At 49.4% G+C, this 69,134-nt stretch overlaps 3 protein-coding genes and 1 long non-coding RNA gene across 8 annotated transcripts; 2 read left to right on the plus strand and 2 right to left on the minus strand.

Annotated features, from left to right (window-relative positions):
- The first annotated feature begins 9,459 nt into the window (after positions 1-9,459).
- ATP6V1G1 (ATPase H+ transporting V1 subunit G1) lies at positions 9,460-18,760 on the plus strand. Its single transcript, XM_026513844.4, has 3 exons — positions 9,460-9,672; positions 13,668-13,768; positions 16,897-18,760. Exons 1-3 carry the CDS (start codon positions 9,591-9,593, stop codon positions 17,068-17,070), a joined length of 357 nt encoding a protein of 118 aa, XP_026369629.1. The 5' UTR covers positions 9,460-9,590; the 3' UTR covers positions 17,071-18,760.
- Positions 18,761-20,006: 1,246 nt separating this feature from the next.
- On the minus strand, positions 20,007-24,939 carry LOC130544046 (uncharacterized). Of its 3 annotated transcripts, none has more exons than XR_008959955.1 (3): positions 24,255-24,939; positions 22,796-23,209; positions 20,007-20,243 (listed from the first exon to the last, which is right to left on the minus strand). It is a non-coding gene; the product is annotated as an uncharacterized LOC130544046 (long non-coding RNA). The 3 variants fall into 3 exon arrangements; XR_008959954.1 differs by lacking the exon at positions 24,255-24,939 and adding an exon at positions 23,643-24,248 and having other exon boundaries at positions 20,009-20,243; positions 22,796-23,154; XR_008959953.1 differs by having other exon boundaries at positions 20,010-20,243; positions 22,796-23,154; positions 24,255-24,935.
- A 455-nt stretch (positions 24,940-25,394) lies between these two features.
- TMEM268 (transmembrane protein 268) lies at positions 25,395-52,394 on the plus strand. Of its 3 annotated transcripts, none has more exons than XM_048223171.2 (9): positions 25,395-25,478; positions 29,842-30,029; positions 35,004-35,113; positions 37,799-37,906; positions 39,005-39,154; positions 42,662-42,772; positions 44,838-44,918; positions 45,824-46,009; positions 49,471-52,394. In XM_048223171.2, exons 2-9 carry the CDS (start codon positions 29,921-29,923, stop codon positions 49,648-49,650), a joined length of 1,035 nt encoding a protein of 344 aa, XP_048079128.1. In that variant the 5' UTR covers positions 25,395-25,478; positions 29,842-29,920; the 3' UTR covers positions 49,651-52,394. The 3 variants fall into 3 exon arrangements, with proteins under 3 accessions (XP_048079128.1, XP_026369632.2, XP_026369631.2); XM_026513847.4 differs by lacking the exon at positions 25,395-25,478 and adding an exon at positions 25,584-25,773; XM_026513846.4 differs by lacking the exon at positions 25,395-25,478 and adding an exon at positions 25,695-25,802.
- Positions 52,395-65,121: 12,727 nt separating this feature from the next.
- On the minus strand, positions 65,122-68,216 carry TEX48 (testis expressed 48). Its single transcript, XM_048223016.2, has 4 exons — positions 68,177-68,216; positions 67,694-67,816; positions 66,328-66,456; positions 65,122-65,225 (listed from the first exon to the last, which is right to left on the minus strand). Exons 1-4 carry the CDS (start codon positions 68,214-68,216, stop codon positions 65,122-65,124), a joined length of 396 nt encoding a protein of 131 aa, XP_048078973.2.
- Between the last annotated feature and the right edge of the window lie 918 nt (positions 68,217-69,134).

The following is a 69,134-nucleotide window of genomic DNA, read 5'->3' on the forward strand; positions in this document are numbered from 1 at the left end:
GGTTAAGCATCTGCCTTTGGCTCAGGTCATGATCCCAGAGTTCTGGGATGGGGTCCCACATCAGGCTCCTTGATCATCAGGGAGCCTGCTTCTCCCTCTGCTTGTGTGCTCACTCTCTCTGACAAATAAATAAAACCTTTTAAAAAAAGAGAAATCTTTTTAAAAAAGGTTTTATTTATTTATTTGAGAGAGAGAGAGAGCATGCGCATACGAACAGAGGGCCAGGCAGAGGGCCAGGCAGACTCCTCACTGAGTAGGCAGCCCGATGCGGGGCTCGATCCCAGGACCCTGAGATCATGATCTGAGTTGAAGGCAACCACTTAACCAACTGAGCCACCCAAACACCCCTTGAGGGTATCATTTTCAAAAGGTCGTTGGAAGTGCTCAATGAAAATTGTGGTGATAACTATTTACTTAGGAGGTAATTGTATATTGCTCCTGGCAGATTTATTCATCCCACAATCCAGAGCCTCACAAAGTGCTTTGCACATAGAAGATGTTCAATGAATGGTGCGTTCAACTGAGTTGAATTCATCCTTGCTGCATTGTACAGAAGGGTACATAAGACCATAGTTTCCAAACCAAGAAGTTCTGGTGGATGAATGTTTATCGGAAAGGTCTGGTCAGAGACAAAATGCACAGGGGAACTAAGAAGATATTTTTGTTCAAGTTATCACAACAGAGAGAGCCATCCAGGCGTGAAGATCAAAGTGTCTTGGCAGGGTGGCTTTACCTTAGACCTGAAGGGACGAATAGACAGGGTCCAGGTAGAGTGATGTCGAGCTAGAATTGTTTTGCAATCAGAGGAAGTCTCGGCCAGCTGAACAGGAAATGTTTATCTTTGTGTCTGGCTGGTTTTGGAGGGACAAACAATTCTAATCTTAATCACTGGTGAGGCAAAGAATGGGAAGTGGGAGGGTCGTCTGTGTTCAGTTTTGTCACAGGTAAAGGAGGGAGTCATCTGTGAATTTGTGGTAGTCATGACAACGAGTACAGGGACTCTTATCTAAATTACAAGGGGAAGAGTGGTTCTTTTGGGTAAGCCATTTCTAGGAATACACAAGGACGGGGGGATTTTGGAAAACAAAGGTTAGGGAGATTTCCAAACGGCTGGTGTCTTCCAGGACCACAGGACTCATTATTTAACATTGTCAATTTCACGAAAAAATATAAACATTACACTACATTTAATTACATATTATGCCTCATTTGTTTAAAAAATAAAAACAGGGGTGCCTGGCTGCCTCAGTTGGAGGAGGGTCATGGGGTTGTGAGTGCAAGCCCCACGTTGGGTGTGGAGATTACTTAAAAATAAAGTCTTCAAAATAAATAAGTAAATAAGTAAAAACAAAACTACTCACACATATACAGACAGATGCAGCAAGAGCAATCTTTTCCAAAGACAGATGCATCCTTGTCCCCTCTCTGCTGTTGTTGAGATAAAGTTCGAAGTCCTGAGCAAGGCCTCCAGGCCCCACCTGATCTGTCTCCTGCCCTCCGTGCTCCTCTGGCCTCACCTCAGAGCCTTCTACCTTTCCATCCATGCATTCCAGCCTTCATTGCTGTTTCTGGAATGTTCTACGCTCTCTTCTGCCCGAAAACTGTTGCCCGAGTCGAGTTGTTTTCTCCACCTTGAAAGCTCTCCAGCCCTCCTGACCTCAACCCCACGCCAGTATAGACACTTCAGGCTTGTCTGGTTACTTCTTCCTCTTCGGATTCCAGATCAGATTCCTTAGTTAAAACCCCCTGGAGATCCCTCGACCACCAGAAGTTTATCAACTACTTTGAAGTGACTTATCTTCATTTGAGTGTCTTCTAGAATATGCAAAAAGTGATAAATAAATGTATCTTCCATGCTATATGTACAATAAGAACTTACATAACTGAACATATGCCTTTGATGTATTTTCCCCTCAAGGTTACCAACTGTGTGTTTGACAAGTGACTGTTACATAAATCTGTGATCTGTTGAAATTTTGGCTTATAGACATTATAATAGAAATTGTTTCACAAACACGATATGTGAAACACTATTAAATTTTGAGCAAATAAGTGTTCTATAACTCTTTAATGAATGGTTATTCTTTTTCCTAAAAACAAAAATCCATGGAGATCAAAATTCTTTTCCTTTCGAGCAGCACCAATAGAAATACAACGTGAGCCACATGGGTATACTAAACTTTCCTATTAGCATATTTGAAAAAAGTTAAAAAAAATTCAAGATTTTTGTGTTTTAATTTTGTAATTCTTAACTATGGTGAAATGTACATAACATAAAACATACCACCTGAGCCATCGTCAAGTGCACAGCTCCGCAGCGTTGAGCCCATCCACATTGTGGCTCAACCAATCTGCAGAACTTTTCCATTTTGCAAAACCCAAACTCTCTCCCCATTAAACGACTCTCCATTCCCCTCTCCGCCAGCCTCTGGCAAACACCACCCTACTTTCTGTCTCTAGGAGTTTGAGGACTCTAAGCACCTCAGGTAAGTGGAATCACTTAGTATTTGTCTTTTTTACTGACTTATTTCACTGAATAATGTCCTCAAGTGTCCTCCTTGGTGTAGCGGAGCAGCATTTCCTTCTTTGTAAGGCTAAAGAACATTCCATGGTATGGTTTGTTTATCTATGCCGGGACGTTTGAGTTGCTTCCCCATTTTGACTATTACAAATAGCGCTCCTATGAATGTGGATGTACAAATATTTCTCCAAGACCCTGCTTTCCATTCCTGTGGGATATATACCCAGACATAGGATTGCTGGATCATATGATAAGTTCACTTTTCACTTTTTGGACAAGCTGCCGGACATATGTCCACACCACCTGCACCATTTTTTCTTCCCACCACCAACAACACACAAGTGTTCTCATTTCTTCTCATCCTTGCTAACACTCGTTATTTTTTAGAGTAGCCATCCTAATGGGTAGGAGGTGGTCAAATTAATTTTAAGAAGACATTTTATTCATCCCAGTGTATCTAAAATATTATCATCTGCTTATAATCAATAAAAATAATTAATGAGATGCTTTACATTGTTGTGATACAAAGCCTTTGAAATCTGGTATGTATTTTATACTGAGAACACATTTCAATTAAAACTAGCCACATTTCAATTTCTCAAGAGCCACATGTGGCTGGTGGCTCCCACATTGGAGAGCCCAACTGCAGAACACTGAACTCAGTTAAATATTATGTATTCATTGGTGGGCATTTCTGTTTGGCCGTCTTCCCCATGAACTCCAAGCTCCAGAAGGCAAGGAATGTGTCTGTTTGGCTCATATTCAGTAGCTTGCTGAAGGCTGGCACAGACCAGGTGCTCAATAAACATTTTCAAATGAATGAATGGATGAATGAAGTGTCACGATTCATATCTCTTTGCTCGTGATTTTGTTTGGACTCATTTGTAATTAATTTCTAGGATAATTTGCCATGCTTTGTTCCTTGATCCACTTTCCAGACATGCTTCTTAGCTCCAGAAAAGCAGAGGAATAAATGTTACCCCGGCAGATTCTCGATCTGTGTCTGTGAAGAGCTGGAAATAGCAAGTAAATGCTATTGTAAGGGAGGAAAAATATCTTCCTTCTACCCAACTTAGGTTTTTGGCTGGGTCTTTATAATAAAAGACAGGTTTACAAGAGAAAAGCATCCAGATTTATTTAAGGTAAGTTCTATGTGGCATGGGAGCCTTCATAAGGAAATGAAGACGAGAGGAAGTGCTTATGACCAAGGAAAGACGTTATGGTTCGAAACCACGAAAGAATTCTTGAGATGTCTTTGGTACAAAAAGGTGGATTATTACAGCACGGGGACAGGACCCGTGGGCAGAAAGAGCTGCTTCCCAGGATTGTAAGGGGCGGCTGATCATATACTATGGGGTTGGGGGAGGTAAGGAAAAAGGGAGGTTTCAAAAGGATTTTCATATGTTAAAGAAGACTCACAGAATACCAGAGGCCTTGCCATTGTCAAGTTAAGGTTGTTTTCCCTTCTAATAAGGCATTAACAGTAAGATAGTTGGGAGCTTCCTGAAGGAACGTTACACTTTGCCCGCTTCAAGTATCTGTCAATGGGCTGCAGATTGTAAGGACATTTAATTGTATTGACATTCCCTTCTGGAAGCTAGGTTATGGATAGAAATGCTTTGTTCTTGTAAATTGCTAAGACATTTCTTTTTTTAATTATTCTTTTTTTTAATGATTTTTTATTATATTATGTTAGTCACCATACAGTACATCCCCAGTTTCTGATGTAAGGCTCAATGATTCATTAGTTGCGTATAACACCCAGTGCACCATGCAATACGTGCCCTCCTTACTACCCATCACCGGTCTATCCCATTCCCCCACCCCCCTCCCCTCTGAGGCCCTCAGTTTGTTTCTCAGAGTCCATAGTCTCTCATGCTTCATTCCCCCTTCTGATTACCCCCCCTTTCTTTATCCCTTTCTTCCCCTACCGATCTCCCTAGTTCTTATGTTCCATAGATGAGAGAAATCATATGATAGTTGTCTTTCTCTGCTAAGACATTTCTAAGCTGAGGGAGACTCAGGTCTTGCCGGATTGTGATCTCTGTAAATTAACTGTTTTTCCTTTCCTTAGCTTTAGGGCAGCCAGGAATAGCATAAAGAATGTCATGAATATCCGATGGGGAGGGGGGTTGTGGGGTGTCAGCTTCTGCTTTGTCCTCAGCTTGCCTTCTGTTCCCTCATCACTTAAACCTGAGTGTTTTTACACTAGGTTTGATAAAGAGTGGAAAGTCATGGAAAATATGTTAGGACAAAAGAGGTATAAGCTAAGAGTAGGAAACTGGAGGAAACTTAGCGAGGCCTCTTTGTCCTGACTCCTCTCGAAGCCTCTTGGGGTCTTGGAGATAAGGATGTTCCTTTCTTCTGGATATAGGGAGGGCATTTCTCACATGAGGGTCTCATGACCTGCTTCAGGGGAGGGTCAAAGAGTCCTTCCTGCACCTGCTGATTCTCAAATTCTTTCAGTTTAAAATATTCAATATGTCAAGGTGCCATATTTTGGGTTGGTGTGTCCTGAACTCTGTCACTACCACAGCAACACAGATAACTGGGTTCATTGGAGGATAAATATTATGTAACACCAGGAGGATTTGAGAATGTCATCTTAGTCGCTTTAGAATTATTTTCAGTATAAATCAAGGAAGAGTAAGGGTTAACTATTAATCATCAGCTTTCCAATGTGGAAAATGTATATACGGAGGCTAAGAAGCTGTCTCATAGGAGGCCTTAGGTGGGGTTGGGAGTGGGGCTGGGGCATTTACTTCCTTTATGAATTTCCCATGGGGCAAGTCAGACGCCTCCCCCCCCCCCCCCCCCCCCGCCCCTGCCCCGCCCTAGATTTTGTTAAGGGTACTACTACTTGGCCACAGGGAGTCTTCGAATGAAAGGGGCTTCCTCTGGGTACAGTAGGTGTGGCAGGGGCTGGATTCTCGCGTGGTCTCACTTCCTTGTCCAGTGAACAACCTGTTCCACCATAGAGCTGGCCCTGCAAAGTCTCTCTCGGGCTCACTTGGTCTGAGGCAATTTTCATTCCCTAAGTACACTAGGTTGATAGATAAAAGTAAGAGGCCCATTGATTATTTTTCTTTGAGAAGTAACTATCACAGGGATTGAGATGCCTATGTTATTAGGAGTAGTGAGTATATGCTAAGCTAGTTACATGTATTAACTAATTTAACCTTCACAATTACCCTATTACATGATTTTTTTTTTTTAAGATTTTATTTATTTATTTGACAGAGAGAGACAGCCAGCGAGAGAGGGAACACAAGCAGGGGGAGTGGGAGAGGAAGAAGCAGGCTCCCAGCAGAGCAGGGAGCCCGATGCGGGGCTCGATCGCAGGACTCTGGGATCACGCCCTGAGCCGAAGGCAGACGCTTAAGGACTGAGCCATCCAGGCGCCCCCTATTACATGATTATTAACTCCATTTTTAACATATGAGGAGTCTGAGGCTCACAGAGCTGAAGCAATCTGCTCAAGGTCACCCAGCAAGTAATGGACAGAGCTGGGTTTGAACCCAGCTGCCTGGTTTCTTAAACAAGACAATGAGAGGCCCCACCTCCCTGAGTCACTGCTGACCTGGGACCTGTGAAGGTCACCAGTGCTCCTTCACCTTGTTTCCTTCGTGTGTTTGAAAAGCCACACATCCTCGAATGGGCAGGCTTTTCTTAGATGTGCTAATACTTTCACTCATCAGGGGTACAAAACTGGGATCCACTCTGGATCCTTCAGATGACTTGGTGAATCTTTGCTCTGGATGGCAGGCTCAAGACTTCAAGGCTTCCCTTGAAGAGCAATTGCTTCACCTCATTTCCTAGTTATTTTGGGACATTTCCCCAGAGTACCCAAGTTCTGACAACTAACACCCACTCAGATAACCAGAAAATACAAACCAGTCTGAAAATTTCAGAGGATGGCTTGTCTAGTATTGCTCTCTTTATACAATAAACTCTTGAAATGTTGCAAGAAAAAAAAAAAAGAAAGAAAGGGAAAGAGAAAGAGAGAAAGAAAGAAAGAAACAAAAGAGAAAAAAGTCTGGAATGTGTAGATATTTCGAGGCTTTCAGGAAGCTGGCTGTTAGAGGAGCCCTAATGTGAAGGCTTTTGTTAAATGGAGGACCACATTTGTAAATTAAACAATTAGCCCCCAGCCAGATAAAAACATCCGCTTCCATTTCCTGGCATTTACTACACACTAGAAACTGTGCTAGGGCTTCACATCCATCCTCCTCCTCATCTCTCTCTTTTCATAAGTGACACAGTTCACATACTGTGCCATCCACCCTTTTAAAGTTGGCAATTTGGTATTTTAAGTATTTTCATTGACGAGATGTGCAACCGTCATCGCTACCTCATTCCGTCACATTTCCATGATCCCAAAAAGAAACCCCATACCAGTTAGCCATCACTCCTCGTTCCCTCTCCCCCAGCTCCTGGCTAGCCACGAACTTACTTTCAGTGTCTATAGATTTGCCTATTTTGAACATTTCGCATCAGTGGAACGGCACAACATATGCTCTTTTGTGCCTGCATTTTTTCACTTAGCATAATGTTACCATCCATAGTGCCGCATGTGTCAGTACTTTACTCCTGTGTGTGATCAAATAATATTCCATTGTGTGGATATGCCACATTTTGTTTATCTATTCATCAGTTGATGGGCGTTTGGGCTATTTCCACTTTTTAGCTACCATCATCTCTTAATCCTTTTGCCACTCTTAGAAGTATGTGTTGTCCTCTGTTGATTGATTGGATAAATTACATTTTCATAGACTACTGAAAACGACAAATCTTCCCAGGAAATCCTTGACTGAGCTTAAAGTCCCAGAGACTAGTCAAGCACTGGTTCTTTTATAAGGAAAGAATAGGTGTTCTGGATTTCAGCCTTCTTACCAACCCCCACCTCCAACATCCATCAAAGGAAAATGTCCTGAGCCCTGAATGAGGCTTCTCCTTGACGGCGGCAGAGATATTTCTTTCAAAACGGTCTGGCATTACTTTGTTCCCAGTGCTTGGCGGACTCCAGGAGACCATCTGGTCCTTCCCATAGTCCACAAGATTCTTGCAGAAGGGCACAGTGGATCAGATGTTTCACTTTGCAAGCCTGGCTCCATTCAAAGACTCCATCTAACAGTTAATAGGGGAGTAGTGACTTTAGGCAAGTTAACTTAACCTCCCTGAGCTTCAGTTTGGTTATTATAGAAAGGAGTTAATAACATGACTTTAGAGTTGCTGTCAGGAGGCAAGAAACAACAATTGTTGGAGAGGATGTGGAGAAAGGGGATCCCTCCTACATTGTTGGTGGGAATGCAAGTTGGTACAGCCACTCTGGAAAACAGTGTGGAGGTCCCTTAAAAAGTTAAAAATTGAGCTACCCTATGATCCAGCCCTTGCACTACTGGGTGTTTACCCCAAAGATACAGACGTAGTAAAGAGAAGGGCCATATGCACCCCAATGTTCATAGCAGCAATGTCCACAATAGCTAAATCGTGGAAGGAGCCGAGATGCCCTTCAACAGATGACTGGATTAAGAAGTTGTGGTCCATATATACAATGGAATATTACTCAGCTATCAGAAAGAACGAGTTCTCAACATTTGCTACAACATGGACGGCACTGGAGGAGATAATGCTAAGTGAAATAAGTCAAGCAGAGAAAGACAACTATCATATGATTTCTCTCATCTATGGAACATAAGAACTAGAATGATCAGTAGGGGAAGAAAGGGATAAAGAAAGGGGGGGTAATCAGAAGGGGGAATGAAACATGAGAGACTATGGACTATGAGAAACAAACTGAGGGCTACAGAGGGGAGGGGGGTGGGGGAATGGGATAGGCCAGTGATGGGTAGTAAGGAGGGCACGTATTGCATGGTGCACTGGGTGTTATACACAACTAATGAATCATCAAGCCTTACATCGGAAACCGGGGATGTACTGTACGGTGACTAACATAATATAATAAAAAATCATTATAAAAAAAACAGAGTTGTTGTCAGGAGCAAGTCAAGTGTTTAGGGCAGTACCTGTCATATTGTAAACTTAACTACTGGCTTCCTATCTACCTATTTGTGCTCGGGGATATCTCTGTGCCAAATTGCTTCCCCCAAATCCACACGTGCTGGTCCTTTTCCACTAATCAACCCTAACTCCCCACTATCCCCCACTATCTTTTCCTGGCTAACTTCTTACTCTGTTGATCTCATTTTAAATGCCACTTCTGTGGAAAAGCCTTCACAGGCACCTCCATATCCCCCTCTTCTTAAAGTGCTCTGCATTTTTCTTCATTACTTTATCAGTTTGCATTTTTTTTTTTTTGGTCCATCAACCATGCACTCTACCAGGGACTTTGTCTTGCTCTCTGCTATTTCCTCAGTATCAACAGTGGTGTAGGATCATAGCAGGCATTCATCAAATATTTATGGAAAATAGTCCAACTCGACCCTGAACTGGAGTACAGAGAGGGAAAGCATCCTCCCCCAAATGACACGGCAGATTAATGGCAGATCTGTCTCCACGTACCTTATTCCCAATCCACCTCTATCCCCCGCGCCTGGTAAGAATTTTCCTAACGTGCCTCCTAATACATTTAAGAGTCAAGGAACATTCCAGAAAGGGGGGGAGAGAGTAAAACAGAGTGCAAAATCGGGGAAGCTATTTGTGTTTTGGCCTGACTCCTTCTCTCCCGACCTTAATGCGGGCATGTTGCAAAATGAGGGATTACAGCAATAACGACGTGGCAGTGCGGCCACAGCAACGGAACCAGCCAAGGTACAGGCGCCATTCAAGGAGAACGAGGCTGAGTGGGGTGGGGTGGAAGACAGAAGACAGATCCTGCGCAGGCGCAGCCGCGAAGCTCTGCCCCTCCATCCCCGCCCCTCCCCTTCCCGCTCGAGTCACCAGACGCCGAGTGCAATCAGCTGACGCGGCGCTGCGGTCGTCACGTGACGGTGGGCGGGGCGCCGGCTCAGGGCGCAGGCGCAGATCCTGGGCGGCTGGGTCAGCTGACCCGAGGCACCCGCTCGAACCGATTTAGGCCGCTTCTCTCGGCCTTAGAGTCGCCGCCGCCATGGCCAGCCAGTCGCAGGGCATTCAGCAGCTGCTGCAGGCCGAGAAGCGGGCTGCCGAGAAGGTGTCGGAGGCCCGCAAACGTGAGTTTCGGGGTGGGGCGACCAGGCGTGGCGCGGGTGCGGAGAATGCGGCCAGGCCGCGCGGGAGGTGGGAGGTGGATGAGGCCCCCAAAACTGCCGTGTGGAGGGGGTGGTGACAGTCGCGGAAGCTTGTGTGTCTGTAAGCTCTCTGGATCTGAGGCTCCGGAAGGCTTTTTTTTTTTTTTTAAAGATTTTATTTATTCATTCGACAGGATAGAGACAGCCAGCGAGAGAGGGAACACAAGCAGGGGGAGTGGGAGAGGAAGAAGCAGGCTCATATCGGAGGATCCTGATGTGGGGCTCGATCCCATAACATCCCATAACGCCGGGATCACGCCCTGAGCTGAAGGCAGACGCCTAACCGCTGTGCCACCCGGGCGCCCTCGGAAGGCTTTTAGGTCGTCTGGAAGCTGCGATGCGGGGCAGTAGATAGGGCGAGGAAACAATAGTAGGTGGATGACCTTCTTGGGGCCTGGGAGGCTTGTGACGTGGGCTGTTTAAACGGAACTCGTCGTCTTTCCCCGTCGCTTGCTCCTTTGGCTTGCTCTCAGTGTACAGAGCTACCATCCACGCTGTTGCTCAGTCTAGAAACAGAGTTCTCTTTGCCACGTCTCCTTCTCTTGTTCGCCACGTTTAGTCGGTCGTCAGGGTGTTTATGGCTGTTCACTTTCCCCTATCCTTACAGCTAGCATCTTAGTCCGGGACACTAGATTTTCTGAGGCTCAGGTACCAGCCCGATTCGTTAGTTTCTTTAAAAAAATTTTTTTTTAAAAATGCGGTTAATATGTGCCAGACGCCTTGCACCAGTGTCTCTATCAGCACGGTATTCAGATCCCAGTGAAGGAGGCAGATACTGGGTGGGTTAGTTGCAGGTGCCAGGAGGGCTAGAGTTGAGAAATGTAAGGTTGCTCAAGAACTTCACGTGAATCTAATCTAGACTGGTGAGTGGGAGAAAGCCGCCTCCTCCTTGAAGTCCATTCTCCTCACTTCAGTCAGAGCCCCCCCCTCTCCTGGGATGCAAGTAGGACTTCCCCACCCCCTTTACAGTCAACAAACGTTTAGTGCCCGCAGAATGAAGGCCAGATTCCTTCATAGGGTGTAGGCAGCGTTTTTTGGATCGGGCATTCTTCGCTTACCTCATTTTTAGGTTCTCTCCTCCAGGTATCCTGAACCACCGTGATGCCTTATTTCACCTGCAAGGCTTTGCACAGCTCTTTTCTCTGCTTGGAAGTGCTTTTCCCTAGTTTCCACTGTCTTTTCTCTAACACTTAGTCGCCCTTCAGATCTCAAAATGTAGGCAGCAAGCAGTTCTTCCAGGAAGCCTTCCCCGCCTTGTCCTTCTCTCGGACTAGGCCAGGAGTCCTTCCTAAGAGCTTATGTCTGTCATCGCTGTGCAATAACTTGGTTCTTTATATGGCGCAGTCACTAGACTAAACTCCTGGATTACAGGGACTGTGTGTAATTCAGCTGTATGTATTCATTTCCCCATCTGGCGAGATAGGTATTTCTATCCCTATTATACAGATGGGTGAAATGAGGTTTCGAGAAATGATTTGACCATACCCTGGGAAGCAGCACAGTGGCCTAGAGGTCTCTTTTTCCATGCAAGGATAAAATAGCAAGAACTATTAATCTTAGTGATTCCTTGGTGCTTCTCCTGTATTTAAGTCTTACACTTATCCCACACCCAGGTAGATTTCAAGCATGGCTCTTGTACTTTCTGGATTAGGGGCTGTGTGATGCTCTGTGTTTCATAGGAAAAGCTTTCTTTGAGGGAGCTGGAGATGGGAACAAGCCTTTTATTCTTGCTCTGGTGACTGGAAAGTTCTGTGTTCTTCATAGACTATTTCTCATCGTGCTCTTGATAAAGTATTTCCATAATGACTTATCAGAGTTTGTCCTGTGATGGCTCATTAGTAACAGAAGTTGTGTCCGTTTAGGAACCATGTGAGATTATTTGGGGGAGGTGCAGGAACAAATACTTGGAATATGGTGAGAATAATTCTGAGTGGGGCGCCTGGGTGGCTCAGTCGTTAAGCATCTGCCTTCAGCTCAGGTCATGATCCCAGGGTCCTGGGATCGAGCCCCACATTGGGCTCCCTGCTCAGCGGGGAGCCTGCTTCTCCCTCTCCCCTTTGCCTGCTACTCTCCCTGCTTTGCTCTCTCTTTCGAATAAATAAATAAAATCCTTTAAAAAAAAAAAAAAAGAACTGACATCATTTAAAAAAAATAATTCTGAGTGTCTTGGAGGTAGGGATCACATTTTACATTTTTCCTTGTCTCATCAAGCTTGGTGCATGGTCTTGTATATCTCAGATAGCTATTCCATATTTACTGAATGAATCTGTTTTAAAGGAGTGAGTTTATGGCTGGTATACATTTCAGAATTTGCAGAAATTAGGAACAGAAGTATTGACAAGAACTACAGTTTGAAAAGAATCACTACTTTTCTTGATCTGTGGTTATGGTTAACTTGCCCGTTAAGAATTGGGAAGAGGCAGTGCATGATGTGACAAAATGGTCCAACCTACGTTTTTCATGAAATCATTGTTTTGGACCGTAAAACTTAATTGTGTTACAGTTTATTTCAATGGAGTAAAACAAAATATTGACTCCCTGAAAAATAAGGTTTAAAAGAAACATGATTTTCTGTTCAAATATATATTTTTGGTTTTCAGAGAAGTCTGTCAGAATTGAACTTTGAAGATATTGTGACGGGCAGAGAGTGATTTTATCTTAATTCAGAGACCTGTGGTAGTTGGGAGTGACGAGGAGAGTGGTATTGTGAAATTATGTGGAGCTAGCATAATATTTGAGCCATAAATATCATTTGTATATTGTTGGTTTGGAAAAGATCTTTGGCTTTGAAATACGGCTTTGAATATAGATGGTGAGGAGGGGATGGCATGTGGAGGACAGGGGTAGAAGTAGGCTCACGTGGACAGCAGTAGGCCCTGAATAAGACTGGAGTAAAATACACTTGCAGAAATAGTCTCTGGATGCTCTGATTGCTTTACCAGAGACATCATGGAGTGTTGATGTCGTGGGGTCATTATACATCCAGATCCTGTTCTGCATTAGCAAGTGGGAGGTCAGATTCCATTTCATTCATCCACGTGGGTTGAGTGGGATTTGGGAAATTGATATACAGTGATGTCTAACAAAGCTTACTTTTAGATGCAGGATGTCTTATGCTCTAAATTAGATAAATGCCCAGGTTGATCATCTAAGACTCTTCCCCCTTTCCCCCCGCAATTTGGGTATCAGAGGTTTGATCAGTGAGCAAAGATTCAAAGAAAAGAATATGTGCTGGTTGGTCTCATGGTCTGTTTTCATACAGGCTCTGATGGCATCTAGAGAGTTTTTTCAGCTGTATGTTTATTCTCTTCAAGAAACCAGAGGACCTGTGTCTCCTCACTTCTTAGATGCTTGTGCAGTCTTAACCATCCAGTGCTCCCCATTCAGGACTCCTTCCCAGAACCCTTTCATTACTTACTTTCTTGTGCACAGGCATGGTTTTTAGTTTCCAATATTACATCATCTGTTTCATTAGTTACATTTTAGGTTGATGTCCCTTGGGAGCATATTAGTCTCCTTGCTCAGCTTCTAAGCAGAGCTCCACTAGGTGTTTACTTCTTAGGAAGAGGAAGAGTTCTCCAGATGGCTAATGTCCCTCATTTTGTCTTGGTTCTTAATAGTGGAGAGTGAGAGAATATTCTGACACATTCCAGAATGTGTCCATCATTTACGTTCTGTAGTTATGGAAGATGGTCCTCTTTACCTAGTCACTTCCTAATTAAGTACAGCCTGGAGGAGGCAGGAACCTATATTGTCAGTTAGCTCTGAATTCCCTCTTTCCTGTGTGTGTCTCTTGGGACTGTACCTTTAAAACTTTTTTTTCTTGTTTACTGTTAGAATTTACCATCTCAGTCTCTGCTTCCTCTTCTCCTTGTCTTTTAACCACTTCTTGATGTAGCTTTTTCCTTTGAAAACAGGAAAGAACCGGAGGCTGAAGCAGGCCAAAGAAGAAGCTCAGGCTGAAATTGAACAATACCGCCTGCAAAGAGAGAAGGAGTTCAAGGCCAAGGAAGCTGCGGTGGGCCCGGTTTATATTCATTACTGCTTTAGTTTCCTGAGGCTTTCCTCCTCTTCCCGTTTCCCCAGGCTCTCAAAATACACAACAGAGCTTGGAGGTTGTGATTCTGGTTGAAATTTGAAAATTTGGCTATTGGATGTCCAGGCTGAGTCTCCTATATAATCAGTTGTTTTTTTTTTTTTTAAAGATTTTATTTATTTATTTGACAGAGATAGAGACAGCCAGCGAGAGAGGGAGCACAAGCATGGGGAGTGGGAGAGGAAGAAGCAGGCTCATAGCAGAGGAGCCTGATGTGGGGCTCAATCCCATAACGCCGAGATCACGCCTTGAGCCGAAGGCAGATGCTTAACCGCTGTGCCACCCAGGCGCCCCTAGAGAATCAGTTTTTAACTAACTTTGAGTCCTAGCCTTCACTTAGTCATTTCACAAATGTGTATTGAACTTGTTAACCTGTGCCAGATGCCAGGGGATGAGCTGTGAACAGAAATAGACACGGTCCCTGCCTCATGGAGCTTAGCTTAAACAGTCTGATGGTCAGGGAGACTCAGTAATAAAAGGATAGTCGTGCAGACCCACAGCCGTGAGAAGGGCTGTGGTGGTCATAACCTCCATCAGCAGGAGCCCACCCAGTATGGTGGAGACACTTCGCAGCAGATGTGTGCGATAAGAGTGCAACAACAGATCACGAAGCAGGAATTCTGGAAAGGGGAAAGGATGGAGGAGGGCTTCACAGAGAAAAGAAACTCTAGCAGGACTCTTGGATACAGGTGACAGAAAACAATTCAAACTGGTTTTACACAAAATGGAATTCATTGGCTTATGTAATTAAAGACCCAGGTGAAAGGTTAACTTTATTTTGATCCAGGAGCTTCAGTAATGCTCTCAGGACATTATGTCCATCTCTCAATTCTGCCCCTGTCTTTGTGGGCTTCATTCTCAAGTTCTCCCTTGTAACCTTCACTGGTTCCAGGCACACGCCCTCCCAGGCCCAAGTCCTGTGATTAAAGGCACATGCCTCCCTCGTTGCAGTAAGTAGCAAAAGTGTCCTTCATCTTTGCACTGGACTGTCCCGGTGCTGTTAAAACTTGAAACATCTCTGACTCTTGAACTGGGGAGATTGGTGCTGTCAGCCGTCAGATTGCCCACAAAACAGTGTGGAAGCCCTCTCGTCAGGGCAGCTGCCTCGGCTTATTTGCACGTCGATGCTGCAGTTGCTTGTAGAGATAGGAGCGGTGCTGTGGGTGCAAGCATGAGCTCTGAGGTTTCCTAGCAGTGTTCAGTGTAACCCCTTTAGCTTGGACACAACTGACTGAGGCCTGACATACAGTTTATATTCACAGAACAGAGGCAGTGTCCCCCGTCCCCTACCCCTCACTCCCAGTAGGGTTTTGAACCTTTAAAAATAAGAATTAGCAACTGAGCTAACGTGCCCCTCTATTTTGCCAATATGAACAGTTACAATAAAGTAGGAAGAGTCCTAAGGTTGAATTGAGGAAACGTGGGTTAGAATCTTTGCATGTTCCCCAAGGGGAGTGGTGGCCTCCGTACCGGTTATGGAGGACGAGGTGACCTGCGAGAGAAGGCTTTCTTCTTGCGCACTGTTGTGTGTGGACAGCTAGGGAGGGATATAGTTAATACATACGGAAAGGGGCAAGAGCAGGTTAGAAGATAGAGGGGGTCAGACACACAAAAGTTTTGTCTTCAAGACCCTGATAGGAAGACTTCCCTAAGCTCTTTCCTCAGGCTCTGGGATGAGCCCTCCCCACCCCCAATCCTGCCGGGGGACCCCTCCTTCTGCTTTCTGTCTGTAAGCTGCATGTAGGCGCTGGCTGGCTCTCACGAGGACACACGTGTGTGCCATGTAGGGGAACAGGGTGCTCTGGGCCTCCTCCGGGAATCCCTCACCCCATCACTCGCTGAGTGGCCTCAGCGTTTGCACAGTCCCTGCCTGAGGTCCAAGCCATCCCCCCTTTCAGCGCCCTGGGTCAGCTGCTCCCTAGAAGGGCCCTGACCTCCGTTCAGCCCCTGGCTGGATTGCCTTCCCTTGCCTGGTAAGTTCTGACAGTGCCTGCCCCTCCAGGGCCTCCAAGAAAAGTATTTTTACAGCTTTCTCCCTTTGTTACTGACCTGTTAATAAAGGGCTTATAGTGATTTAAAAAAAAAAAATCATTCTAACAAAGTAGGCATAAACTTGACAGAAAGCTGGCCATACTGTGAAGACTGAGGATAGAATAAAATTTATCCGTCAGTGTGTGTTAAATTGTGAATGGAGATTGAAAGGGTAAGACATGAATACGGCAAAAAATTCAAGCAGTAAAATAGGGCAGCAATGAAGTTAGTCTCCCTCCCACCCAGACCTGCAGTCCTCCGCAGAAACTGTCACTATTAATAGTTGCTGCATATTCTGCTCGAATATTTATATTTGAAAGAATAGATGCCTGTAGTCATAATACTGGTGAATCTGCTGCTGAATGTAAGAGCTAGAGCATGGACCGGTAGCGGTGAAACTGTGTGTTCCTCCAAAATTGCATCCTTTGTGTTTATTTTTTTAAGAGGTTTTTGTTTTTTTTTTAAATATATACCACCATTTATCTCTCCTTTTTAAAACTACACAAGGAAACACATTTACTAACCACACTGACACCATTTTATATCTTGCTTTTTCCCCTAAAACTGCATATTTTACAGTTCATTCCGTCTCGCTGCACACATCTCCTTTATCTTTGTTTACGGCTGAGAATGTTCTCTGGTATAGATGCACCATAATTTGTTTAACCAGTCCTCGGTGTTGGCTCTTTGGGTTCATTCCAGTCTTCGGTTAGGCTATACATTAGACTCTAGAGAGAGCGAATATATTGCTCTCCGGGGTAATTTCTGAGTCATGGAAATGCCGTGCAGTTTACCTTTTGATAGATGGTTGAAGGTTGGTCACCAAAGCGATTGCCTCAGTTTTTGTTCCCATTAACCGGGAACACCACCTTCCCACATGCTCTTCAGTCACAAGGTTCCATTGTCCGTTGCTGATTATTTGTATTCACTGGTGAGACTGGGTTTCTCCAGAACTAAGGAAGCTGGCCAGCCAGAGTGCCGACCTGACCTTCCCTGTGTGTCCTTGCCCCCGACTCCAGGCTCTGGGATCCCACGGCAGCTGCAGCACTGAAGTGGAGAAGGAGACCCAGGAGAAGATGACCATCCTCCAGAAGTACTTCCAGCAGAACAGGGATGAAGTCCTGGATAACCTCCTGGCCTTTGTCTGTGACATCCGGCCAGAAATCCACGAAAACTACCGCATAAATGGATAGGGGAGGAAGGAGCAGCTCTGCGTGCGGATTGGCATTTTAGATGCCTTCATGGAATACGAAGCTTCAGCAAAGCTTGAGTAGTTACATCCTTGTGAAAAGGCATTAAGTTATTTCTGTATATTATGTAGTAGATCCCGTCACTTTTGGAGAATAACAAGTCTAGCTGCTTTGTACAAACGTAGAGCCTACCCAAAGATTTTCTCCTTTTACCTCATATGTCTTAGAAATTTACTGTGTATGCGTTGTCGGTTTTCCTCTGCCTTGTAGCTCAAGCAACATATATATCAGTACTTTTTCTTTCTTAGATGTAGTAAAAAAAAACAAAAAACAAGAACAAAACATATTGTTTAAAGAAAGAAAGGGATTAAATATTTTTTTTCCCTAAAGCTTTCTTGAAGGTCAGGGGCTTTATCTATGAAAAAGTAGTAAATAGTTATTTGTAACTTGTGCGAAGCAGCAGCCAGCCTTAAAATAGTCCTTTCTGGCTAAGGGTAGAACAACAAATACTAGTATATATTGTTCAGGCTGCTTTTAGTTACTCTTAATCAAAATTATTAGATGATAGAATTCAAGAACTTGTTACATGTTATTACTTGATGTACTGATAATCATTTAAAAGTAAAGACTTTGTCATGCATTTCCCCCGCTCTGGTTCATCCTTTTTGATAATGCAGAGTGCACTTTGACCCAGATGTTTTGCGGAACTTTACTTAGGAAATTAAATTAGCACATGTAGCACATACGCATTTGTGCATACATATTTAGAAAATATTCGTGGTATGTATCTTAGCAGGAAGGAAATCACTTGTGATTTCACCCAACAGTCGGTTTGAAAAACAGCATCCAACCAGTAGTAAGTCTGCAGTTTGCCTTTTCTCTAGAGCACCCTGGACTGGGGCGGCCTTGCGCAAGTTTACCGAGCATATTTCCTCCCTGGTGGGCTAAATGGTATGTGTAATACCTATAGGAACTTCACACTAGCTCTTAAGAGTGAAATGCTTTGTGACAATTAGCCGAAAGTCTGCAAAATAATTTCTAGTAGATAGAAACAGTTGCAAGAGAACACTGTGGGATTTCCTTGCTTGTTCTGAAAACGTAGAGTATTAGATGCCCTTCAAAAAAAAATCACATTTTATGAGACTCAGGATGGGTCTCAGGCCATGTCCGTCTCTAGTTACTGTTCCTTTTTATTTTCAGGCCATGTCCGTCTCTAGTTACTGTTCCTTTTTATAGTATGATTCCTCAAAAGAGTTTTCCACATGAGCTTTTCCAGTTTTGACTGTGAAAGCACTCCAGTCGGGCTTGCCACTCCACTGAAAGCACGTGTCAAGGTTAGCAGTGCTGGCCAGATCGAGAGGTCCAGTCTTGCCACTTGACGTTCAGTCCTGTTCGACGGGGTTGACCAGTTCTTCTTGAACCACTTTCTTAGCTTCGCTCTGCAGTGATGTGTTACTTTGCGCCTCTGTCTCTTGCTTTAGTTCTAACCTTTTCCCAGGGATTTGTTCTTGGACTTGTCTACGCTCATTCCCTTATTGAAACCCACATTCTTTTCATGGCTTTAAATACCATCTCTGTTGAAGACCCAAGTTTGTATCAGCTTCTCTCTCCTGAGCTCTATAGATGATGTTTTCAATTGCGTATTTGCTATTTTGGTTTGGATATCTAATAAACCTCTCCCCCTTAAAGTGTTCCACACTGTACCCAGTTTTGTTAGGACTTGACTCCTGGTGTTGCTGAGTGCAGCAAACTCCCATCTCTGCCTCCTGCAAATACAGATTTCCCAAACCGGAGGACCGTGAAGAAGCAAGGCCTGCATTCACCAGTTTAGCCGCGGCATCTAACGTGGTTGCCACCAGTATTTTCATCCTGGGTGCATAGGGCTGTACTTCCGTACATTCTGCCTGGTTGTTCACTTCCAGCCAACCAGCTGAATGGTGGTAAGGTTGAAGAAGCAACATAAGGAAGTACTTCAGAAGTGTGATCTAGGGTCAGTTGAGAGGAAAGATAAGGCCGGAAAAGAGCTTGGTGATCTGGGGAGAGGAAGCTAAGGGGTCTGAAGAGTAAATGGAAGGTCAAGTGAGCGGAGAGACTTGGCTGTGAAGGGAAGGCAGGAAGAGTGGCAGTAGTGGCGGATGGTGGAGGTGGTTGAAGGGAGGTGAGAACATGTTTAAATGTGGGTAGGGGAGGGAATAGAGGGAGCGAGACCGGAGAACACCTGGGTGGAATGAGATCCCTGAGGTGTCTGGAGGCTGCAGGAGCCAGAGCACAGATGGGGGGATTAGTTCTAGCCTTCAAGTTTGATGGTCCTCAGGGAAAAGAGTGGGTGTTTGTGTCCTAGGCCAGTTGAATCCGTCTCTGGAAGTGGGACCAGGACTACGATGTTTTAAAATCTCCCTTGGGGAGGGCCTTCCATTATGGCCTGACACGAGAACCTAGCATCTGTTTGTTTCTTCGACCACTAAGGCAGATGATGTTGGTTCTGACATGGAATGAACTCCAAGATACATATGTATGTAGAAGAGTGTGTGATTTGTTCCCATTGAGCCTAAGAAAAGGATATTCACATGCCTGTACTTGTGTATACAGAAGATACAAGAAACTGGTACTGGTCTTTCATCTCAGAAGACAAGGTCTGGGCTGCAACGGGAGGGTTGCTTTTTGTGCTCTTGCTTTACAGGGTCCTCCAGCAGTGTCCCTGGCCTCTACCCACTGGATGCCAGTAGTATCCCTTCAGCTGTGACAACCAAAAATACCTCCATTGTCAGATGTGCCCTGACCACTCCCCAGTTAAGAACCACTCTCCTGCAGCAACAACAGAATTCTTAAAAAGTACCACCCATGAGTCCTGGAACATCCCAGGTACTCAGCAGATGTTTCCTAATTTTCTAAAACTTGTCCTTTTCCCCTCTTAATCATCCTTGATTTACATGTTTAATACTAGCTGTTATTGGTCAGGATAGAATACACTGAAATCCCAGTGGTGTAGTAAAGGTTTATTTCTTACAGTGTTGGATACAAGTTTGGTGACTGCAGGCAGGTGTCCTCCTGCAGTGTCAGTGACTCAGTTTACTTCCACTTTGCTGCTCTACCATCTTAGCACGTGGTTTCCATGATGGCAGAGGCAGGGAAAGGACAGGTTGGCAAACAGGCACCAGCTCTTACACGCTTCAGTCCTGAAATGACATGTGACATTTGTTCTGAGCCCATTGACCAGCATGGGTCACATGAACCGACCTAACTGCAAGGAGTCTAAGAAGGGAGAGCCCAGGGATATTTGGATATTCGGTGAGTCAAGAATGTCTGCTGCGGTTGTTAACAGCTTTCTCCGTGCTGGCTGATGTTCTGAGAACTGCATGGCTGTTAACTAATCCTCATAGCAACTTCGTTTTGCAGGCTACGACGCAGGGAGGTTGCAAGGATGAGCAGAGCTGGAGCCAAGACTGCGACAGGCGGTCTAGCCCAGCATCTGTTTCACCACTGCCTGCGCTCGGCGCCGAGCAGGTGGGTCTCCCCTTTGACGCTTCTCACCTATGTGATCCTTTTCTCTTTACATCTCTCACATCCTAGATTAATTGCTCCTCTGGGCAATTTCTTTTTTTAAGTTTTAAGTAGGCTCCCTGCCCAGCATGAGGCTTGAAATCATGACCCTGAGGTCAAAAGTCGCATGCTCTACTGACTGAGCCAGCCAGGCGCCCCTCCTCCGGCCAATTTCGTGTCATGTGAACCCATTGTCTAGAAAGAAGGATGCCCTCAGCATTGCCCATTACAAGCACAGAAACTCTTTGACCGTTCTGTCTGGTGTCGCAGCTCAGACCTACTTAAGTTCTTGACAGAAGGCGTAAAATGGCTTCTAGAAAGTCAGACCTTACGTGTAATATCTACAAATTCCCTGAAGATGTGCCATTCCCACGTTCTGCTCCCTCCCACTGAGTTTCTGAAAGGTGAGGCAGTTTGTCGTGTGGAATCTCTGCGTGCTTCAAGTGAGGGAGCCTGTGTTCCAGGCCCTTAGGTCAACATACAACAGCCCTGCAGTTTAGGCTGTGGATCCCACTTCCATGCATGGGAAAGCTGAGGCCCAGAGAGGCTTCTAGAAGGCTCCAAGGTCACAGAGCAAGGAAGTGACAGAGTGGGCATCAAGTCCAATGGGATCAGCCTGAAGGCTGCAAGGGAAAAACCCTGCTCTGCCCCGAGGCTCATTCCCAGGACTATGGTGGGTGGAGTACTCAGCCTCCCAAAGCTTCAAAGCCTGTAGCTAAAGTTCTTGGCACATTTGGCCTTCCACGCCAGGAGACTGATGCTACCAGAGGTCAGTGGGAGCCGCTCGATGAAAAGGACCTGCTTGGATGAGTCTGGCTTGCTCCTCATCTTTCACCTTTTGTACTTTTTCTCTCCTTCAGGGACAATCTGGCAGGTCTCAGAGTGTTTTTCTCCTGTCAACTGATCTACCACTTCAGTGGCCCTGAAATTACTGAAAGAGCTTCCACACAGGCAGGCGGCTCCAGTTTTGCTCCCTTCCACTCCCCTTCCCCTGTGGAGGCTGCTCTTAAGAGGCAGGAGAGGCACAGTCTTTACTGAAAGATTTGGCCAGTGGTTCCGGGAGAGGAAGCTGCCAGATCATGTCAACATCTATCATCTCTGGCTTTTGAAAAACTTCAAATGACACTGGCTTGTGGGTCAAATGTCAGTTCAAGGCCATAGCTCCCTGTGTTTGGAGGGGATGAGTGAGGGGGATGGCTGAGCTTGGAGGGCCGGGGGCACACAGCCCCCCCTTTTCTCCTACTCGAAAGTAACTTACAAAGGGTATAGTGGCAGCATTCTGGAACATGTGGCCGCAGCTGAAGATAAGATTAGGGGCGAAGCCAGGCTGGTTGTTCCAAGAACCTGACTGGGTTGGCTACTGTTGTGCGGTTTTCAAGGTTAAAAGACCAGAGGGTGGAGCTCTCTAGTTTAAAGCCTGAGTACTCAGCTGCTCCCCCCTCTCCCAACCAGATGTGAGCTCGCCCTCTTTTATTCTCTTTGTACCCATCCACGGCTTTTGCTTTCCTGCGCGCAGTGTAGAAAACAGATGCCTGACACCCCAGGCCTTCCTGACAGGAATTCAGAGTATTTCTTCTGGTTTTGACCCGGTTTCCCGTCAAACAGCATGTGACTGGTCTTATTGCCCGCACACCTCCTGACAAGGACAGCTGTGTGTTTCGTCTAAGCACCCACATGCTGTTGACCTATATTGTGTAGATCTCGTAGTGGAGAGCTCACTGCAACGCGGCATCCGAGATTTCAAATCAACGTAATGGAGTCGTTAGCCAAGGAAAATTCTGTCAGGCATGCTTTGGAAATAATTTTAAAAATAGCTCACATTTACTAGCATCAATTTTATACCAGGAAAAATTCCCGGCGTTTTGTATACACAATTGAATTCTCCCACTGTCTCTCTGAGATCAGGTATTATTCCCATTTACACATTAGGAAACTGAGGCGCGCAGCGATAAAGTCGCTCGCCCAGGGTCGCAGAACCAATAGTGGCACAACCTGGACTTGAACCCGGGTCTGCCTGGCTTCCCGACCCGAATCTCTGTGTGATTTAGTTCAAACTGTACAGGCCATGGCAGCATCTTAAGTGCTCTCTTTCTAAAAGAGTCAGGAAGTCAGTAAATCTATATAACACGCAGCCCAGTTTCAAAAACAAGATCTAATTCCTCTGCTTTGTTTTTTCACTCGCACTCACCCAGCGGCTCTGAGGCCCCCCGGGTCCCATCTGCTGCCACACTTGAAGATTCTGCCAGGCTGGGAAGAGCTTCATTTCTTCTCGCTGCATCCAGGTTGGCAGAGTCGGCAGCAGCCCTCAGACACGCGTCTGTAACCCTTGCAAACACGGCAGGACAGATGGTGCAACTGCTGAGTAATGGTGGCTTTGGCTGGGGCCCGTGGTTATTGGATTTATCTGTAGCTGAAGCCCTGATGATTTCATTCACAGCTCTTCATTCACTACTTCAGATGCGTGTGGCAGACCCTGAGGGCCGGGCGTCAGGGGACGGCTGGGAGCCGAGGCAGAAGCAGCCCTATGCACCGAAGGTTTCTTCTTTTCTGGGGAAGGGGACATTGAAAAATGACCACATCACGTGCTCGGTGTGTCTGTAGGCTAAACAAGGATGACTATGAGAACGGGGGTGGGGGAGGGTACTGGCCGGGGCCTGGGACAGGAACGGGTTCCCAGAAGAAGGGCCCTTTCCCCTGAGACCTGAGGATGTGTCCACCAGTCAGGTGTTGAGGTGGAATGGGGTTTGGGGCTCCTTTCCAGATGGAGAGGGATGGCAACTGCTGAGAACTGGAAGTGAGAGACGGCATGGGGTTTAGGAGGAACTGAGAAGTGCTCTGCGTTCTTGGAACTTAGGGAGTTTTGGGGTTGGGGTTGGGGGGAGAGCGGGTAAACATGAGCCCAGGGTAGGCTGGGGCAGGGCCGGGCTTGGGCTCACCACATACAGCCTAGAGAACCCATCAAGATATTGCTACTGAGGCCTGCTCCTCAGAGAGCTTGACTAGATTTTACTCGCCGTTTCCTGGATTTTCTTCACCTTTCTCTATTTGTGGGGGGGCCCCTACTCCTTCATGCCCTGGTGCCAGGACTTCCCGGGTGCTGAAATCTCAGAGATGCGAGAGGCGCTTTGCCTGGCTGTCCCAGGGTGCAGCTCACTTCCCCGAAGACTTTCTGTCCCGTACTTCATCCTTTAAGTCTTCCCATCACTCGGTTGAGCAGATATCGTTCTCCTTCCATTAAGGAAGGAACAGAAGCTCAGAGGGGTGAGCCCAACTGTGCAAGTTCACATGCCAGTGAGTGATGGAGCCTGGACGGCCAGTTCCAAAGGCCCACGTCTGCTGTGCCTCCCCAGCAAAGGAGACGGATGTGTCCGCACGGAAGTTCTTAAGGGACTGATGCCGTGAGAATGCGGAGTCAAGGTCGCCTGGCAGGAGAGGCAGGAGGACGCTATCCCGCTTCATGGAGGAGGTGGGCCTTGCCGGAGAGGTGGGATTTGGATGGGCGCGACGGGGCCACACACCCGTCAAAAGATCCCTTTCGGTGTCCCATCAGCAGTTAGTAAAGCTCCAGTATCCCACAGGGCTCTTGCTCCCACGCCCCCAAATCATGTTTTAGGAAATCAGACACATAAATAGCGATCTTTACTCACATGTTCGCTGCTGCTCAGTACAATGCCTGGCACTTAGGCACCCAGTGTCCTCTGTTGCTGAATAAACGAATGAACTTCATCTCTAGTTACCTCCTGCCTGGATCCTCACTTGCCTGGTGAATGAGGGCACCTGGACGGGATCCGCCGCTCTGTTCCTCAATCACTGCTCGCTGCCCCCAAGCACGTCACCTCTGCCTCTGGCTGGGCCACAGCCAACCAAGTCCTGTGGCCTCAGAGGCCCCCAGCAATTTGGCAACATCTGTTGAAATTAAAAATGCACCCATTCTGACTCAGCAAGTCCACTTGCAGAAACGCAGGCTGTGGCATGTAGCAGCACTGTGGTTCTGACCATCCTAGCCAGGCCTGGGAGCCAGCGGGAACGCCGTGTGTCCTCCAGGAAAGAAAGCGCCTTCCTACAATACGTGGAGGTTTATGGACTCCTTAGAAGGGAGGCAGAGCGGAGTGTTCTGGCATGAGGTGAATGCCAGGAAACCATGGAAAAATACCCAAGGTTCGCGTGTTCCCGGGGCGTGGGTGGAGAGGGGCACTTTTCCCGGTAGACCCCTCTGAGTCCCAAGTGGTGCAGGTGGGCGCGGCAGCCAACGTCGCGGGAGCAGCTATCCTGTGTCTGGCGGTTGTGAACACGTCATACAGACATACATTAGAGCTTTACACAGTCCCGTGAAATGGTTCTGTTGACACCGAGAGGTGAACGACCTGATTGGGGATGATCCGAAAAGCGGTCAGAATTGGCTTGGAGCTCAGGTAGCCTGACGCTCTTTATCGTGATGCAAGGAGGATTTTTCATTAAATAGCAAGTCCCTGAGAAGTTTCTGGTCCCCAGACCGCCGCCTCCGCCGGCTGCCCCGCCTGTGTTAGAAGGCGGGAGACCCCAGGTGCGGAGGCTCGGGAGGGGCGGCTCGGGTGCCCGCGGGCCCCAGGGGCGTGCACGTGGTCGGCGGGCGCGGAGGCGCTTCCCGGCGGCCCCGAGGGCGCCCGGCTGATGCAAGGGAGCAGGTTTCCCTCTGGGCCCCAGGAGCCCGGCGGGCGGCCCCTCCCGGTGGGGTGACGGCGCGAGGCGGCCCGGCCGGGGGCGGGACCCGGGAGCGCGGCGGGCGGGGCGGGGCGCGGGCGCAGGAGGCTGCGGCGCGGAGGGGCTGCGGCGGCCCCGACCTTCCGCGTCCCCGGGAGGCGGGGGCGGCGGCGGCGGCGGCCGCGCGGGCGGTGAGTGTGCGCGGCTCGGGGCGCGCTCCCGGGTGGCTGCGCGGGCACGGGCGGCTGCGAGCCCAGATTGGAGCGGCGCGGCCGCCTGGGCGTCCCCTCCCGGCCTGGGGTCGGCGGCGCCGGCGCGGCCCGGCTGTCCGTGCGCCTGGGGCCGTGTTCCCGTGCGTGTCGGGCGTGGGAGCGGCTCTCGGGCGGCTCCTGGGGCGCCGGGGCCGGGGGCCGGGGGCGGGGATTTCCGGGGAGAAGGAGCCCCGGGGCAGCAGACTCCGGAGAGGACTTGAAGGCAGAGACTGGGGTGAGACAGCTGCCCAAGGCCAAGGCCAGGTGTGGTGGGACATCCCGAATGAACCCTGTTCCGCTCGAACTCTGTCCTGGGCTGGCTCTTTGACCTTGGGTAGTTCACTTTCATTTCTGGGTCTTAATTTCCTCATCTGCAAAATGGAGAGCTAGGACCCATTGTCTTTCAAGGCTTTTCCTCCCTAAAACTTCTGTGACTGGCCCTCGTATGGCTTTTTGTTGGGGCTTTCCAACTGAACAAAAACAAAACCTGATTTTTGAAAACTGTAAGATCTTTCTTGCTCTCTCTCGCACGTCCATCCGAGTGAGGCACACGGTTCCTGGGGAGATCGGGCATTCCGTCTCCAGAAATGGAGACCTTTGCTCAGGGCCTTATGGATATCTTCCTTTGCAGGGGCTCACCAGCTAATTAAAAAAGAAGCATGACTGGAAGGTCTGGTTAAAATGCAGAATCAGCAAAGGAAACTAAGGAAACCGGGGAGTGGATGACCAGTTAGTTGCAGGAGCCTCAGGGCTGTGTTCTCTTGCTGGCTCTGCCTCCACCCCGGTGTCTGGTTCTGTCTCCCAAGTCCCCTGGGGCTGGTGCAGGGCTGAGCAGAATGGCGGTCCCAGGACACACTGGAAGGTGATGGGTCCACATCCGCCCAAGGCCAGTGTTGCCAACCCCCCTTCCACCCTTTGCAGCCTCCAGGTTGGACCAGCGGCTGCAGGGTGAGTGCAGAGGGCCCTCATTGGGCCCATCCTCGCCTCTGGTCTGTACCTCTCTCTACTTGGCAGTCCCTTCTCTCACTGACACCTTTGCAAAGCCTTTCTCCCACCCCAGGGTACTGCCTGCTCCCACCTACTGCCTTGTTGGGTCATTGTCTCTTTTTTCTCTTTTTCTGAGTTCATCTTTCCCACCAGATGGGATCCGCGGCAGGGAGGGCTGACCAAGGACTTTATTGTTTATTTTTTGACTGAGGACTTTAGATTTTGTTTTTGGCGTTTGAGTTGAGAAAGCACAGGGCCTAGCACTTCAAGGTTCTTAGGGAATGTTTGTGGAGTAAAAATAGTAACAACCGTATTCCTTGGGTGATTGCTGTTTGTCCAGTGCTGCTCTGAGTGATTTACATGCGTGAACTGTTCTAGCCTCGGTTACCGTATTATCTCCCTTTACATGTAAAGAAACCAAGGCAGAGAGAGTTAAGTAACTTGCTCCAGATGACACGGGTGGGAAAGAGCAGGACTGTACAGGTGCTTTTTAACCATGACTCGTTATTTCAGATGAATGAATGAATTCCGGTTGAGACTTTGCAGGAGGCTAATTGCGCCAACTGGGGTGCTGGGATTTCTTCTCTAAGATGATGCCTAGTTGTGGGATTTTGCAACTCACGGAAACTTTCACGGGGGGCGGGGGGGGGATATCTGGGCAGCTCCAACTTGTGGGTGGTCCCTCCTGCCTGGAGGAGGGGAGGGAGGGTGGGCTCTTGGGTCCCACGGGCCTCTCTGGGACTCCAGTACAGCTTCTCTGGGCTGCAGGCTGCTAGCTAGGACACCCCTGGGATGTCTGGGAAAACTGGGTTTTCTTGTCTGGGAAATGGGCCTAAGGATTATATTTGCCTCGTGGGCCCAGGAGGCGAGCAGAGGAGGCAGGGAAGGGCTTCTGAGATTGTTGAGATTGCCAACTGCAGGGCAGCCTTTCTTGGGCTGTTGTTGCTTTTATGCCTCTTGGGGGTGCAAGCTAAGAGGAAGGAAGGGGTGGTGCTGACTGGTGAACGTTCAGCAGTATTTGGGAATGCCTGCTTTGGGCAGGCCTTGGGCCAGGGGAGGGGGAGAGGGGATCTCAGAAGCCAGCAGGGGTTTGCTGTATGTGGCACCTGGGAGAGGTGGCCTACCTCAACCCACTCTTTTTTCTTTCTTTCTTTCTTTTTTTTTTTAAAGGTGGCTTAAAGAACAGGCTCAGAGACAGCCAGACCTGGGTCCTGAGGCTCAGGGTCTAGGAATTATGGACTTGGACTCTGGAGCCACTTGGCCTGGGTTCCCCTCTTAGCCCTATAGCTCCCAGCCACCCCACCATGAGCTGGTTTCTTTACATCTTTGACTCTCAGTTTTCTCTCCTTCTGAGGCAAGAGGCCTGTTGGGTGAGCAGGGTCCTGGATGTCATCCCTGTGTCTCCTTCCATTATCCCTGCGACCCCTGTGCTGGGTGGGACTCCCTGAAGCTGTTTTACAGACAGCAAGGCTCAGGGAGTTAAGTACCTTGCCACAGAGCGTGTGGAGGGCTGAGCAGGGATTCAGATCCAGGCTCTTTGGTGTTCGAGTCCTTGCTTTTTCATAACATTTTGTTGCTTTCTGGCCCCAGAGCCGGGTACGGGGGCAGGTGTGCGATACTTGGTAGCCAACGGCTCATTTTTGTGTGTTCGTGGTTGGTGGCGGGGGCTCCCAAGCGATCTTCTGGAGCTTAAAGTCACAGCGGGCTCCAGGTGCCTGCAGCTGCTCGGTCACACGGGCTCCCCACTTAGAAAGCCGCCCCGTCTCCTGGTGGAATGCTCTGCTGTCACCATCTTGAAATTCTCCACATTTTTGAACAAGGGACCCCACATTTTCATTATGCACTGGGCCCCACAAATTGTGTAGCCGGCCCTTTTTAAAGGAGAAATGGAGGGCAGTGGGGCAATGGGAGTCAGGCTCCCCTTGGTAGGGGACCGGCGCAGTGACGGTCAGCCCTCGGGCCAGCTTGGAACCGAGCAGATGTGGGCCGACTGGACACTTGTTTTCAACCAGCATCGGGAACCACGGCAGCAAAACCCAATTCTACTGCACTTTCCACCAAGACGGTCAGCCAGGCTGGCGTGTCATCCCAGCGGCTCAGGCATGGTTTTCCTTGGCGACGGGTGATTCTCAGGGCCCTAGGTGGACACGTAACAGAAAGAATAAGTGTGCAGGCTCCAGCCAGAGTGTGTGGCACTGGAGACTCCTCTTGGGCATCAAGAAAATCCCCATGAAGGACATTTCCGCTTTACGGACGAGTATCTCAGGGTCCTGATCATGTCCACTGCGCTGTCACTGACCCAGCTCCCAGGGCTTTGGAAAAAGCATTTCCAAGGTCTTTTGGAGCTAGATGACCGGAAGATGCATTGCTTTCCTCACCCCCCTGTTTCTTGTCTCCTTATAGATAACAGGAACCACTTCTGCGTCACTGATAGTATTTCTCTTTTTGCTTTGGCCACCTGGAAGCTCCAAACCAAATTCTTGGCTCAGGCATGGCCACTGTGCCAAACCTCTAAACAGCACAGCGAAAGCCAGTATTTGCAGGATGCCTCTTTTGTTGCACTTGCCCTTGTCTGTGCTTTGTATATATCGGCCCACTGATTCTCTGTAGCCGCCTTGTGGGGAAGATGCCATCGTTTGAGAATGGGGAGCTAAATCTCGTGGAAGCTAAACCACTTGCCCAAGTTTACATAACTGGTAGCTAGTGGAAGTGTAGTTTACGCTGATTAGTCCAAACCTGGAGCCCATGCTCTTCAGCAGAGATTTCCGCTGCCTCTGCTAGGGACCCTGATTGCCTGAATAGCTGAGTATTTTTGTCCTTCGTGGTTGTTGTTGTTATTATTATTATTGTTTTTGTAATCTGTATTCCCCACCATGCTGATTGTTTTTCATTTGTATTTTGTAATGTCTTCTGGGAAGCTCTTTGAAATCCCTTGCATAAACAAGGCTTCCCGTGATGAATATACTGGTCCTGCACCTGGTTGCCTGGGGTGCGTGGGGCGCTCTCGGTAAGGGAACGGAAATCCCAGATGCCTGGGAGAAGGGCCTGCTCAGTTCATGAGTTCCTGGTGAGTGCCTGGATGTGTCTGAGCTGGAGAAGACCCAAGACCAGAGGGAAGTTTTCAGTTCGCCGTTGGAGGAGGGTTTTCTTTCTTCTTCTTCACTCCTGAGAATGTCCCTCAGCATGACGGAAAGAGCAAAGGCAGTGGAAGGATGCTCTGTGGCTCTCTCTGGCCTTGGGATGACTTTGGCCTTGGAGAGGCCAACGAGCCCAGCCTGCCCAGGCCTGAAGTTCTTTCTTGTGCTGTTTTCCGAAGGCAAGCAGAGCTGCGTTGGCCGCTCCAGAATGAACCACAGCTCCAAGAAGGGGAAGTAGAGCCCAGCTGGCTCTCTGCTATGGCCTGTGACCCACAAGCGGGCCCCAGCGGGGCACCCAGCCCATTGTCCACCTCCTCTCCTGGCTGGAGTGCCTTGCCTGGAGGGAGTCCTCCGGGCTGGGGGCAAGGTAAGGTCATGACCCCTTTTTCCCCTTCCCCTCTCCCCAGGATGGGGAGCTGGACTCACATAACACAATGGAAGGGAGGGGAGTGGAGGGCACAGAACGGCCTTTGGCTAGGGGTGGGCACTTTGGGATACAGTTGCAGGCCAGTCTGTCATTTCTACCCATTCTCTCTATCCCCACCTTGTTAGACCTAGTCTCTGTCACCTTCTGCTTGGACCCCTGCCACCGAATCTTCCTAGCTGATCTCGCCTCCTTGCCTCTTCCATTTATATGGCATTTAGAGAGAGCTTTTAAAAATGCAGGACAGACCATGTCGCTTTCTGCTTCGGTGTTTCCCACAAGGCTTAGTGTGAAGATCTGTCAATCACCAGCTTGCGAGGGCTGCCTTAGTGGCTCCTGCTGCCCCTCTTCTCCGTTCCTGGCATGCTGTCCTGCCTCAGGGCCTTTGCATCTGCTGTTTCTTCTGCTTGTCATACTCTTTCCTTGCCTCTATTCTTCTGATTAGTTTCTAGTCCTGCTTCAGAGCTCAGTTCAGATATCCGTTCCTTGGGGAATCCTAAGTCAGGACTCTCTGATATAGTCCTGCTTCTCCCCACAGCACTTATCGTAGTCTGTAATGAAATAACGACCTGTGTCATAAAGTGTTGAATGTCCAGCTTCCCCAATAGAGTGTCAGCTCCATGAGAGCAGGGGCTCTGTGTTGTCTTGTTCATCCCTGCATCTGCAGCTCCTGGCACAGGCTTGGCCCATAGTAGACGCTCAGTAAGTATTTTGTTGAGTGAACAGAATGAATGGGCGGCTGGGTGTAGGCATATTGAATTGTGGCTGGTTACTTAGATGATTTGAAACTTGACTACCTGAAAACAAGGATTTTGGGGCGCCTGGGTGGCTCAGTCAATAAGTGTCTACCTTCGGCTTGGGTCGTGATCCCAGAGTCCTGGGATCAAGCCCCGCAGCGGGCTCCCTGCTTGGGGGAGGGGGGAGGCCTGCTTCTCCCTCTCCCACTGCCCCTGCTTGTGCTCTCTGGCAGTGTCTCTCTCTGTCAAAAAAACAAGGGTTTCTTTTACTACTGCTGGTATTGGGAAAGCAGTTTACATACCCACACACGTGCACACCCACGCACATGCGTGTGCACACACATAAAATGGGATGAAATAATTTGCTTTAGAACTTGAAGACATTGCTCCACTGGTTTTTGGCAAGCCAGTTCTTGCTCCTTTGTAGAAAGTTGCTCCCTGCCACACACGCGTGCGCACACACACACACACGCACACACACAAGCACACACATGCACATGTGTGTGCGTGCCCACTTCTTTGGTAGCTTTTCAAGTTCTTTTTCTTATCTAGGTGTAAAAAAAGTATCTCTAAGTGGAGACTTGCTGTTCCCACTCTAAGGAACAGATGAGAGAGATTATTGTCAAGAATCCAGGAGCTTGGTTTGAAAGGCAAACAAAGACAAGGCAAAAAGTCTTCGCGTTGCTGGGGCAGGCACGTTTCTCGGGGTGCAAAGAGCCAGGCTAGGGGAGCAGTTGATGTTTCGCAGTCCTGGTGCCCTCCCTGGTCCATGTGGGTTTTATGTTCTATGCCGTGAAATGCAGAACTCATCTGGGGCCCCGCCTGGCCTGACTGCCTGCGTTTTGGGCACGGCCTGGGCTCCAGCTGCTTCTCTTTCTGACTTTCATTTCCCCTGGTAACTTTGGGCAGGTCTGTTCGCCTTTCAGAGGCTGCGTTCCCTTTTCCGTGACACTGGTGTCCAGCTTTGAGGGCTCTCAGAGGATGAAACGAGATTGGGCCCATGCAGCCCAAGCTCCGTGCCTGGAGCCTGCGGAGGGCTCAGCACCTGGAAGCTCTTCTTATTTTATCTGATTCTGTCTTCTTTCTGCCTTTCTTTTTGTCCAGTTTCTCTCATTTGCTTATTTTTAAATCTCATTTTATGATGTTATCTTGTCCTATTTTACTTTGACGAAGTCCCCTTAAGCCCTTCCTGGAGCAGGTGTGGGAGGGTAAGAACAAACAACTAAATCCATGCGACTAAATTCACGCACGGATTGCTTTCTTGTAACTTTTGAGTCCTGACAAGCTGGCTTTTTTTTTTTTTTTTAAAGATTTTATTTATTTATTTGACAGAGATAGAGACAGCCAGCGAGAGAGGGAACACAAGCAGGGGGAGTGGGAGAGGAAGAAGCAGGCTCATAGCAGAAGAGCCTGATGTGGGGCTCGATCCCATAACGCCGGGATCACGCCCTGAGCTGAAGGCAGACGCTCAATGACTGCGCCCCCCAGGCGCCCCCTGACAAGCTGGCTTTTTAAATTGGCAGGAATAGTGACCAGTTACGTTGCGCCAAGCCTTTATTTTCATCCTCTTACTTCTCTGTAAAGTCCTCTGTGGTGGATATGACCCCCCTCCAGGTGAGGACGCCGGCCAGAGATTCAGGCCACTACTTCAAAGCTCCTGTGTCAGTGAGAGGCTGGGCTACACTTTGAATCCTAAAGCTATCTAGCTTGTGCTTTCCCTGCTTCGCCACCTTGCCTCCACACCCCTCACCTCTTGCGAAGACCTTTAAAAAAAAAGAAAGAGGAAAGCAAATAAAGCTCTTTTTGGGGTCGAATGCTCTGTCACCCTTGAGCTCATAGGCGATACCCCAGGGCATAAAAAAAGAACCCTATTGGAGTTGGGGACCAGAGTTCTGTCCTATCCACAGAGCCCCTGACACATTTATGTGTCAGACATTTATTTAGTGCCTACTGTATGCAACCCGGCTCAGGGGATAAGGCGATGAGTAGAACCAGTATGGGAATACATAGTCTGGTGGGGAAGATAGACTTTAATCAATGAAGTAAATACATATGTAAGCAAATAATTGCATATATACGTACTTATCTCTAATGAGACGAGCAGTTCCAAGGAGGTGGTTAATGAGTTGGGATACCCATGAAGAGTAGGATTTCAGTGTGTGAAGTCCGGTGGAAGTGTTCTAGGGAAAGGGAATGGCATATGCAAAGGCCCCGGGGTAGGAGAGAGCACTGCATGTTCCCAGAACAAAGGAGGCTGGTGTGGCGAGACACAGAACTGAATGGCCCAAGCAGGAGGCTGGTTGTCCTAAGGGCTGGGAGAGTGTGGTAAGGAGGTTGGTTTTTGTCCGTAGAGCCCCAAAAAGCTATTGGAAGTTCTTTACCCAGAGGATCAATGTCCTCCAGTTTGAGTGCTGGCCGCTATGTGCAGAGTGCATTGTAGGCGGGAGGAGTAGGTGTGGAGACACCAATGAGGAGGCCACCACAAGGGTGCAAGGGGAAGGGGAAGGTAGCCTGGCCTGGGCTTGTGGTGGACATGCCAGGAGGTGCGTGGTATTGAGAAATGCCCCCTGTTGGCAGGGCCCAGAGAGGGGCTGCGTGAAGGGGTAGGGAGTGTGGGTGGGCCAGGAATTCCCAGGAAGGCAGGACTAGTCATTTTGCTTTAAAGACCCAGGTATTGCCCAGAGCTAGCCTCTGAGGGGACAGGTTTGGGCCAGCAGATAACACATTTATGGTTGATCTCTTCCGTCCTGCTTTATCTTCTGAGCCTTGCCCACAGAAAATGTGCCAGCACAGCCAGTCCCCAGCCTTGCAGGGCCGAACACTGGCTTCCCCCCGCCTCCACCCACCCCTAGCCCCGTGGTGGCTGCTGCCCTGACTTGCGGCTCGCAGGGCCTCAGGCTGTGGTGGAAGGAGATCTCGATCCTTCTGTCCAGAGTCTCTCTATTCAGAACTGAAGGTAGATGTGGCTTCATTCCGTGGCCGGTCCTCCCTGGGCCTGAGGGGGTTTCAGTCCAGGGCTTTCACCCCAGCCGACCTCACTGGTCTGGCCTCTTGCCTTCTCTTGGTCCTGTGGGGAGAGTTTTGATAGCCATTGTGGCCGGGCTCCGTGGATGTGGCCTGTTTGTGGAGGTTAGGCTTCATTCAATTGGTGCTTTTGAAATGTTGAGTGAGTTGCAGATACCCTGGGGCCGGGGTCACCAGTAAACCCGTGTTTTGTGTGGCTGTTGTAACAACTTGCCAGCCACATCGTGGCCCCCGAAACACAGATCCGACTTCTCACAGTTCTGGAGGTTGGCAGTGTGACTCGCGTCCCTGAGCTGCAGCCCTGGTCCGCCTGTCGGCAGGTCTGCTCTCCTACAGGAGCGGGGGGAGAGTCTGTTTCCTTTTCCAGCTTCTGGAGGCCGCACACGCTCCTCGCCCGTGAACCCTCCTCCCCCTCCCGAGGCAGCAGGGTTCCATCGCTGTGCTTTGCTTCTCCCCATCACGTTGCTCCCGCCGCCTGCTCTGGTCGCCTTCCTCTTGCGCTTTTAAAGACCCTTGTGATTACATCCCCCGCCCCCCCCGCCCCCCCCCTGCCGACAATCCAGGAAAATCTCCCAATTTCAGGCCAGCTGATTAGCAACCTGGATTCCATCTGTAACCTCCGCTGTCCTTTGCCGTGTAAGGTAACGTGGTCACAGACTCTGCGGAGTACAGCGGGGACATCTTTGGGGGTTCATCGTTCTGCCTACCCCAGTTGGACTGAGCCCACCGGGAGTGTAATATTTGGGTGAGCTTCCTTTGCGGTGATCATACAAGTGTCTGATCCGTCACCTTCTCCATGTAGTTAGTTGTCCAGTCTCTGTTTAGGTCTGTTGTGTGATGGGGAGCTCGCTACCTCCCGCTCTTCGTGTGGACAGCTCTCCTTGGCAAGTTCTTCCTTCTCTGGTCTGGCCTTGTGTCGGATGGCCTCCACGCTCTGGTCCCAGTGCTGCCTCTGCAGGGGTTTCTTGTCAAGTTCAGCGCTTCCCGCACAGGGATTCAGGGGCCGCCACCATGCCCCTCCTTGCCATGAGAGGGGCCACCCTGCCCCTCCTTGCCTTGAGAAGGGTCTCACGGCCAGAGGAGGGGATGCCGTCAGGCTCGGGGCTCGTCCACAGTAGTTCCCACCAGCCAGGTGAGGCTTCTGGTGTGCTTTCAGAGCTCCGCAACGGCCAGGTCCTCACGGTTCTCCGGATCGACAATACCTGTGCCCCCATCTCCTTCGATCTGGGCGCTGCCGAGGAGCAACTGCAGACCTGGGGCATTCAGGTGAGTGCTGATTTCACTGAGCCCCTCTGCCATTTTGCCTTCCTTCTGTCCACCCACCCGTCTGCCCGTCCATCCATCTTTTCATCCAGTTGTTCACAAAATACTCATTCGACACCGACTCTGGGCTCCCTAGGGTAGGGGGCGGGAAGGAAGACATATCACAGAGATCCCCTCCTCTCAGTTACTTCACCGAACAGACACGTGTTCCGGGGCGCCCATCCTTTGCCAGGCTCTGAGCCGGGCGCTAGGTACCATGGGGGTGACCAGGACCCGGCACAGGTGCTCACGCTGCTCGTAGAGCCCAGCGCGGGAGATGGCCTCTCGCCGCGTAAATCAGGACAGCAGGACCTCAACGCCGCCGTAGAGGACGGTACAAGGCGCTGAAGCCATTCACGGGAGAAAATGATGAACTCACCCGGGGGGAGCGCTGGTTCGGAAGGCGTCATGGCGGAGCAGATGCTTAATCTGGGGTCTTGAAGGGAAAATAGGAGTTTGCTGGGTAGACCGGAGGAAGGGCATTCCAGGAGAGGGAACTGTATATTCAAAGGAAAAGCGCCTGAATTCATTCGATGGTAATGCCGTGCTTTCAAGCATAGTGATTTGAGGCACAGGCTTCTCAGCCCTGCTTCCTGCCTGTGTGACTTTCAGCAGGTGACTTCACCTCTCTGAGCGGCAGCACCAGCCTTTATAAAATGAGGGCAGTATTCACACCTATAACCTAGGGGTTTGGGAAGGGGAAGGAAACAGTGCTTGAGGAGTAGTTGGTATCTGTCTGGCACGTGGGACACGTGCTATGCAGTGTAGGTGTCGCTGTGGTTATAGAGTAGCGCTAGGGGTGGTGGTCTCTGTTCCCGAAGCCCCCCCACGTCGCCAGGCCCTCCCCTGCACCGCCTGGGGGGACCAGTTATGGAGGGGAAAGACCCTGCTGATGTTACTCTGAAGATTTTAGAGTTCACTTCTTCCAAACGGAATTGCATTCCTGTTTCAATCAACATCTCACCATTTAAAGGGAAACTTTGCAAATCGGCGGTCCTAACCCCACACCAGCAGCAGTGGCTGGTTTATCATCCTGCAGTCCCTTTCAGCCTTTGTCCAAAAGAACATTTTTCTTCAACTGTTGCCTGCAGATGGGGTTTTCTTAAGTGGGGAACAATTTACGTATTATTCTGCCGTGTTCCTGAACATCCTCTTTAATGGTTAAATTCTGTTTTCTTTCGCAGTCCGCTCTTGTAGGGTCTTTATGGGCTATGACATTTTTTCTGGGGCAGGAAGATGCCAGTTTTCTATACACACATCTGTCAAAGTAACACATAACCGCTGGGGTAGGCAGAACAAAGTTCCCCCCAAATGTCCATATATATGTACACGTTATACATACACTTACTTTACAGTCTACGTGTTAGACTTGTATCTGTGGTATGGTATTTAATACGCAAGCCACCCCTACAAGGTAGGTATTCTTATTACCCTCATTATGCAGAGGAGGACCGTGAGGTTCAGAGAAGTGGGGTTCCTTGCTCCAGGTCACATGGCCCATGAATAGAAGGGCCAAGGTTCGGACCCAGGCTACTGACTCTAGGGCCTGTGCCTTTTTTTTTTTTTAATGTTTTTTTATTATATTATGTTAGTCACCATACAGTACCTCCCTGGTTTCTGATGTAAAGCTCGATGGTTCATTAGTTGCGTATAACACCCAGTGCACCATGCAATACGTGCCCTCCTTACTACCCATCACCAGCCCATCCCATTCCCTCACCCCCCTCCCCTCTGAAGCCCTCAGTTTGTTTCTCAGAGTCCGTAGTCTCTCATGCTTCACTCCCCCTTCTGATTACCCCCCCCTTTCTTTATCCCTTTCTTCCCCTACCGATCTTCCTCGTTCTTATGTTCCATAGATGAGAGAAATCATATGATAATTGTCTTTCTCTGCTTGACTTATTTCACTTAGCATTATCTCCTCCAGTGCTGTCCATGTTGCAGCAAATGTTGAGAACTCGTTCTTTCTGATAGCTGAGTAATATTCCATTGTATATATGGACCACAACTTCTTAATCCAGTCATCTGTTGAAGGGCATCTCGGTTCCTTCCACGATTTAGCTATTGTGGACAATGCTGCTATGAACATTGGGGTGCATATGGCCCTTCTCTTCACTACGTCTGTATCTTTGGGGTAAATACCCAGTAGTGCAATGGCTGGGTCATAGGGTAGCTCAATTTTTAACTTTTTAAGGGACCTCCACACTGTTTTCCGGAGCGGCTGTACCAACTTGCATTCCCACCAACAGTGTAGGAGGGATCCCCTTTCTCCACATCCTCTCCAGCAATTGTTGTTTCCTGCCTTGTCAGTTTTTGCCATTTTAGGGCCTGTGCCTTAACCGATAGGTTATCATGGGTCTGCCGTGAAGCCCTGAGCCTGCAGGATCCCCCCCAAGGCTGTCCTCCTGGATCTCAAGTTGTCCCACCTCCCCAGTGGCACCCAGCCTTCCCTGAGCTGAGGGCTGCATCCTGTGTTCGCCAGTCTGAGTGCTCTGAGCTACTCATTCTGCCTCCCGGGGTAGCCTGGACTGAGCCTGATCCCCCTTCCACCTGACGGTCACATGAACTGGAAGTGACTTGCTTGCGTGCAGGAAGGAGGTGGGAGTGGTTCTCCATGGCTGATTGGTCTCTTTCCCTCGCACGGCCAAGCAGGTCCCTGCCGACCAATACAGGAGCTTGGCCGAGAGCGCCCTCTTGGAGCCCCAAGTGAGAAGATACATCATCTACAACTCCAGGCCAATGCGGCTGGCCTTTGCTGTGGTAAGGAGGGAGGGGGGCTGCGCGCAGACCCTGCTGCGGCCCTCTGTGGCACGGCTGAATTTGGCATTGTGTTCTGGAGCCTGTGGCTGGTGGTCCAGCTGCCTGGGATGGAGCAGTACCCACGGGCCTGGATGCGGGGTAAGGAAATCGGTGAGAGAGAGTCGTAACCAGATCCCCGTGTAAAGGACGAGAGGCCGAGCTTATTAAGGACAGAGCTTGGGATTGGGAATCGAAGGACCCACCACTGAGACTTTGAACTCAGTGTCTGGCTTTGGTTAAGACTTGTCTTCTCTCTGGGACTTGGTTCCTTCATCTGTTCAACAGATGGGTCCATTTCAGCTCTAATCATACATACATGAGTGTGTATAAACATGTACGTGTATGTGTGTGTATATATATGTAAGAAGATACATGCATATAAACACCCGTATCTGCATATATATACATACACACACATACACATACATACGTAGATACATATGTCAGAGCCAGTATTTGAACCCAGGCAGTCAGGTTTTAGTACCTGTGCTCTTACCCACTCTGATCTGCCGCTTCTCTGTACGTACGCAGGGCCCAGTAGCACTCTTGACTCCCACGTCTGCTGCCAGGGAAGGGAAGGGAAGGGAATGGCCACTGGCGTTTGTTAATTCTCTAACAAGTGCTAGGCTGTTACACGCGTCCGATTAACCCTTATAACAACCTGTGAAGCAGGTATTATCCCCATTTTACAGATGAGGAAACTGAGGCTCAGAGTGTTGTTAATAGCTTGTCCAAGGCCACACATAGCTGTTGAAGGATCAGTGTGGGTTTCTGACTCAAATTTATCTCGCTCCCGGGCCCCCTGCCCTCTTCTGCTTTATCTAAAATCAGGGTAAGCAAGGATTCGGAGGAACTCTCCTGACCCCTTTCCTCTACTGTTGCTTATGGACAAGGAACAAGGGCTCCTCCTCACAGACCCCGATCTGTCCGTTCCTGGCCCTGTGAGCTCTTGGTCTCCGAGGAGGGCGTCAGACGTGTCCGAAGGGTGTCTCCCTTTGAATGGAGGGCTTCGGTCGAGCACCGGCATTCCTGATCGTGCTCTTTCTCTGTTTCTTGCAGGTTTTCTATGTGGTGGTGTGGGCCAACATCTACTCCACCAGCCAGATGTTTGCCCTGGGGAACCACTGGGTGGGTGTGCTCCTCGTGACCCTGGCGGCCATGAGCCTGACCCTGACCCTCGTACTCATCTTCGAGAGACACCAGAGGAAGGTGAGCTGTTCGGAGACCCCAGCCATTTTCCCTCCAGAAAGGGTGCGCTGGCAGGAGAATCCCAGATCCCATCTTTCTCTTTTCCCTGCCTCGGAGAATTTCCCGAACCATGACAATTTATGCGGGCCCTTGTGCCCAGTGACTAAAAGAAATGGAATCACATGTGTGATTAATTCCTCTCTGTTTTTCCTTGTCTAATCCCTGGGGGTTGTTTTTCTGGAAGTGAGCTGTGTTTTGAGAGAGTCTGGGATGGGGGAGGAGGGCACTTGGGGTTTACCGAGCCCTTGCACGCTAAGAATGGCCGAGCTGGCACTTAGATCCCAGGTCATGGTCTCAGTCAGTATTCGACTGCGTTGGCGGTCTGCAGATGGCCGCCGTCTCCGATGACAACGTCTCAGAAACATAGTGGCTTAAAACAACGCCATGTATTATCTTAGAGTTCTGTACTTCAGGGCTGCGTCCTTTCTGGAACCTCTGGGGGAGAATGTGTTCCCTGCCTCTTCCAGTGCCTGGAGGCCCCCTCTGCATTCTCTGGCTAATGACTCTTTTGTCCATCTTCCAAGCCAGAAATGGAGGGTCTCGTTCTTCCCACATCTTTGACTCTGACTCTTTGGCTCCTTCTTCCACTTTTAAGGCCTCTTGTGATTGCGCTGAGCTGCCAGGATCATCTGGGACAAACTCCCCTTTTTTAAGGTCAGCTAATTAGCCACGTGAATTCTACCTACCACCTTAATTCCCCTTTGCCGTGTACCACAAATGGTCACACGTTCTGGGGCGTAGGACTCAGGCCCCTTTGGGGGCCGTTACTCCGCCTGCCATACCTTTGCTGTCTTCCCAGCAGCTTAGGAACTCCCCTAGCCCCTGGCCCAGAGTTGGGCTTGGAGATCCCTTCTTGCCCCACTCGGGAGGAGAGGGATGCTGGGAAATGTGGTCAGAGTTTGGCGTAGGAATTCTGCTTAGTTCCTGTGCCCACAGGGACAGCTAGGAACTTTATGGCTTAATCATCCTGAAAAGATCTTTGTTGGGCTTTGCGACAAGGCTGACGAAAGAATGCTGCCCTGGGGCTCGGTTGAAGCTTTCCTGGCTCTTGTGCTTGGCATATAAAAAATAAATTAAGCTGACTGCCCCTGCAGCAAGAAACTTCTCTCGGCGAGGGGAAAAAGCGAAGTATCCTGCCTTAGCGAGGGCCAGGGAACTACCTGGCACTTGTTGGGGGCTTCAAGGCTGCAGATGTCATGCGCGCCGTTCCGAGAATGCCCGCGGTGGCCATCCGCCCTCTTCTCTGCCTCCCTCATTCAGCTGGTATTCATGGCACAGAGATGAAGACCCCGTGTCTTTACTCATAGGTGCAGCACGGAGGCCCTGGGTGTGCAGTGACCCTCCTGTCATCAGTGTTTGCTCGTTCAGGGAACCTGAGGCTCTTTCACTCCTAATAATGACCACCATTTAACGAGCACCTACTGCGTGCTCTGTGTTTGGCACCTGCTGCCTATGGCCCCCAACCAGACAAGAAGGCAGAATACTTCTGCCGTTGGCTAGCTCTGTAAGCTGGGGTAAGTTATTACTTCACCCCTTGGAGCCTTTGTTTCCTCATCTGTAAAATGGGATAGTAATAGTAGCTCCCACAGGGCGCCTGGCTGGCTCAGTCGGTAGAGCATGCGACTCTTGATCTCGTGGTTGTGAGTTCAAGCCCCACTTTGGGCGTAGAGCTTATTACATTTAAAAAAAATTTGAAATTTATTTAAATTTGTAAAATTTATTACATTTAAAAAAAAATAAGATTATTGGGAGAATCAAATGACTTAATATGTGCAAAGTACTTATAATAGTATCTGGTATAATGTAAAGGCTCAGTAAGTATTAACTGTTAGGGTTATTGACTCTGTTTGCCAGTGGGGAAGCCAAAGCTCAGAGAGGTTAAGTAACCAGTCTGTGGTCACACAGCCTTCTGGGGTCTTGCCTCAGCTCAAGGATTTCTTCCTGCTTGAATCCTTCATCACTCGGGAACTTGCAGCACCCCCTTCCTGACCACCATTGTCCCTCTCCCTGTCCTACTTGTACCACAGCATCCTTGAGAGCCTCAGCATTTTGCACGCACTGCCTTGTTTTCCCCTTGTTCGGGGCGTCATTAGCCCTCCTCAAGATTGGAAGGTCTGTGAAGGCACACAAGACCCCGCCTTGTATCGCGGATGGAGTAAAAGCACGTTGCTATAGCATGTGGGAAGTTCCTCAAAATACTCATTTGTAGCCAACGAGGCACAGGGGAAAATGATATTTTCGACTCAGTATCATCGTTGAACTGATACCATGAGCTGATGGGCATTGCATGTTCATTCTTCCAGGCGTTCTAATGGGTTGGCTCATTTCATCCTCATCGTGAGGGTGTTTTTCTCCCCTTTCAGAGATGAGGACATGGAGATGGAGAGGTGGGGGTAATTCGGCCAAGGTTATCAGGTGGTGAGAGGCAGAGCCAGGGCCTGAACTCCCGGTGGCACAGGTTTTGGAAAGGGTGCCCAACCCTTGCTAAGGCTCCAGGCAAAACATAATGTACTCACCCCATGTTTTCATAGTCATGGCATCCCTGGAAAATTCTGTATATTTTAGACCCATTTAAAAAATAAAATAAACACTTTAGGTTTCCACGTCCAATGGAGCTGGGTTGGCCGCTCAGAATCGTAAGTAGATTTTTCACCTGTGTTCACACCTGGTGGGGAATGTGGAGTCCAGGTAGGGTGGAAGACTGCTCTTCTGAGTGCGGGACCGTCTCTCGTGGGACATGGCCTTCAGCGGAAGGCATCCCTAGTCCCTGTCCCTAAGTGCCGCATTGCCCGTCCCATCCCTGTGACAACCACAGGGCCTTCTCGCATTCTCAGAAGCTCCCTGCAGGAGTCCTGCCCTCCTGGGGACCGATTGTCCTTGATGGGGTTGTCATCTAGTTGTGTCTCTAAATCCTTATGGGGCCTCTACCCCAAACCAGCACTTTGGGTCCCGACACCCCCCCCCCCCCTCCCCCCGGCCTGCTTATTAGCATCTGCTTAGCCAGCTAGATCCATGGTGTCTGGTTGGTTTGGGTAGGAAAGAGGGGAGATGGATTCCCAGATCCCCAGATGTCTCTCAGCGCACTGGACTGTGTCCCGGTCACTGGGTTGAGAGCTTCACACACACAGTCAAGTTCAAGCTCACCACGTTCCTAGGAAGCAGGGACAACTTTTCTCCTTATTCTACAACTGAAGAAAGCAAGACTCGGGGAAGGAGCAAAACTAGTCCAGGGCCACACGGCTGGGAAGTAGCAGGGCTGGGCTTCAACCCGGTTCTATCTGACACTAATGAATTTATTGTCCCCAAAGCCTTGCAATCCCGTTTTATGGGGGAGGTGATGGCTATGTCTCGAAGATCAGGATTGCCCCATGGTGTCTGGAGGCGGGACAGAGAGTGGGTATTGCTCAGGGCCCAGGAGCTTCCTGGCAGCGTGGAGATCTGGCCACGAGACTGGTGTTTGTCTTACAGGCCAACAGCAACACGGACCTTAGGCTGGCGGCTGCCAACGGAGCGCTCCTGAGACACCGGGTGCTGCTGGGGGTGACGGACACGGTGGAGGGCTGCCAGAGCGTGATTCAGGTACTGTGTCTGGGAGTGAGCTTGGCTTGGGGGCCCGCATTAGGGCTGGGTTGATGGGAAGAGGGAGCCCCAGGATCCCCCAGTCTGCATGTTCTCTTGGGGTCTGCTAATGAGGCAAGCGTGGATAGCCCTGCCCTTTCTCCCTGATCCAGCATTTCTTCCTGGAGACCCATCTTTGGGTGGTGACCTGCAGTCTAGGAGCTGCACAGGGCAAGGGCTGGAAGGAAGCTTGGAGACCGTCTAAGCCATGCCTCTCATTCAGCATTTATTCAGCAAACAGAGGGGGCCTCCTCTGGGCCAGGCCCTCCTTCCAAGGGCACTAAGGGGCCCACGCAAGGTTCCTGGAGAGGCAGGTCAGACCCTGAGGCTTTGTCCACCTGGCTCAGTCATTTTCTTTGTTTCAAGTGCACTGGGGAGATCTGAAGTGACAAATATGAGGTCACACAGGGGGTCTGGGACACAGGTCATAGGTCTCCTGATCCTGGCTGGCCTCTGCCGGCTGGGATTGCTGGATCTCAGCGCCACATCTGCCTTCTCACCGACCCCCCTCGCCTGGTTGGAGCCCAGGGGTGGGCATGTGGGTGGGGCCTGGGAAGAACCTCCTTGTGCACGTGACCTGTTCATCCTACAAATAGTTCTCGAGAGCCTCGTGTGTGCCAGGCCCTGTTCTATGTCCTGAGGCAGCAGCAGGGCACAGACATGCGTGGACCCCTGTGTTACGGGGTCTAGCACACCCGAGATGGGGTAGGGCACAAGGGGATCTTGCATGACACCGTGTGTGTATGTGTGTGTTGAACTCAGTGACATCACGAGATTTGTGGCATTCAAGTGTGACGTCACAGACTGGGAGCTCCTGGAATCTGGGGGTCCTTTGAGCCTCATATTTTCCCAAATCCTTTTTATGGATTGGCACATGGGAGTGCCTTGGCCAGTGTTAGCTGAACGCATGGACAGATGGATCATTAATGAACAGATGCATCCTTTAAAATAATTGAGGCTCTCTTTTGAAATAAATAACTAAAAATATAACTTCAGTTTCAGAGCAGTGTCTTAGGATGGGCTGATAGAGTATCTTGGATTTTCTTTTGCAGCATCGGGGATGGGTAGGGGTGGGGGTGGAGGTGTCCGGGGTGAGTCATGATGAAACAAGAGTAGCCATGACCTGAGAACCATTGATCCAAGCTGATGGGAAGCCGGAAGTCAATGACTTCATTTGCTCCACTTTGTATGTGTTTGGAAAATTTCGTAATAAAAAGCCAAAAAGAAATTCATCTTAAAAAGCTTCCCTTGGGGCGGAGACAATGGGAGAGAGTGGGCGTCAAGAGGGATGCCACCCGGGGTCTCATGGGTCAGTCACTGGGAGCACGGAGGTCTGGGATCCAGAGGAAGTGGTTGGAGGCATGAAGTGTGGGCCACCAGGTCCTCACAGAACTTCAGCTGTGACGTGTGGCAGGTATGGACCCAACAAGATGTAATGCGTGAACGAGGAGGGTTCCGGCCTGGCTGCGCTTCACCTGACCTTCTGGGGACCTGTTGTGATTGAGGAGGAAGGGGAGTAATGGTGAGGTAAAAATTTACCCCACTCCCCTCCTCCCGGAGCACCCAAGTTGCATCTCCTCCCGCCTGGCCGTGAGCAGTGGGGGTGGGTGACTGAGGGTTTCACTCATCTGCCTGCGGGGTTCCAGACCGCAGGGCACCCCAGTCCCCGAGGAGGAAGGTGATCGCCCCAGATGGACACATGATGTCCAGGATGGTTTGGCGTTTCTCTGGGATGCTCAGTGACTTGGAGCAAGTAGGCTGCAGCCATTTGGAACAGCGTTTGGCATTTTCCAAATGCGCAGGCAAAGCCATGTTTCTACCAGCCGTACAAGGGAGTCTGTGCCGCGTATGAGGACTCCGGGAGAGAGGGCGGTGGCACGGCGCCACCAGAGACTGGCATAAATGTGCTCATCCCCGGAAGGGCGGACCTCCAGCGAGGAGGCAGGAGGTGGAAGGTAGTGTCAGGGACGGAGAGTTCAAGGTCGGGCTGGCCTCGAGCCTCCATCGTCATGGCTTCTCTCCCCAGCTCTGGTTTGTCTACTTCGACCTGGAGGACTGTGTGCGGTTTCTGTGTGACCACATTCAAGAGATGAAGACGAGCCAAGAGGTAAGGCAGCATAAGTGAAAAAACAAGCAAAAATAATCCAGGAGGCCAAATTGTACAGATCGTATGTCCTTAAGGTTGGAAAAATGTCTACGGAAAGGAAGGAAGAATGCCTACGTGGAATCAGTGGTTGTTTCTGCCTAGGGAATTGTTACTTCTTAACTAGATTTCTATTAGTCTCCTTTTCAACTAATTACATTTTCCACATTTCCTAGAGTGTGCATGCAATTTATTGATAACAATTATATTAACAATTAATAATAATAATCCTAATAATGATTCTGGCAGAGGGCGTCTTTAGACGACTTTCACTTGTTTGAAGTGCCTTCCTACCGTTTATGATCGGGGTGTTCTTGCTCTGATCTCACACACCCACCCAGCAGGACACTGAGCCTCTGAGAAGTCCTGTGCCCCGCCCCCCCCCCCGAAGGCAGCCACGGGGCCAGTTGGTGATGCCGGGTTTGGAGTGCAGCCCTCCTGTCTCCGAGCCCTGGGCTCCTTCCCTGGGATCAGCCTTTCCCTGGGCCCTGAAAGTGCTGTCGTGGGTCTTGAGGTCAGGATTGTGGTTGAGCCCGATCCCAGCTCATTCATCCTGTGTGGCTTTGGGCAAAGCCTTTGCGCTTTGCTCATCTGCAAGGTAGAGCTCCAGACGCCCGTGACCCAGGCTGCTTTGAAGAGCAAAGGAGAGCGTGGAAGGAAAAGTGTTTGGGAAGCTCTCAGAGACTGTAGAGAATTTTGTAGGCAATTATCTGACTTCTCGAATGTGGTTCCAGATTCTCCTGAGGTCAGCATCTGAGTCTGTGGGTGGGTCCCTCCGCCCTCTGTGGGTCTACAGCCCAGGCAGTGACTCAGCCTCCAACTGGACTCCCAACTCGGGACACCGTCCACGTCCCCTCTCTCTTTTGCAGTCCTTGCTGAGAAGCAGATTGAGCCAGCTCTGTGTTGTCATGGAAACCGGGGTGAGCCCCGAGACAGCCGAGGGGCCTGAGGACCTGTTGGAGGAAGCCCCTCTCCTGCCCGGCGGCCCTGACTCCGAGGAGAGGCCCCTCATGCAGGCCGAGCTTCGCCAGCTTGTTCCCGAGGCTGAGCCAGAGGTAAGGGGCGCCGGGGCTGGTCAGGGCCGCCTTCCCCCCCAGGACGCTTGTGTGGAGTCCGTGTGGGGCCTCAGGCTGTAAATCCCAGGGGCCATGACTTCACTGAGTGGGTCGAGGCCGGACAAATCTTCTAGCCTACTAGTTTTCGATATTTTTTTTCCTATACTCTAGCACTTCAAAAAACAGTTTATAGGAGTAGTTTATAGGAATAGTTTCTACTTCCCGGTTTTTCTCCCCCATGTTTTAATATCTTGGATATTCTTTTTGGTAGTTCCATGGGATATCTAGTTGCTGTTGATGGGTCGTAGTCTACCTAGCCATAAACATGTTCATGAATATTTGGGTCATTTTTAAAATCTGTTTTTCAATCATTCTGTCATCTATCCATCTGTCTACTTAAACTGCGGTCGGATATATAAATCTTACATGCATTTCTGTTGAATTCCAGTGCCCCCAGCCCCAGAGCTCTGTCCCGTCCTGCCACCCAAGCTCTCTGTTGGGGGTGACTAAGTGCTGGTAGATCAGATATCTGATAATGTGCTTTTTCAGCTTGTGTCCTCCATGAGAACAGACTCACTGTCTGGGAGACATGCACCCAGGGGATGACCTCAGGCGTTCTGTGATGTGAGGACACACCTGCATTTTCTTTTCAGCCAAAAGATTTGGGGATTAAAGGCCCAAACCAGCCCAGATTTTCCCTTTTGCCTTGGTGGGGAGTAAGGGGGTCAGGCAAATGGGACTCATCAAAAGAGAAAATGATAAATATATTAATCTCTTCACTTGAATCCCACACTTTATTTTAATTTTAATTGTGTTTATTTAATTTATTTTATTTTTTTAAAAGATTTTGTTTATTTATTTGGGAGAGAGACATCGAGCGCACAAGCAGCGGGAGGGGCAGAGGGAGAGGGAGAAGCAGGCTGCCCACTGAGCGGGGAGCCTGATGTGGGGGCTCGATCCCAGGATCCTGAGATCATGACCTGAGCCAAAGGCAGACGCTGACCTGACTGAGCCACCCAGGTGCCCCCACTGGCTTTTTTTTTAAAGAACAGAAAAGATTGATAAGGTCGTGTACTTTATTGTGGCATGCCTGGGTTTATGTGACCTGGCCTGTTAAATCTGATGGGTTTTTAAAAATTATTTTTTCAGGGGCGCCTGGGTGGCACAGCGGTTAGGCGTCTGCCTTTGGCTCAGGGCGTGATCCTGGCGTTATGGGATCGAGCCCCATATCAGGCTCTTCTGCTATGAGCCTGCTTCTTCCTCTCCCACTCCCGCTGCTTGTGTTCCCTCTCTCACTGGCTGTCTCTATCTCTGTCCAATAAATAAAATCTTTAAAAAAAAAAAATAAATAAATAAAATAAAATAAAATAAAATTATTTTTTCAAACTCATTCAAACCAATGGTAATACAGTATCCTGTCATGAATATCAAGTGTGTGTGCACATGTTTTTAAAGTATCTGTCCTCTATAGCTTAGGGGAGATATATTCAGTGCCCGAGTCTCAGCATGGGCCAGACAGATGGTTATATTTCAATAGGAAACCAGTGCCTGTGTAAGACAGAGAAATAGTTACCCCCTCGTACCCTGGAACAGAGTTCTTATCATACATAAAATCCGTCGGCATACCCTCCTGGGTGTGGATTATTTTTCCTTCTTCCTGGTCGGGTGAAATAAGCTTCCAAGAGGTCAGCTGACCTGCCCCAGGTCACGGAGCAAGGGAGAATATAGCCTAGCCACAGGCAGAAGCCAGCCCTGCGAATTCTAAGTACAATTCTCTTGCCATAGTTCTTTGCTTCTTACACGCTTGATTTTAGAGTAGATTGGCCAGGAGACCAATCTGAGTTAGGGAGTAGGAGACTACTTGAGGTTTTCAGTATTTTTCTAGCACCAGGGGTGACTCCCAAGAAAGCACCAACCCTCCAGAGCTAGGTGGAGTGTCTGCTTTCTAGAATAACGATAATGATGATGGTATCGGGGACACTGAGCGCGGGGTGGGGGGCTTTCTATCGATTAGTTCCTTTAGTCCTCCCTCCAGCTAGACCAAGTAGGTGCTGTGATTTTCTCTCTTTTACTGTCGAAGAAAAGGGCGCAGCAAGGGGGAGTGACTTGTCAGGGGGTGTCATGGGGTGCCCAGCGGAAGTGCCCACTCCACCCCTTGGATTTGGAAGCCTGTTCTCAATCGCTGACTCCCCTGACGTGAACAGCCTCATGTGGCCCGCACCTAACTGTATTACATTCACATGGACGCCGGGATTGTGAAAAAGGCTCAGTGCCACGCCGACGGGACCGAAGCATTTCGTCTGGAATCCCAACTGCCAGTCCAACAAATAGAACTTTAGAGACCAAATGGGTTAATAAGAGCATGCATTAAATCCAATTTTTTAAATTCTTTTTTTTTTTTACTGTTAAAAATTTTTTTTCATTACGGTAAAATAGATATAATAGAAAATTTGCCACCGTGACCATTTCTAAATAAATGCACAATTCAGGGCCCTGAAGTGCATTTGCACTGTTTTGTGACCATCCACATCAGACATCCCCAGAACCTTTCCATTTTCCCAAACCAGAACTCCATACCCACGAAACACGATCCCCCTTTTCCTCTTCCCCCAGCCCCATTCTACTTTCCGTCTCTCTGAATTTACTACTACCTGCTTCATATAAGTAGATATATATACGATATTTGTCTTTCTTGTGAAAGATCTGCTTTTTAAAAGCAGACTCTTAACTACGGTAGGAGTACTTGTCTCGAGAAATCCAGCAGGTGCTTGGTATGACTTGAAGGATCCTACCATCATGGGGATGATCTGCTCACCCCACCCCTATTTACTAATGATTTTCTTCAAATGCATTACTTTGACCCCATGCACTTTATTTATTTATTTTTTAGAGATTTTATTTATTTATTTGACAGAGAGACAGCCAGCGAGAGAGGGAACACAAGCAGGGGGAGTGGGAGAGGAAGAAGCAGGCTCCCAGTGGAGGAGCCTGATGTGGGGCTCGATCCCAGCGATCCAGGATCACGCCCTGAGCCGAAGGCAGACGCTTAACAACTGAGCCACCCAGGCGCGCCCCCCCCCCATACACTTTAAAGTCTCACAGTCATTTGAAGCTGGAAACAGTGCGCGTATGCGTGTGATTGGTTGGTATAAGTCAGTGGTCACTTCTCTGGTGCTTTGAGGCTCCGTAGCTTTTTTGTGGTCATTCTTATTGCTTCTGATTAGGTAGGTCACCCACCTTGGAGGTGGGGAAGCTGAGGCTGCAGGCACCCCACCGGGTGAGTAGCGGAGCTGGGGGTCCCGACCAGTCTAGATGTCTCCCAAGAGCCCCAGGCGAGGAGCTGGCAGGGTTCTTCCCAGCGAGCCTCACTGCTGGTCCAAGGCTGTGAGGACCGCTTGGCTTTGCCCTCGTGCATTCGATGCTTCTCGGTGGCCCTCACTCTGCTCCCCTGCCTCTTCCAGGAGATGGCCCAGCAGCTGCTGGCAGTATTTGGCGGCTACTACATCCGGCTCCTGGTGACCTCGCAGCTCCCCCAGGCAGTGGGGACACGACACACAGACTCTGCGGGGATTCCCTGCCCCTGCCAGCTCATAGAAGCCCATATCCTGGGCACTGGGTGTTGCCCCTTCCTGGCCAGGTGACCTCGGGAGGAAGGCACCCGGCTACCTGCAAGACTCGAGGTGAGACATCCGGAAGGCTAGGAGCCCCAGCCGGCTGAAGGCGAGCCCCAGGTGAGGAGAGAAGCATCTGGGAGCTCTCTGAAGAGTGTCAGTCACGTCAGCAGCAGGGGTATCGTGCTCACTCCAGGACTCTGCCCAGAAATGCCTGTTGACATCCCATGCTGACCTCTGGCCTTTTCAGAAGCTGCTGCTTGCCGAGCTGGTACTCTCAGTGTTGTTTAGAACCGGGGCATGGATGGAAGGCTGCACTCGTATGCCTTTCATGGTTTGGAGAGCCCAGGAAATGTGAAGAGGACCCTACTGGGCCAACCATGTGTCCAAAGCTTGGTCTCAGGTGATGCTCGCATCCTCAACTGCTTCATGTCAGATGGGGAAACTGAGCCTTGGAGAGGACTCTGCTCTCTGTAGCATTGCTATGGGCCTCTAGGAGTCCTAATCTGAGGGAAGGAAGTCAATTCTCAGAATGTTCTCCACTTTTAAGTTTCTCCTGCCCTATATTCTATGAAAAACCCCGTGTTGTTTGCTAGCACACAGACTTCCAGGGGACAGAAGAAAGAGACCAACTGCATGTCACTGATGATGGAACTCTTTGGAAAAGATCGGTTCTGTCTGCTCCGAGGATGTGTTTTGTTTAAAGGCATGCGTGCTTGTGGTTGTGGTTTCCTCGTTCAGGCCTAGGGCCACAGTCCTCTGTTTCCTGACACTAACACTGTCCTGGAATGAAGCGATCTGTCACTCGTGGCGTTCCATGAAGAGCTCGGGGGCTTCTGGGTTCTCTGCTCCTGAGCAAGTTTGAAGACCAATTATTCCATAGGCCCAAATCCAGAAGACCTGCCCTGGCAGGCAGAGGCTTCCCCAGCCTCCAGGACCCAGCCCTCATCTGTAGTTTTAGCTTCATCTCCCACAAAACTTCTTGCTAAGTTGAAACTCTTTCCTGGACTAACATGTCTATTCCATTGCGTCCGTTGAACTCCTGTGCATGCTTCAAAGCCCAGCTTTACTTGCCCTCCTTCAGGAAGCCTTTTCACATAGAACATGCCCTGCTTCTCTGCCTCCTTTAAATTCTTAATGTAGCTGCTGCCTTTATTGAATTTTTATGTTATTCTGTTTTCCTGTGCACACGTGTGTTTTTTCAGCTAGACTAAACTCCTGAAGGCCAGAGATCTCACCGTTTAATTTTTGTGCACGGCCTGGACCTGCTAAGGAAAAACACATCTGGTGGATCGAGTGCTTTGTCATCTATGTAGTAACGTTTGCAGATTGCCCTCTCTATCAGTTGAATGCTGAGGTTGGCCCAGACCTGGGTTCTGGTCCTGACTGACATTTCCAGCTGCACAGCTTTTGGTCAGTCCTCAGTTTACTCCTCTCTATATTAATGGGTATATAGTAGACAGGTTGGATGATTCTTGATTGCTCTTCCAAAGCCAAAGTTCTGGCTTTTTCTGTTCCAGTCTAGCCCTCGGCCTATCTGTTACATTTGTATCTACGTGCAGAAGGTCCTCTAGCCTTGCGTGACCGAGGAGTCCCAGACCTATGGGCCTTTGGACAGAACACGGGTCTAGGGAGCGGGAGACCTGGCTTCTCATCCCAGATACGCTACTTTCTAGAAGCACGGCCGTTGGCTACGCCACTCACCCTGTCTGAGGGCCAGTTTACTCCTTTATAAGTGGCTCTGGTGAACATGAAAGGTAATCATGTGGGTGACTTGCCGTGTAAGAGACCAGTCTGACCATTTGCTTTCTCTGAGCCAGAGAAGAGAAATGGTGCACGTAGACCCACCCTTGGGAATGGGCACTTTACGACGTTTCTCTTTAGCCATTTCTCTGAGGGCAGCTCTGTGCAGTAGGAGTAACCCACGGAGGCAGTCGTGCCCTTCTCACCTGCCACAGGGGACATGCGGGCTGGGAACGGGGTCTGCAGAAGCCGGTCTTTATCATCCCCCCGTAAAACCCTGCTAAGTCTTGTAAGAGAATAAAAATGTGTCTGTTAAATGACAGAGCAGCTGTTCTTCCATTTCAGGGCTTACTTACAGACCCTCCTGGAGGTGTTCTTTCCTGCCTTTCCTCTCCAGAGTTTCTGCTGGTCTCACCTGGTGGGCGGAGCATTCAGGTGTGCCCCCACCTGCTTCCTCTGCGTCTGCCCCTTGGTTTCCTCATTTACAAAATTCTGTGATCGCTGCCTTGCCTGCCTCCCAGGGTTGTGTGAGGATCGGAATCCATAAATGGACACGCGCTTTGCTTGAAGGATGTGTGCCCAGGACAGGCACGGGGGCGGTGCGGGCCCTGCTGTGTCTTGACGTGGGAGTGGAGGGCGTGGCTCAGAGCGTGGATTCTAGACTGACTCAGATCCAGGTTCTGCGCCTTGGAGCAGCGTCCTTCCCATCCTCGGGTGTCACTCCTCACATGTGGAATGAGGATAAGAGTACCTCCTTGGCAGGTACTGTGAAGATTAAATGTAAAGTACTTGCAGCTTTGAGTTGCAAGCTTGAGTAAGAGCACAATAAATTGTTGGTATATATATGTATGTATATATATATATTAAATCTCTCACTATGTCTTGTATACCACAGATGCCCAGGATATGTATTTATTGATGTAGTAGGTCATTAACAGTTAATGTTTATTCGGTCTGCATCAGACCTCAGTTACTCCAGCACTGTGGGGTGTGTTTATGTGAATAAAGCTTCTAGTGCAATCTCTCTGAAATTCAGTACCGGGAGACAGTGTTGCAGCAAGCTGGTGACTTTGGGCCAAAAGCTCCCCCTCTCCATTCCTCCTGTGCCTCCACTTCCCCACCCATAGGGAGGGTATGAGAATAGGGGATTCACTGAGGTGTTGCTTGGGAAGTACAAGGTCTGGTCCATAGTATGGTCCAAAGTCAGGGCTCCATCCATGACCGCATTTCTCTGCAGCTGCTGCGTGCTGTTTGCTCCCAGTGTCTGTTAGTGTCGGCTTAGACCTGCGTTGTCACATCTGCATCCTTACCCATTCCGGGTTGTTTGTTCTACCAGTGACTGAGGGAGGAAAATCTCCAAGTATGATTGTAGATGTTCTGTTTTGCCTTTTACTTCTGACACATTTTTTTATTACGTTGTTTTAAAAAAAATTGAGATGTAATTCACATAGCATAAAGCTCACTGTTTTAAAGATTTATTTATTTATTCCAGAAGAGAGAGGGAGTGTGTGTGCATGTGAGTGAGGGGAGGGGCAGAGGGAAAGAATCCCAAGCAGACTCCATGCTGAGCGAGGAGCCCAGCGCAGGGCTTGATCTCACGACCCTGAGATCACCACCTGAGCCCAAACCAAGAGTCTGACACTTAACCGACTGAGCCACCCAGGCAACCCCCAAAACTCACCATTTTGAAGTATACAGTCAGTGGTTTTCAGTATATTCACAGGATTTCATGACCATCACAACTATTGAATTCTAGAACATTTTCACCACCTTCACCCCTCCCCCCCAAACCCCATACCCATTAGCAGTCACTACCTATCCCCCCTCTCCCCTATAATGGAATATAAATGGAATCATATAGTGTATGTCCTTTTGTGTCAGGTTTTTCTAGCAGTAACATAATATTTTCAAGATGCCTCTATGTCGTAGCATGTATCATTATTCCTTATGATTAATTATTAATTCCTTATTATTCCTGAATAATATTCCATTACATGGATATATCCCATTTTGTTTATCCTTCTTCATTCAGCTGGGTTGTTTCTACTTTTTGGCTTCTGTGAATTGTGTGAACTTATCTTAGTTCACTTCTGACAATTTCCCTCTGTTGTCGCACGCAGACAAACTTAGAATTGTTAAAACTTCCCAATGGGTTGGCCCTTTCATCTTTATGAAATGTCCCTCCTTATCTCTATTAGATTATCGCCTTACAATCTACTCTGACACATTAGCTTTCTTTGGATTAGGGATTATACAGTATATATTTGTTCGTCTTTTTACTTTCAATTTATCTGTGTTTTTGTATTTAAGACTCCCCTCCTGTGGACATGTGGAATTAAAAAGAATCAGTTCTCTCTCTCTCTCTCTTTTTTTTTTTGTGAAGATTTTATTTATTTGAGAGAGCGAGCGAGAGAGCACAAGTGGGGGGGGTGGAGGAGCAGAGGGGGAGGGAGAAGCAGACGCCCCACCAAGCAGGGAGCCCGTTGTGGGGCTCGATCCCAGGACTCTGGGATCATGACCTGGGCTGAAGGCAGATACCCAACCGACTGAGTTACCCAGGCGCCCCAATTCTCTGCTTTTTAACTGGAATACTCCTTAGGCTATGTTAGATACATTTGCATTCTGTCTCTATTTGCGGATACGTTAGATAGATTTGGGTTTGCAAGTACCATCTTAGTTTCCCATTGGTTCTCCTTTTCTGTGTTCCCCCCCCCTTTTTTTTTTTTTTGCCTTCTTTTGCATTGAGATTTTTTGTTTGCTTTTTGCAGTCTCTCCTCTGGTAGCATAGGAGGTATGCGTTCTTCACGTTTAGTGGTACCCTAGAGTAGGCGTGCATCCTTGACTTAAGTCCAAAACAGCACATCTACCGCCTTCTGGACAATCCAAAGACCTTCGAACCCTTTCACCATCTGCCTGTTATACAGTTATCATGGGTTTTAATTCTCTCTCTCTTTCTTTTTAAAGATTTTATTTATTTATTTGACAGAGAGAGCAAGAGAGCCCAAGCAGGGGGAGCAGCAGAGGGTAGGGCTCCATCCCAGGACCCTGGGATCGTGACCTGACCCGAAGGCAGACGCTTAACCAACTGAGCCACGCAGGAGTCCCTCAATTCTCTATCTTAAACCACAATAGACACTATTATCCCTGCTTTATATTTCCAGCACTCACTTAGATTCATCCCCATGTTTACTTTTTTTTTTTTTTAAAGATTTTATTTATTTGACAGAGATAGAGACAGCCAGTGAGAGAGGGAACACAAGCAGGGGGAGTGGGAGAGGAAGAAGCAGGCTCACAGCGGAGGAACCTGATATGGGGCTCGATCCCATAACGCTGGGATCACGCCCTGAGCCGAAGGCAGACGCTCAACCGCTGTGCCACCCAGGCGCCCCCCCATGTTTACTTTTTATTACTCTGTTACCTTTGTCTTACTTTTTGTTTCTTCCTGCATTTCCGCACATTTATCCATGACGATTCTCCTTTTCCTGGAACTACCTTTGGAATTTTTCTTTAGTCCAGGAGAGCATTCAGTACATTTCGAACTACCTTTGGTATTTTCCTTCCCATACAGACCCTCGGGTGACAGGTGGAATTTTTGTTTGCCGAAAAGCCTCTGTTTTTTCTCGAATTTTGCAAGATATTTTTGGTGCGTCAAGAACTCTAGGGCACTACAGCTATTTTCTTTAAAACTTTGGGTCAAAGAAACCTCACAACCACACCAACTTTGGAAGATGTCCTTGGCTTTTCTTGTTTGTGTTTGCTATTTGGGTCTGCTCTCTGCTGGGGGCTTTGGCAGGTGTGGTTCCTGAATCCAGGCGTGGCTTCCTTTCCGCTTCTCCTGCTTGGGCTCCTCGGCGCATCCGGAACCCCTGACACAGCTTCTACCCCCTTCTCCCTTGTCTCCCTCTGAGGCTCTCATGCCTTGTGTCGAACACCCTTTCTCTGCATCTCGATGGCTCTTTGCGTTTCCCATGCTTTTTGGTTCTTGATAGAGTCTGAACGTTTGCTACTGATACGTTCTACTTCATTCCTCCTGCCCTCCTTTGTGTTACAATCGGTTGTTAATCCTTTCGATTGAGTTCTTCATTTCAGCTTGCCTGGGATCCAGTCCTAAAATGTTTAATTGAGTTTTTAATACAGGTTACAGTGTTCGGATGAAATTTACCCATCTCATCGCCTGTTTTCTTCAATACGTTAAAGGGCATGTTTGCTGACTGCAGTTTCTGGTCCTGTTAGATGTATTTCTTTTGCTTTTCGGTCAGTTGGTCTTTCTTATCTTCCAGTGTTCTTGGTATCTTTTGATTGAATGTTAGGCTCTTTTCAAAAAGTGAACAATTGAAGAGATATACAAAACTCTAGATATTCCTTTAGAGTGGATTTACTTTTGCTTCTGAGAAAGGAGGGTTGGGATAGATTTGACTCTGGGTTTCAGTCCTAGTGAGGCCCGGTCTATTTCTGGATAGCTCTGACTTCCCCTTTCACGGGTTTTAACCGAAAATCTGTTTTTGTTTTTGTTTTTGTTGTTGTTTTGAACTTTTTAAATCCAGGACTCTTCCTTCAGGGTGAATTCCTCCTTCAGGGTGAGCCCTCAGCTTCCAATTTTTGTTACCCCGTGCTGTGTCTGTTGAAAGTTCCCTCCAGTTTTTCAGCCTCTTAGACCCTGCTCAGGAATTGGCAGGTGCCTCGAGGCGGTCAGACCTCAATGTGCATTTCATCCCTCTGCACTTCCTTTCTCTCCAGGATGTTGGTTCAAGTCCTCACTGCACTAGGAGCTTTCAGATGCATTCAAACAGATTTAAGAAAACCCCCCAAAAGCACAACAACAAAAAACCCCAAACTACAGCTTTTTAAACTGCTTAGCAGGAGGCTTGGTCTGATACAAACTAGTCTGCCTTAGTCAGAGGTCAAGTCCAATTGTGGCTTCTGTTATTATTTTTACTGTTATTATTTGAAAATCCTTCAAAGAAAGGATCACCCCGAGGCCAAGAACCCTCTGACAAGTTCATAAGAAGTGAGCCTCTTCTCATCCCTCTGCGGAGAGGCTTCTAAATGGTCAGAGCAGGAAGTGACATTTCAGGAGCATCTTTTACGGGCAGAGCACCTGCTGCAGGAAGTGCTTATGGGAAGCGGTTCCAGCACATCAGGAGCATGGGGGCTCCCTGGGGAAGGAAAGTGGCCCTTGGCATGGGAGGTAGGGAGGAAGGCATAGAATGAGAAGAATCTGGGTCGGAGTGGGGGGGGGTCCCGGGCGTGCAGTGTGACAGCTGGCAGCAGACGAGGACCGAGGATAAAGAGGCTCCGGGGGAGTGTATTTTCTCTCCACCTGACCGACGCTGCTGGGGAGGGGTCCCCTGACTGGAAGAGGCACTTGAGCCTGTGAACTGATAACGCACACGCAATTAGCAAGCCCTCTTGCTTCCTTCCAGCCATTGTTCCTTTACCCTTTCCGGCTACATATTTCCAGCCTCCTTCTGGTGCTGGCCCCCTAGGCATCCCATAGGCTCCAGCAGCTTAACCTAGCCCAAGATGAAACGATCTGTGTGTTGTCAACTTGGCCCCAAGCCCACCCCCCTTCTCGGTTCTCCAAGTGGCAGAAGAAGTCAAGAACCTCCTTTCCCAGAATCTTCTTCTCTGTGTGGTTCTGAGTTAGGAACTGGCCGACTTTGCCTGAGAAAGCTATTGTAACGCGGGGCTCTCCTCTCCGTCCCGGGGCTGCTGTCATAGTTCAGACCCCGGACGCCTCTCCTGAGCTGTTTGTGTCAGTCCAGGTCCAATCAGAAGGCAAAAACTACATGGTCATTTGAATATGAGAAGTTTGATAGAAAGAATGATTAAGTGTAACAGGGAAGTTGAATAATGGGTTGGTAAGTAAGAAGTAAAGAGATGCCAAAGAATATAGAAGAACACATGGAAGGAGCAGACACCACCCCTCGGGTGGAGATAGAACCCCCAAGGACGATCCCTCCTCACCCCATCCCCAGCTGAAATCTGGACCTTGTTGGGATGGACATAGCTGTGGCTTATTGGGTGCAGAGAAATCTCTGAGCTGCCGTGTTGATAGAATGTTCTAGAAATCTGCACTTTAAGGTGCCAGGGAAAGCTATCACAGAGAGATGGAGGTACTTCCCAGTTTGTTGATGGGCACTGGGAGAAGCCGTTGGCCTGCCAAGTACTACCTACCACCATGCAGGATCTGGGTGCTGGAAAGTTGTCTACACTGCAGGAGCCTGATGTTGGAGAAGCTTCTGCACAACGGGAACTGGGTGCTCGGGAAGCCACGTGCACTACCAAAACCAGATGATTGGAGGAACTGCATGGGCTGCAGGGGCCTGCTAAGATGAGTGCACCAGAACCAGGAGGGAAAGCCCTTCTTCCCCCCGTGTCTCCAGCGCCTCCTACTGACAAAGCTTAACATTGCACCAGTTGCCAAAGGAAAAAGATTTCCAGGGCCCAGCTCCCTGTTTGAAGGGCAGGCAATAAATTGTCCATTTGGGAGCCAAGAGCAATAACCGGATGTCCCTCTCCCATCATTGTGAAGGGCAGCATAACTGGTTGGTTATGGGGTGTCAACTCCGGAATCAGGCTTCCTGGGTTCAAGGTTTAGCTCAGCCACTGCTTTTAGTGTAAGCTTCAGAGACTTCTAGAAGCTCTCTGTGTCTTGGTTTCCCACTCTAAAACCAGTGCTGTAATTGTCAAACTTTGTTGGGTCATGCTACGTGAGTGGATATTTATAAAGCACTTAGAAGAATCAGCGACATACCAGAATTTACACCCTCCTTCAAATTCCACATCCTTCAAATCGCAGCCAGGATGGGCTTTCCGTTGCAGGTGTGAGTTTTATTCGACAGTGCTATGGCATAAGACATCCTTTTTCTTTCTTCCTCTCTTTTCTGTGGTAAGGGGCGGCACAGGGAGAGCTAGTAGGAGAAGTTGCCTTCTTAACAACTCTCTGGGTTCATATTGCAAAAATCAGAAGCAGGACGATGTCATTCTGTTGCCTGAAACTCATCTGTGGTGCCCCCATCACCTTCAGGGTATGGTCCAACCTCCTTCCCAGGATCTGGAGCTTTTCACAATCCTCTGCCCCGCTCACCTCTCACCACACCCTGGCTCACAATTTCACTTTAGTCATATCAAACGTGGAAGTTCACTACCCTCGCCCCCCCACCACATTGTGCCTCTGTTTTCCAACTTCGTTGCTTTTTTTTTTTTTTTTTAAAGATTTTATTTATTTATTTGACAGAGAAAGAGACAGCCAGCGAGAGAGGGAACACAAGCAGGGGGAGTGGGAGAGGAAGAAGCAGGCTCACAGTGGAGGAGCCTGATGTGGGGCTCGGTCCCATAACGCCGGGATCACGCCCTGAGCCGAAGGCAGACGCTTAACCGCTGTGCCACCCAGGCGCCCCAACCAACTTCGTTGCTTTTGCTTCCCCTCCTGGAATACCATACCCCCTCCTGTCTGCTTGCTGACTTCCCTTTCAACGCTCAGAAAACTCAAGCAACCATCTCTTCCAGGAAGCCTTCCCCAAGCCCCCATGTTGGTTGCCACGTGTGTCCCGTTCTTTTGCACCCCCACATTGTCCTATTATGTTGAGCTGATACGCCTCCGTGCCTGGTTCGCGGGCTAAAGCTGGAGCCACGTGGGGTCTCCGGCGTATGACTCATGTTTCCGCAAACATCCCTGTCCCTCTCCACCGGTGGTGTGTTGCATCAGTGTAGGGCTCCTGGTCGGTCGCAGAGTCGTGCACACCCGCCCCACTGTTCACTGCAGCCCTGAGCACCAAGTGGCGTCCCACAGCAGATGAGGATTGTGCCCTCAAGCTCTAGCCATTTATGACAGCATCCCTTTAGAGCCACCTGTCACACTCGCCAGCCTCTCCTAAGCGCATCCTCCTTAGGTTGGTTAGGAGTGACTGAGAACACCTGAGAATGATTAAACCGCATTTCTTTACGAGAGATGCCAGGTTCTAACGGCTCCACATTCAAAGGAATCTCAGAAGCAGGGCGGGAGCGGGGAAGGGAAAGGAGGAAGGACACAGTCCTGTGATGCAACCAGAGACTTTAATTGGACGCAGCTCCTCCCGCGGCATGGCTGCAGTGACTCTTACTGGTGGCACAGGGGTGGCTCAGACGTCTTCTCCTCCTCCAGGGGAGTTTCTGAATCCGCCTTCATAGCTCCTGCTCACAGCGCTCTTCCTCCCGGGGGAGCCGCCCAGCAGCCGCACAGCATGGAGGCTGCTGACTAGAATGCTCAGGGTCTCCCAAGAGTGCATGCTTTCAGCATCCGGTTGTTGGCGGGGTGCTGTGCGCATCTCTTTTGGAAACCATTCTTGCGAGAATCTGCATTCAGATCTGAAAGAGTGAAGGACAATGTTGATCCTCGAAAAAGGCTTTGAATTATACGGGAATAAACAGTCTCGGTCACATCCCAACTGGGGACTGCTCATGTTATTGATGGCTTTAAAAAAAAAGTTTAGAAAGATGCCGCAAACCGGGTTAAGCGAGTGAGATTTTGTAGCTTACTTGTTACATCAGCGTAACCTTGCTAGTCCTGAACAAAACGCATTTATAGTCAGTGTCTGCTGAATGCCTTCTCCACGCGGGGCCATATTCTAGGCACGTCTATAGGTTGCCTCATCTTGTCCTCCCTACGACCTGAAAGGTAGGTAATGTACTATCATTATCCGCCAGTTTGTAAAGAAGGATGTGGAAGCTCAGAGAGAGAGGTTCAGTGACATGCTCAAGTTCGGGAAGTGGCTGAGGCAGAATTTAGGATGTAGGACCAATACCAGTGATCTTAACTAATATCTCATATCGAATAAATAATCATTAGGCTACACTGTTACGGGCTTGAGCGACTCGTCCCACACCCCCAAAAGAGGGAAAGAAATCTGATGTGTCCCAGCTGGGGGTGGCTGGGGATCCCAGAGCCCGGAGAGGGAATTCCAGCGTTCTTGCCAGCTACCTACTGAAGGACCGTGGCGCATACTGCTGGGATATCCTTGGATTATGTGAGACAACAGTAGTAGAGGACGCCTCGCCAGCCTGGCAGCAACAACAGAAGATCTTTGACGCCATGTCTTGGTGGGCCGTGGGAAGAGGAAAGGGCATTGGGGCGTCTGGCTCTGCAGCCCCAATCCCAGAAGCCCATTGTTATTTAAGCGCTGGGTCATACAGGGCCAGCCTCTCCCAAGCTATCATGCCCCTTCCCCTCCCAAACCTCCTGTAGCTCCCTGTGGCCAGCACGTCCAGACTGGCCTACATGAGCCTACTTCTGACCAGGGCTTCCTCTTCTGTCCACAGTTGTCTTACCCATGGAAAGGACTTGGAAGCCTCTGCTCTGCCAGTCTTTACCTGTGGGGTGCCTTGTTGAGCCAGCAGATCAGCTGATAACTCAGCTCAACCTTGTTGGTTCAAGTCCTGGCTCTGCCACTAACTTGCTGTATGGCTTTGGACTTATCCATGTCTGTCTCTGGGCCTAGGCTCCCATCTAACAGGCAGTGGTTGGGCTGCACCATTTTTCCAAGGATACTTCCAAGCTCTGATGACCCAAGGTTGTACATCCTTGTCTTATTCCCAAACTTCTTTCTCTTTTCTAGTCCTCTGGCCCTCTCCTGCTCTCATTGCCCTTTCCCTGGGGCCAAAACCCCACGCTGGGGAATTTCCATCATGGCGGCTCTCTTCACTCCCTGCACATTGGGTTCACTGCAGGGCATCCCCCTTGGGCACTGGCTTCCCACCTCTCCCAGCCACCACCATGTCTCACCGGGTCATTGGAATGGCCTCCGAACTGGTCTCCGTGCTCCCTCCACCCTGGTCTTCGTTACTGTCAACTCAGCAGAATCCTCTTAGCATGTAAGTCACGTCATGTCATACCTCTGCTCAGAGTCTCCCCGTGCCATATCACGTAGAATCAGAGCTGAAGTCCTTCCCTGGGCCTCCCTTGAAAAAATCCATAATCTCAGCACTACCTTCACCCACCCCTCCCTTGCTGTCTCCTTCCACCCTCCCCTTCTCTCTGTTCCAACTGCACCTTCGGCCTGGGATGTTCTTCCCTGGAGATCCATGAACTCATCCCTCCCGTCCTCCAAGGCTTGGCCTAAAGGTCACCTTTTCTTGTGAGACCTTCTCCCCCTATTTAAGCCTGTCTCCCCTATTTAATTCTCCCTATTTATTCCCCTATTCCCCCTAAAGAATCTATTTCTTTTCCTCCCATGTCCCCTATACTGGTATGAAGTCCCAGTGTTCATTTTGTGTCTGGAGTCAGAGGAGGGGATCCTCCTCTCCTCCTGGCCCCTGCCTCCCCTTCCTTCCACATTCTGTCATTCATCAAGGCATTGTGATTCTACCTCAAATATCTCCTGCACTGCCTGCCACCCTCCAGCCTCTGCCCTTGCTGGGACCCCCATGACCACAGCTTCCCTGCTGGCCCCCGGCTCACCTGCAAGCCGATCTGCCTCCACTGCCAATCCCATCATCATCCTCTGCCTCGAGCCCTCCCTGTTCTACCACTTGGAACTACTTGGTGGTCTGGCCCTGCCATCTCTGCCAGCCTCATTCCCTCCCAGCCTCGCCCCTTGCTCTCAGTGTGTCACCACTGTGCCTTTGCACATGCTGTTCCCCCACCTCCATGTTCTCACTCCCTCACCCCTCCCACTGGAGACTCAGTCCAGGAGCTGCTCCCTCCTGGAAGCCTTCTCTTCCACCTGGGAGGAATTAGGGGCCTCTCTTGTGCTCCCACAGACCGCCGGGCTTCCCTGGGTCATGGCCATTGCCTGTCTTTGCATAACACCATAGCAGGTGCTCAATAAATATTGGTTGAATGGATGCTATTTTCCCTGCCTGCTTAGTTGTGAGAGTCTAGACTCCAATCCGTGATTCTAAAAATTTGTTCCGTGTATATTTATTGAGGACTGCTGGTGCCAGGCACTAGGTGAGGGGTATGGCAGTGAACATGAGTGAGAGATTCCCCCTCTCAAAGAGGAGGGATGTGTCCAATTCACCTTTCGACCCCAGCGCTGGGCACAGGGCTTTGCACGGCGTTAGGTGCCCTCTCAGTGTGGCTTGAGAAACACTCGAGCCCCCTCTGACTGTTGGACAATATACACACTATTATCCTTGCTCTCCCTTCCGCTGACAGACGTCTTACTCCCTGCTCATAGGAGTGGATAGAAGCATCCTGGTTTTGTACCTACCTCATTGTCTCCGGTGACTTCAGTCTTGGAGTTAACAGGGCGAGAGAAACAGCCAGAACGTCCAGGACACCGACCTTCATTGAGCTTCTTGGGCAGGTCTTTTGACATCTCTGAGCTCATTTAACTTTTCCGATGGTGGAATGGAGCCCCACGAACGTGCCTCTCAGGTCTCGCAGCCAAGAGGAGCAGCTGGGATTTTAACATAGTTTTGTCTGGTCCCTGAGCCTGTGCTGTCCAGGGCCTCACCTTGGCACTTCCAGGGGCGGAGAGATGTTCAGAAACATCTTCTTCTCTCTGGAAAGTTGAGAGCAGGTGGCTTTTAAACGGAAGGCTCCCCTGAAGCTTGGAAGAGCGGTGTAGCAGTCAAGAGTGTACCTTTCATTACTGCCATAACTTGGGATGTAATCCTTGCTGTACCTTGCTGTGTCTTTTAGAGCAATTTAACCTCCCTGAACTTCAGCTTTCCTATCTGCAAAATGGGGATGGTAAAACCTACCCCAGAATGTTGTATGAGGATTGGGTGGTGTAAAGATGTGAAGTGCTTAGGCCAGTGTCTGGCATGTGGTAAGTGTTTATAACCTGGGGGGGGGGGGAGTTGGGGGTTTGGAGGATGATGTAGGACAGACGCTGGCTGGGGCGGGGTGGGTGCCAGGTTTCTTGCACTACCACTGCCCGCCTCTAGATGGAGACAGGAGCCAAAGAAAAGGGCCCTTGGGTTCTGCCCAGTGGGCTGTTAGGCTCAGGTCTTCAGTGACCCACAGCACTTGGGCCAGACCAAGAAAGACCCAACGAGGTCCAACAGGAAGACTTGTGGAGCTGGAGGAGCCCCTAGGCCTCATCCAACACAGGTCGGGAGACTGGGGCCCAGAGACAGAAACGGTGGGGTCAAGGCAATTTAGGGGCGGTGTCTGCTTCCTATGGCAAAGGTGTCCAGGAGTGATGGACACATTGTCCCCTTAAGTACAGAAAAAAATACCCCCTCCTGCTCTCAGGTCTAACCTCCGAGGCTCACTCACCCACAGCTGGCAGAGCAGAGAGGAGGCTGTGATGTCACAGAGCCAGGGAACCAGGGAATGTTGCGGGCAGAGCGGTTTGCCTGGAGCACAATGTCGGGGAGGAGGGAGGGAGGACCGTGGGTCCTCTCTCTTCCTCTGTCCATGATGCCATGGTCTCCACCATGCCCATCAGATCAGCTCGGTGGTTCTGCCTCATGTAACTCTTACCCTTTTTAGAATAATATGCCAGCTGGCATGTTCTTCTCAGGGGGGTTCTAGACACTTAAACTCATGAAAGTTTGATGAGCAATGGGATATTCACAGAGTCCCTCCCCAAATGACTCATTCATTCCAAAGGGGAAAGATAGTAATTTGCAGTGGAGAAACCCGACAGCAAAAGCACCTTGAAGTGATCTATAATGTTGCCAATGGCAGGACCTACCTCCACCACGTGTCCCTGACCTGATACACTGGGGAGGATACGGTGTCACGTCTGTGGTCTTCCTGCCGAACATGCAAAACTGGCATCTTAAGATAAACACAAATTGAGGGACGCCTTATAAGACAATCATGCCTGTATGCTTCAGAAATGTGAAACTCATGGAGGACAGAATTGCTCCAGATTAGAAAACCCTGAGGGGACATGCCATGGAACTCATGATGTTGGAATTCGATCCGGCACCAGGCATCAAAGCAGCTGGAAGACATTTGGGGGCAATTGATGAGGATAGTATATCCGTGTTGAATTTCGTGTTTTCGAGAACTGTGCTGAAGTTATGTAAGAGAATATCGTTGCTCCTAGGAAATGCGCATTGAAGTATTCAGGGGTAATGGGAGCTGATGTGCACCATTCAGGCTCAAGTGGTTCAGAAAAATAACAGGAAGAGAGAAAAGAAAGGGTAGAACATGGCGGGGAGATGGGAACAATTGTGGAATCTGGGTAAAGGGCAAATAGGGGTTCTTTGTCGGATCGCAACTCTTCACTAAGTTCAAGATGACTTGAAAACAGGGACGCCTGGTGGCTCAGTGGGTTAAGTGTCTGCCTTCAGCTCAGGTCATGATCCCTGGATTCTGGGATCGAGTCCCCCGTCGAACCCCCCCATCGGGCTCCCTGCTCAGTGGGGAGTCTGCTTCTCCCTCTGCCCCTCTGCTCCTGCTATCTCTCCCTCTCTCAAATAAATAAATAAAATCTTTAAAAATATATGATTTCAAAACGAACAAGTCTATCCAGAAGGCTTGAAATTTTTGTTTTAAGTTAGTTAGACGTGACAATGTATTTAAAACCAGTAAGGCGTTTGGAAGAGCTGCTTCCTGGTGAGGAGGAGGGGGAAGAGGAGACACGGTCCTGTGATTTCACCAAGGGCTTTAATTGGAGGCAGCTCCCCCGACAGTGCTTTTTCAGGAGCTGAAGGGATTCTTGCTGGTGGCACAGAGGTGGCTCAGACGTCTTCTCCTCCGGGGGAATTTATGAATCTGTCTTCATGGCCCCTGCTCCCTGCCCCCCTCCTCCCGGAGCCCCTCCAGCAGCGTGCAGCCCTGGAGGCCTGCCTGGGAGCTGTGGACTAGAATGCTCAGGGTCTCCCAATGTGGCATGGCTGGAATGGCCAGTGGTCCTGAGAGTAGCGGTTTAGGTTTCTCTTGTAAAAACCTCTTGGGCAAACACGTGTATTCCGTCCTAAAGGAAGAAAGGAAGAAATTATGATGCTGGGTGGAACCTCTGCATCGGGCTTGGATGGACCACCCTGGTCACCTCTACCCCTGATCACGATCAGATTCTGGAATGCCGGGTGAACCATGCGGACCCCAGACCAGGACTCGGAAGTCCTCTGTGACAGGGACATGCCAATAGGTTCCGTGTTTGTACTTCATCAGTGCGTTCAGAGCTGATCAGGTGATTGGCAAAGAGCAGTGGCCTGGAAAGTGAGAGAAATGGGCCCATCCTGGTTCTAACCCTAACCTTCCTTCCCGGTGCACCTTGGAAAGCCCCTTCCCCCGGGGGGCCTCAGTCTTCTCTGTACAATGGGAGGTGGGTAATTAAACTGTGTTCCACGGAGCCCTGTGGGGGGCTTGGGAGGCAGGAGGGAGGGAGGGGCGGAGCTCGTGGGGCTCCCAGGCCCTACCCTCTTTTCACGTCCAGCAGGACCCCTCTGGTCTTTTACTGCAATTGGGCTTTGTGTGAGGTTCTGTCTGCGAGGAGGGTGTAGCTGTTTTGAGAATTCTGAGATGTCTGGGCTGGGCTGGTCCTTAGCGCCCAGCAGCCGGCCCCCCGGGGTGCTCGTGAGCTAAGCCAGGTCACCCAGGCTTGGTTGGTGCGCAGCCCTGTGGTGGCATTTCTTCTTCCTGGACCCGGCTCCTGTCCTTCCTCCATGCCCCTGAGGTGTTTTGCCCCCAGCTGAACTCGACTCTAGTCCACAGGCATGTTGTGGCATTGTTTACTTGCCATGGACCTGGCTGGATTTAGGGGAACACAGCTGTCCTCCTGGGACTTACCCTCTGGTGGCCAGAGCAGGCATGAGCTTAGAAGAGAAGCCGGATGTGTGTTCCTTCCTCCCGGACCTGCCACTCCTCACATATTTCCTAGCTCGGGAGGTCAGGCAGGCAGGTCTCAGGCTCCTGGAATCGCTCCCGCGTGTTCTAGAATAGGACTGTAGCTTCCTGGTGGGAGTGGTCCCGTCTCTCCTGTCACCCCACTTGGCTTAGCTCAGATATCAGTGGGATTTCATCATCTGGACCATGGGGGTTCCTGGTCAGTGTTAGGACCCCAGTTCGGGACTCACCCTCGTACTCATTGTTGCTGGTGGAGGAGGCTCTCTTTTCTGGTTGGATCAGAGGTTGTCCCAGAGGCAAGCGGGAGGCTTTGCTAGCATCTTTGGAATTCTTGCTGGCCAGCTCTTTCTTCTGCAAGCCTGGTGGTGATAATTCCACACCATCAGGTGGGGAGGCTCAGGAGAGGGGACGGAGGCGAAGGTGTGTTGCACGCAGGCCAGTGGTGGTTATTAGGGGGTGGGGACCCCCTGGGTCTCCCTCCTCCAGTCTTCTGAGCATTTCCCCTCAAATGCACGTGCTGGGTTCAAACTACATATATTCTTTCCAAACATAAAGTTTACCCTTTCGTCTGTTTATAAATGCGAGTGCATATCCATTACGGAAAAGCTGCGAAATAGTGAAGAGTATGAAGTAGGACTAGAAATGCCCCAAACACCCATCCCTTCAGATGTGATCACAGTTCCCACCTTTTCTTACGCATATTTTTTCACAGCCCATTATATCCTGTGTGTCACGGAGGCATTCTATTTTTTTCGTAGATGATACATCAGAAACATTTTTCTCCAGTCACTAAGTTTTAAGAAATAATGGTTGTATAATATTGTTTTGCAGGTAATTCAAGAGTCATTTAAACAATATTCTTTCTTTTGGGTGTTTAGATTGTTTTCACTGCATAAATACCGTAATGGTGAACACGGTTGTATATAAGACTTTGTTTTTATATAGACTTCTAAGTTCTTGAAAGTATAACAGCAGACTGGGCTGTGTCCTGTAATGAACAGTTCTGTCCTTTCCTAGATGCCCGGCTGCAGCAAGTCACTCCCCTCCCATGCCTGTTTTCAGAGCCGCAACAGGACGCATCCATTTTGGGTAATCATGTCCCCTTCTTAGAGCCGTTGTAGGGATCAAATAATATCACTGTTCGCCTGCATCCGCTCTGAAACAGTGGGGGACTTACCTGATCACAGCTGGGTCCCTAATGCCTAGACAGGGCCTTGCATGTAGTAGGGGCTCAGTCACTATCATGGTTATTATCTTGGAAAAAGGGATTGACATTTTGAAGGGTCTGGGTTTTTATTGTGAAATTATTTACAGGGGAAGTATTTGAAAGACCCCCACGATGGATTTCTGGCAAAATCTGCCACGAGAATTTTTCTCCTGCTGTTGAACTGCTCCGTCTCCTAATAGGACTGTGCCAGCCACCTCACTGGTCTCCCTGCCTATCGTTTATTGGTTTGGGTTTGGAGGCTCCCAGCTGATTTTAGGTTGGAATTATCACTCAAAAGCTGAAGGAAATGGGAGGCTATCTCAGCAGAGGGGGGATGAACACAACGAGGTCTAGAGAGGCCAGGCGGGGCGTGCTTGTCTGCTACCTACTGCAGGTCCATGGCTGATGCTCTCGGGTGTGACTGGGGACCTTGGAGTCATCCGCGGCATGGGGCCCCTCACAGTCTCTGCAGCATAAGCAGAAGACCTTCGAGGCCAGGTTCTGGTGGGCTGCTGTAGGAGGTAAAGGAATGGGGGCCACTGGACATTCACCGTGATGGGGGTCATACTGGGTCAGCCTCTCCCAAGATAGAATAGCCTTCCCCGCTCCCAAATCTTGCATAGCTCCCCATGGCCAGCAGACCCAGGCCCTTCTGTCTAGGTTGCCCTCTCTTAAAACTATTTTTCCCATTCTACACAGAATTTTCTTACCCATGGAGAGGAGTCGAAGCCTTTACTCTGCCAGCTTTGCCTGTCGGGGTGCCTTGTTGAATCCGATGATCTTGAATTTGAACCCAGTTCCCTGAGCAGGACTGTTTGCTAAATAAACATAAGACTGTGGATGACAAATGCTAGCCCTTTACCTGAGCTCACACTCCAGAGAGAATCCCCCGACCGCGAAATCCCAGCTCATGCCGAAATGCATGCAGACACGCTCAGTTTTTAGATCGATCTGTGTTCTGCCCCATTTCTAGGTGCGTATTCTTGGAGAGACTCCTTAACCTTCTCGAACCTCACTCTTTTCATGGGCAAAGTGGGAATGAAGTGCCTACTTATAGAAGTAAAGGGTTCAATATATGAAAAGTCACCCCCGTGCTGCTTGGCACGTAAGAAACGCCCAGTCAATGGTCACTCCATTCCCTTTCCCTTCCCTCCATGTGGTTCGTTGGCTCCAGAATATTCCAGCTGGTCCAGGTTCCAGGAGAACATGGCAGTGAAGCACAGTCTTGCAGGTTGAGGTCCTGGTTCTGCCACCAACTTGCTGACTGGCTGCGGGTAAGTCCATGTGTATCTCTGTGTCTCAGGAACCTTATCAGTATTAGAGGAGGTTAGGCTAGATGGTGTCTTCAGGGATCTTTCTGGTTCTGATGGTCCAGAATTATAAAAACTTGTTTTAGTCCCAAACTCCTTGTCTCTGGATACTTCCTATTCTCACTCCCCTTTCTGTGGCAAGACCCCCTTTTAGGAAATTCTTATCATGGTATTTGGCTGATGTCCCTCCTAAGACCCAATTCACTATGTGAGCTGCCTCACTCATGGACACCTGTTTCTCAATTTCTCTACTGCTCTCCCCTGGTCCAAGCCACCATTATCTCTTGTCTGAATTAGAACAATAGCTTCCTAACTGATCTCTTTGCTTCTTTTACCCTTGATCTTTTAAATTAATACAAAACCTTTAACTTCCGGCGCAAACGCTATTCGATAATAGCACAGTTTCTATATAGTGGCTAGATACACCCAGCAGACTAGACACATATGAATGTCCCCATTTTGTGGGATCCTTGGACCCAAGGGGTCTTCTGTGGGTCCAGTGAACCCCCATTTCCATCAG

Source organism: Ursus arctos, unplaced genomic scaffold (assembly GCF_023065955.2).
Source record: "Ursus arctos isolate Adak ecotype North America unplaced genomic scaffold, UrsArc2.0 scaffold_18, whole genome shotgun sequence".
NCBI lineage: Eukaryota > Metazoa > Chordata > Mammalia > Carnivora > Ursidae > Ursus > Ursus arctos.

Excerpts from the sequence above, each read along its gene's own strand:
- TMEM268 (XM_048223171.2), top strand. The coding sequence starts at position 29,921 with ATGGCCTGTGACCCACAAGCGGGCCCCAGCGGGGCACCCAGCCCATTG. Across the intron at positions 39,155-42,661 it reads TCGAGAGACACCAGAGGAAG|GCCAACAGCAACACGGACCT; the intron begins GTGAGCTGTTCG and ends TTTGTCTTACAG. Across the intron at positions 44,919-45,823 it reads AGATGAAGACGAGCCAAGAG|TCCTTGCTGAGAAGCAGATT; the intron begins GTAAGGCAGCAT and ends TCTCTTTTGCAG.
- ATP6V1G1 (XM_026513844.4), top strand. The coding sequence starts at position 9,591 with ATGGCCAGCCAGTCGCAGGGCATTCAGCAGCTGCTGCAGGCCGAGAAG. Across the intron at positions 9,673-13,667 it reads GGTGTCGGAGGCCCGCAAAC|GAAAGAACCGGAGGCTGAAG; the intron begins GTGAGTTTCGGG and ends CTTTGAAAACAG. Across the intron at positions 13,769-16,896 it reads TCAAGGCCAAGGAAGCTGCG|GCTCTGGGATCCCACGGCAG; the intron begins GTGGGCCCGGTT and ends CCCCGACTCCAG.
- TEX48 (XM_048223016.2), bottom strand. The coding sequence starts at position 68,216 with ATGAGCTGGGATTTCGCGGTCGGGGGATTCTCTCTGGAGT. Across the intron at positions 66,457-67,693 it reads GCATCAGCCATGGACCTGCA|GCTTGCAGAAGAAAGAGCTG; the intron begins GTAGGTAGCAGA and ends TATCACCACCAG. Across the intron at positions 65,226-66,327 it reads CAGCAACAATGAGTACGAGG|GACGGAATACACGTGTTTGC; the intron begins GTGAGTCCCGAA and ends TTCTTCCTTTAG.